This window comes from Anolis carolinensis, chromosome 2, assembly GCF_035594765.1.
Source record: "Anolis carolinensis isolate JA03-04 chromosome 2, rAnoCar3.1.pri, whole genome shotgun sequence".
NCBI classification, from domain to species: domain Eukaryota; kingdom Metazoa; phylum Chordata; class Lepidosauria; order Squamata; family Dactyloidae; genus Anolis; species Anolis carolinensis.
In genome coordinates this window covers 75662089-75713581 of record NC_085842.1, presented here as the reverse complement: position 1 = coordinate 75713581, position 51493 = coordinate 75662089, and the positions used below count along the sequence as shown (strand labels likewise).

Here is a 51493-nt window from a genome sequence, read left to right as displayed (position 1 = left end):
TAGCAACAGCAAGAGCAACAGGGAAGGTAAGCAATGATCCGATAGGGCTGACTCACTTTCAGTTTGGCTGGACCATGTAGACTCCATCTCACCACTACCACTGCTCAGGTACAAAATGCATATCTGCCTCCAGGGCAAGTGTGGAATATTACTGCTCTATACTGGCTGTCAGTTTGATAAGTAAGAATAATTAGCCAGAGTTAATCCTCCATGTATCTTCCATATTTTTTGCCAAAGAAGAGCATCGAAAGATTTTGTTTCTAAACCATTTCAATGAATGGGATAATTAAAACAATCCAAAATACCAAACACTTCTGTACCCAATAATTTAGAATAAGGGATATTCAGTCCATATTGTGAAGCAGAATTATTCATGGGTAAAATAACACTTTATGTTAGCCACAAATAACACTACAGAGGTTCATAGAAAGCAAGCTGAAATGTTGGTATATTATTGCTCAACTGTGACATTTGTTTTTAATTCAGACAAACACCCATGCTGAGCAAGATAGTTTTAGGCTATCAGAACAGCACAGGCATTTTTCCTGAAAGGAGCATAACATATTTCATTTTCCCTCAGAGGAACGCAGTAGGCCATTTTCACACTTGCAGATCTTTTTGACATATTTTGTTTGCAAAATTACCTGAAAAATCAGATATGCACAGAATGAAACCAAGATGCACTTTCAGTATGATGAAAACTGAAATGAAAGATGACTAAGGACAGTCTTGCATAGTTTTAAGATGAACAGTCAGATTAGTATTTTCTTAGTCCAAACTTCTTTTCTGTCTTTGTCCTTTCACAAGTTAATTTTGACCTTCTACAAGGATTGGGAGAAATATTGCTGGGCCCCGGCTGAGTTTCCTGCCACAGCTGGCTACCACTGGAGCCCTCCGGTATTATATCTACTCTCCTTGCCATCCTTGCCTTTTTTGACTAAGTTTTCCTTCTCTGGCCTAGAGCAGATTGCACATGAGTGACAGGAACAAGAAGAAGGAGCAGGAGTTTCTGCTTTCACTTGCCCATTAGTGCCTTGGGCAGCAACAGGACTTTGGCTTGAAGACAGAAATAATCTAAGTAGTTGATGGCAGGGAAGATGGAAATGAGAAGTTCTATCAAGGACATCTTTCCTGAGCCTAACAAAAAAAAAAAACCTATATAAATCCCGGAGGCAATACTGTCCCCTGTAGCACTGCTATTATATTCTTCTCAAGACTAATACTAAATTGAAAATGGTGCCACAAAGGAAAGGGGGAGTTTCATATTCTTAAATACTTGAAAGCACAATAGTCGAAACCAGTTGTATTCTTAACAGCTGTGGTGCCGAGCAATGTTTTCAAGGTAAAGAAGAAGTACAGATTTGCTGCTGCTGCTGTTGGAATTCAGCTGAGTCCCCTTCAGCCACACAAGCAATAGGCAAAATAACACATGCTGGGGGAGGTACCAACATAAGAGTCAGCACAAATCTATTTAAATAGACATTTAGGAGATATTTGAAGTGGATTTTAAATGCTTTTTTTGATGAGATCTATACTGTAATTCTCCAGAATGGAACTAGTTGCAGAATCTCAGGTCATGGTCTTTTGTATCGAGACAGGCTTTGTTCCCCTTTTCTCACTCACCAACCTGAATATGGTTGATTTAAAATATAGGCAATGCATTTTTTAAAAAGAAAAAGAAAACCCGTTTTCATGCCACACAACCATTCACATTCATAAACGTGGAAAAAGCCTATTTCAGCCTTCAATTAACATTTTAAAAATTGAGCCTGCATTTTGGTCTCTGCTGTAATTATAATCAGCACTTTCTTCTAAAGAGATAAAAAGGGAAATTGGAAGGCAGGAAAAGGGGAAATGTTAGAAGCCAATTCACTGGGCTTTTAGGCGTTTAGTCAATTTGCATTTTTAATCAGTGGAACATTTATGTAATACCACAGAAGGACTAAGAATCCTTTGGGACAAAGAGCATAAGAATTATCCTTAGAATATCTATAATCTGTAGGTTGCTTCAAAGTTTCCTTCTTCTCCCCATGCATGACTGGAACAGTTGTTCAAAGTGTTCATTATCCTACTACAAGTTGCTCAGGAAAGTCAATTTTAAATATAATAAATGAAGTACTGAATTCAATAAGGAAATATTTGCTTGTTGACAGAACCGGTAAAGAATAGCCCAAGGATAAAAACTAGAATGAGTACCTCAAGGGGCTGGCAGTCACTTTAATAATTGCATTGCATAAGGCTATCAATCCAAAGCCATCTACGAGTGCACCTATACTGTAAAATTAATGCAATTTGATGCAATTTTAATTTCCATAGCTCAATGCTATGGAACTGTAGGATTTGTAGTTTTGTGAGGCACCAGGACTCTTTGGTAGATGGCTAAAGACCTTATGAAACAACAACTCCCATGATTCCATAGCATTGAGCCATGGCAGTTAAACTGGGTCAAACTTCATTCATCATTGGCATTCACTTGTGTCCAAGTAGGATGGCCTTCCAAGTGTAGGGTCTTGGCAGTGGGTCCATAGGTGACTGTGAAGACCTATTCTTGACTCGCATGTTCTTCCACAGTGAGGATGTAGGTTTCCAGATGGAAGGTGGCTTATCGTGCCTTCCTCTTGGCACGTTTCTTCCTTAAGCCCTCTGCTCATGCCCCTTCAAATTCCACAGCACTGTTGGTAACAACAGACCTCCAGTTAGAGCATTCAAGGGCCAGGGCTTCCTAATTCTCACTGTCTATGCCACAGTTTTTGAGATTGGCTTTAAGCCCATCTTTAAATCTCTTTTCCTGTCCACCAAACTTCCATTTTCCGTTCTTCAGTTGGAAGTAGAGTAACTGCTTTGGGAGGTGGTGATCGGTTCCCAATCAGTGGCATGGTTAACACGATGATGATGGTTTCTCATCTGTTGCAGCCTTCTTCCACCATCACAATCATTGTAACATGTACCACGTTATCTTCCTCTTGCTCGGCCGTTGAGGTTTTTGGGTCTTCAGATTGTACTTGGCTTGAATCCTTCCCGGTGGCCCCTCCTGGGAATATATGACTCTGGTGGGTATGCCTGCAGGTTTTTTGGAACACACAAGCCCTCTCACATAGATACACCCATGATGTAGTGGTTTGAGTGCTAAACTAGGTCTCCAGTGTTGGATTCTTGCTCAATCATGGAAGCCTATCAAGTGACCCTGAGAAAGCCACACACTCTCTGTCTCAGAGGGAGATAATAGGAAAGCACTTCTGAATAAACCTTGTCAAGAAAATCTTAGGATAGGGTTACCATATGTCAGAAATTATATGAAGGCATGAAACAAACAAAGAGGTAGGGTCATCTAGAAGTTGTAACTGCTCCCTTTATAGGATAGAAGTGGCAAAGGAAGCTGCATAAATTGTACTCTCCTCCTGAGTATATATGCAAGGCACCCAAACATTCATTGGTGTAGAATATAGATACAAATTCCCGCACAATAAGGTTCAAGGGCTAGTAAAAGGAAGATTTGTATGCAGTGAGATTGTGGAACCACAGAACTAGAGGGAAGGCAGGCAGAGATAACTATTTTAACCAACATTTTTAAAGGAAAAGCTAGTAGCAGAGATTTATCATGCTCAAAGATTTGCTCAGCTACAGGGCACAGTTTATATCAAGTCCTCATTCATGATACTTAATTACACCCAAGTGTCTACGATGACAGTGGTTTTTTTTTTGCTGTTCCAAATGAAGTGGCAAATGTGGCAATCTTCAGATATTTATGTCTGCACTCCTCTGAAAATACATGAGGAAATGCATGCTTAAATTTGGTTGATATTCCCAATTAGAGTACAATCATTAAATCTAGAAGATTCATTTGATTGAGACTTCATCTATGTTGTAGAATTAATGCAGTTTGACACCATTTTAATTCCTATGTCTCAAAGCTATGAGATCAGGTGAGTTATAGTTTGGTGGGGTCCAGCACACTCCTTGGCAGAACAGGCTAAAAGACCGTGTGAAACTACTGTACTAATTCTACAGTGTAGATGCACCCAAAACCAATAGGGGTTGACATTTATGTGAACTTTTGATTAAAGTAGACTCTAATTGGCATCTAGGAAGAAAGGAAGGAGAGTAAGGAAGGGGGAGGGAGGGAGGGTGGGGAGGGAGAGGTAATGTAGTTCCTTGCACTGGCTAGTTGTGAGGATAAAACGCAAGACAGGAAACTATTATGCTCTTCCTCACTTAAGCAATTTTGAGGCCTCTCAGCTTGAGACCTGCTGAACCAACAAATAATGTATTATATTTGGTCATAGCATCAGAATTGCAATATCATAGCACTGAAGTAAATTCCATATATCCATGCAGTAGAGATGTGTGATCCATTTAAAAATGGTTCAAAAGACATTACAAAAATGGGGAGTGTTGGCATTTCATTTCTAAAGTGTTTCTAAAATATATTTAGTGAAAAAATTATTACTATAATGAGAGTAACAAAATTTTGTTACTACAGTAGAGTCACACTTATCTGACATAAACAGGCTAGCAGTATGTCGGATCAATGAAAATGTTGGATAATTCAGATTCTCCTACTGTTACCCATCTGACACTATAGTCATCAGCTACCTTCTGCATCGTCTCTCCTTTGTCCAGTCTCTTGATTGCCTCAAATTTCTATTCCATTGATACAATGACCTTCCGTCTTTCCATCATCATACTCACAACTGCACAACTACACATAGCAAACCATTCCATGTATATTGTGGAGCAAAAAATAAAAATCCAGCCCACATTCCTCCCAGTTCCCGGATGCAGAGAAAGAGCATGGAAATCACAGAGGGAAGGAGGGAGGATGCTTTATCACTGTTAGCCCACCAAATGTCAAAATGTTTAACTTATCCACTGATTTTTGGGAAATTTTCAAAGTTTTTATAAACAACATTTTTAAAACAACCTACAAGAGCTATCTACTTGAATTTTATATACAATGCACAAGATTACCAAGACTGTAATAGCAAACCAACTGAGTATACACTAAGCAGTTTGTTGTGGAATATCTATATAAAAGCAAAGCAGTAAAAGTAGTATAAAGTATAATCCAAAAGTTAGTCCATAAGAATCTCTTAAATGTTTCAGTGAAAATCTATCATCAAATCTATAGAAACTTCCATGGAACAAAGTAGGCAAAAACAAGAAACAAAGCAAAACAAATCCACAGGCATGACTTAGATAAAGTAATTCAAAAAGCACACATTAAATCCCATGGGACAACTGGAACCAGGAAATATCAATGAAAACACAGAGCACTGAAAAGCAGAAACCTTGGAGGTTAAGCGAAAATTGCCTTCACTGAAAACGAAAGCTAAAATCAGTCAATAAAAGGCTCTTAATCCCAAATCATGAGAAAATCATTCCTTTTGTCCCTGAAGGAAGCTAGCATGTTATAACGATCTCTTTTCTGTTGTAAACGAGTGGATCGCCTGAGTCTGTCACAGACTTCCCTATCTTTCTTGTAAAATTGCCTTCAATTCAAGGTTAAGTTTTCACTAACAGCTAAATCAACAGCATCTGAGTCGCTATCAAAATTTGGTGAAAGATCTACCTTCTCTGGCCTCTCATCTGAACATTGGCCATTTTCTAGCTGCTCAGGCCTCCTAACTGAAGACTCATTCCCTTCATGAACTTCAGGTTCTGGCAGTACAGTGGGAACAACAGGCTGGCATACAGCAGGCATCAATCCCCAGAAATTTCAGAAGATTTACACATCTACAGATTTTTGGGGATTTTCAAAACTTTAGAAAAAAATAATTTATCCCCCCCCCAAAAAAAGTGACACTAGCAATCCCCTTGAATGTCTATCTGTCTGTGTGACACCCAATCACATAATTTCAATTTAGCAGATTCAATAATTTTATTTATTATTATTAGACTGACTAATAATAATAATAATAGTGGAGTGCTGCAGGATTCTGTCCTGGGCCCAATTCTATTCAACATCTTTATTATCAACTTAGACAAAGGGTTTGAAGGCATGATCATCAAGTTTGCAGATGACACCAAACTGGGATGGATAGCAAACAGTCCAGAAGACAGGAGCAGAATTCAAAACGATCTTAACAGACTAGAGAGATGGGCCGAAACTAACAAAATGAAGTTCAACAGGGACAAATGCAAGATACTTCACTTCGGCAGAAAAAAATGGAATGCAAAGATACAGAATGGGGGACGCCTGGTTCGACAGCAGTATATGTGAAAAAGATCTTGGAGTCTTCGTGGACAACAAGTTAAACATGAGCCAACAATGTGATGCGGCTGCTAAAAAAGCCAATGGGATTCGGGCCTGCATCAATAGGGATATAGCATCTAGATCCAGGGAAGTCATGCTACCCCTCTATTCTGCCTTGGTCAGACCACACCTGGAATACTGCATCCAATTCTGGGCACCGCAATTGAAGGGAGATGTTGACATGCTGGAAAGCATCCAGAGGAGGGCAACTAAAATGGTCAAGGGTCTGGAGAACAAGCCCTATGAGGAGCGGCTTAAAGAACTGGGCATGTTTAGCCTGCAGAAGAGAAGGCTGAGAGGAGACATGATAGCCATGTACAAATATGTGAGGGGAAGTCATAGGGAGGAGGGAACAAGCTTGTTTTCTGCTGCCCTGGAGACTAGGACACAGAACAATGGCTTCAAACTTCAGGAAAGGAGATTCCATCTGAACATCAGGAAGAACTTCCTCACTGTGAGAGCTGTTCGGCAGTGGAAATCTCTCCCCCGGACTGTGGTGGAGGCTCCTTCTTTGGAAGCTTTTAAGCAGAGGCTGGATGGCCATCTGTCGGGGGTGCTTTGAATGTGATTTCCTGCTTCTTGGCAGGGGGTTGGACTGGATGGCCCCTGAGGTCTCTTCCAACTCTAATATTCTATGATTCTATGACTCTAAACGGCTGATGCCACTGGGGCTTTCAGATGCTGAGCACTGCTTTCTGGGAAATGTAGCTTAGGGCAGGGCCCTTTGCATTCTCTTCCATGGCGGGCTTTCGCCTTCCCAAACCAGATTTTTAATGCTGTGTTTTCAGTCTCCCACCCATTAATTTTGCCAGTCCAGCCCCCAGTGCCTCCCTTATGGCAATCGGGCCAAAGAAAGACAGGATTGTTTGTTTAAACACTTTATGTTCTCTTGGCTTAACCAAAGTTGCTTAATGCTTATACTGAAAATTAAACTGACCTTAGGAGGCATCCGAATGTTACAGAATCTTAACAAAAATGATTGGTGAGTGTTTCGATTCTTATATTCCCTCCCCACCTTTCCTGCATTGTTTCATATGCTCAAATTTAAATAATTTGATATGGAATATGAAGAGTAATGATAATTTTGCACACCCCTACCATGCAGGTATCCAAGATTTGCTTTCTCAATGATTTTGCAATGTGTGAAAACAGAACTGGCTTCATACTCCTGACAGAATTTGTTTGACTTTTACTGTGATTTCTTATCATTTCACATGTATGTGTGACCAAAAAACTTTTGGGGTTGTTTTTATTTTGGCTTGAGAAGCAGTCACTACCCTGTCTTTCTCTGTCTTGTCACTGCGCAGACATCTTAGAGCTAACGTAAAACGTTGCTTAGCAACAAAGCTAAGCCCGATGGGATAATCTCGCTGTTGATTTTCATGATTATATTTGGGATTCTTACAATGTTTCTTCCTCACCGTAAAGACTCCCATGCAAATCCCATCTTCTTAAATGCTTATCGTTTTCTTACACCTTAATTAATGCTTTCTAATCACAGGAAATATGCCTTCTTAAAATGTCTGTTTTACTCCTGTGAACAACCCTCAGGCATGGTGTGTTTAATGATGGGCCTGAAGGGAAAAAAGTCTTTAGCATCAGTTGACAGTCCATTGGGGTTTTATAGCTGCTCTTAATTCTAAATCTGAATAGGGCACCTTCAGCAATGGGGTTACTGAAGAGAATATTTGATAATTTTTTTACACACTAGCCAAGATCTTGCATTGTGTTTGCATAGTGTAATTCTGCGCGCACATAGGGTGCATCTACACTGTAGAATGAATGCAGCTGGACACCACTTTAACTGCTATGGCTTATAATTCACAATTGGGGGATCCAGTTTTTGATAACAAAACTACAACTCCCTTGATTGAATAGCCTTGGCCCATGTCTTTTTTCCGTGTCTCTCTGCTTGTAAGGAAACATATGTATGTGTAAAACTTCATCAGGGTACCAGGGATTCTCGGCGTCCTCCTCTTACAATCTACATTATCCAAATTGGAGCTTATACTTTATTATTTCTATTTTTGTTGTTATAGTGTGCCTTCAAGTTGTTTCCGTCTTATGAAAGGTGAACCTATCATGGGGATTTCTTGGCAAAATTTGCTCAGAGGAGGGTTGCAGCTGTGGACAAGTCTACATAGGGACCACCAAATGCAGCACCCAGGCATGAATCAAAGAACATGAAAGGAACTGCAAACTAATTCAGCCAGAGAAGGCAGCTATAGCAGACTTGATAAATCAACCTGGACACAGAATATTATTTGAGAACACAGAAATCCTGGACCATTCCGACAACTATCATGTCAGACTACACAGAGAAGCCACTGAAATCCACAAGCATTTGGACAATTTCGACAGAAAGGAGGAAACCATGAAAATGAACAAAATCTGTTTACCAGTATTAAAAAAAAACACCAGAATCAAGACAGTAAATCAGGAACACCACTCAAAAGCTGGGGAGCTCCAGACAGCAAACAATCAAATTGCCAGTGAACACCTCCCAAACAGAGGGTGCCTTCAGGCAACAACAGCCAGGCTTCCTCTATAAAGATACCCACACTGACTGACTTTGCAGCTTCATGGCTACTCCACACCATTCAAGCTTGCTAATTGCAAGGTTTACAATTGCTTTAGACAGGTTCTTTTCCCACCCTGGATATTCTACAGATATGTATGTATGTATGCGCACACATACTCCACTTGCCTAACCTCCAACAGACCTCTGAAGATGTCAGCCACAGATGCAGGTGAAACATCAGGAAAAAATGAACATGATCATATAGCCCAAAAAACTTACAGCAACCCAGTGATTCCAGCTATGAAAGCTGGAATCACTGGTTTTTTCTGAATAAAACATTTGTTGAAATATGTTGCTCTGCTCTTCTATCTTCTGGAGTAGGAATCTATCCCTAATCATTCCATTATTTCTGCCTCCATCAGCAATCCCTCCATTGAGAAGTAATGCTCAGGAACACATCTACTTTGTTAACTGAGGAATGGCTCTGTGTGAGTTTCTTTTTCTTTATCTGGTTGCTTCCTATGGAATTGGTTTGGTAGTAGAGAGGAGAAAAGATAGCAAAGTGATTGTCTTTCATTTCATCTTCAGAACGCAGCTCCCAATATCACCTAAAATATCTACCATGGACAGTTCAAAGACCTTGGTGTTGGAAAGTCTGGGGAAAAGGTGAAATTGCAGAATAATCCTGTCCCAACCCATTGCATTAGTGACTATTCTGGAGTAGACACTTTTTCACTCTAGGAAGAAAATGTATTCACTGATTTGCTGAAGAATCAGCCTATAACTAGTATATACTGATAAGCAGACACCCATGTTTTGTTATGGGCGATGAATAAAACATTCCCTACTTTTCCCAGTCATCCAACACTGTTAGCTTCAATTTTATGATGGACATGTTTGTTCTTCAATTAGTTTTAATTTTTGAAAATGCATTATTTGCTGTTGGGTTGGAGTCATACTTAGGGAAGAATGATTTCAGTATCAACTTTCAAGTATAACTAATTCCCAGATCAAACTAATTATAATTATTTTCTCTGTGGAACCTTTGGGTGTCAGTATAGTATTATGTTTAGAAATAAACACTTGTAATTTGATTTATTTCTATTGTGAGAAAAAATATATAAATAAATACATTTGTAGGTGGAATGGCTGGGGCTCAAGGTTATATTTATTTATTTTAAAACAGTTCCTATCTACCATGTATCAGCAAATCTGAAGGTAGAAAGCAACTAATAATGTCACACTTAAATCATTACAATATCACTCTTAAAACAGTTTAACAATTTAAGCAAAATAAAACCTCTCAAGGGAAAGCCAAGCTATACTTTCTTCAGGTGTCCGTATAGCTCTGTTATCCAGTTCTGAGACATAGGAACTACTGATTTATGCAGCATCCATTTCACTGGCATTCTGAATCAGTGTATTGGTCCTCATACTGTCCGGACTTTTGTTTGACCCTGATAAGACAGGGGTGCACCTACACTGTAGAATTAATGCAGTTTGATATCATTTTAACTGACTCAATTTTCTGTAATCTGGAATCAGTTTAACACATTTTTTCAGCTATCTCTGCCAAAGAGGGCTGATGCCCCAGCAAATTTCAAATTCCAGACTTAGAATGATAAATTCATAGAATCATAGAATCATAGAGTTGGAAGAGATGACATGGGTCATGTAGTCCAACTTCCTCCCACACAGGAAAAGCACAAAGTTCCCTGACAGATGGCCATCCAACCTCTAAAAGCTTCCAAGAAAGGAACTTCCACCACACTCTGAGGCAGAGAGTTCCATTGCTAAACAGCTCTTACAGTCAAGAAGTTCTTCCTAATGTTCCAAATCATTGAGCCATGGCAGTTGAAATGGTGTCAACCTGCATTAATTCTATGGTTTAGACCAGTGGTTCTCAACCTGTGGGTCCCCAGGTATTTTGGCCTACAACTCCCAGAAATCCCAGCCAGTTTACCACCTGTTAGGATTTCTGAGAGTTGAATGCCAAAACATCTGGGGACCTACAGGTTGAGAACCACTGGTTTAGATGAACCCAGAGCTGGGTGTCATCAATATAATGATGGCACCTACCTCCAAAGCCTAGTTTCAAAATCGCCAAGCACCTTACTGGTGGAACATTGTTGTTCAACCCTATAGGAGGCAGAAAAGAGACCTGTGGCACTCCACATATTAATGGCCAGAGGTGTCAGTTCTCCATAACCAGCCATTTTAGAATGTTTTCTATTTTATTTTTTAGTAGTTGATGCTCTGTAACCAGCTATGGTTCTGTGTCATTTGTTTTCCTCTGCTAAAAAAATGTGGGCACTAGTTCTATTCTTTAACAACAAGATATTAGTCAAATGTGTATACAGAATTATTAGAGAGCTTGTGTTGTTCTTTTTCTGACCTTCCTACCTTCTGTCACTGACTCCCACAGCACGATGTAACATTCTTCAGCAGCGCAGAGAGGCAGTGATATGCTTCTGGGCAATTGCTTTGCATGGCTACATTAGTGACATAGCAGTGACAGGACTGACAGTTTTGCCCTATAGGGCTTCCCTCCTCCCTTAACCTCCCCCCTCCACTCCCTGTAAACTCTATTTATACACCCAGGCTTTGAGCCCTGCACAGCATTTCCAAACTTGGATTCTTCTTGACTTCAGTCTACCCTCCAATAATAATCACCAGCACAGAGCTGAGCAAAATGATTTGAAGTCAAAGCTGCATTTGATGCCACAGTGTCAGAAGAGTAACTCAGAAAGGTAGCCTCATTTATTGGGAATTACATTTCAGACCAGTACGTTGCACCAAATCTCAAATCTGCAACACTGCATTATGTCATTAGCAATGAATTGTCCAGGCTCACAGGATGCTAAATGCCCCACAATATGACATGCTGTAAAATGACAAAACAAATGCTTACGACAGTCCAGCCATGCCTAGAGGTTCAAAGGAACATGTCCTTTTCAAAAGATGATATTCTCTCTATGCTCTTACACCATAATGTGAATCAAAGAGGGGCAGGATGAGAAATCATATAGATAAAAATATAAACATGCATTTTGATTACTGGACATGTGTATTTATAGAATTATAGAATCATAGATTAATAGAGTTGGAAGAGACCACATGGGCCATCTAATCCAACCCTCTGCCATGCAGGAAAAGCACAAAGTATTCCTGACAGATGGCCATCCGCTCTCTGTTTAAAAGTTTCCAAGGAAGGAACTTGGAAATACAAATAACGTAATATGTGGCCTTTGTTCTAATGTACATACCATTTTCTAAAGCTTTTGTTGAACTCACAGCCTGGCCTAGTGATGAGTCCAATGGTGCCGTATTTAAAATGGAGGAGTATAAGGAGAATAGTCAGCACTTACTTCAGTCAATGTGTAAAAAGATAAATCCAGATTAGAAATGGCTTGACAGTTTCATAAAATCTATCCTTTCCCTTACTATACTTTATCATTTCACAGTGTGTCATTCAAGCAGATGTGAGTCGCATGGATATCACAGGTATTTTTGCCAACTGAAACTGTAGCTACATTATATAAAACAGTCTTGAAGTCAACCTGAATTTGGACTATTTCCTTTTGTGATCACATAGATTCATGGGCTATGGATGAAAGAAACTAACATCTAGCTGGGTCTGCTTTAATTGGCACTATTATTTGAATATAAGCATTATGTATCACATTATGTTGTATTCCAGCCTGCATCTGAGCTGTCAGGTGAGCCTGGGGTTGGGCCTGTTCAGCCTGGATCTGACTTGTCAGATGAATCTGGATTGGGGCCTAGGATTCCCATGCAGCCAGAGGTAAATGATTCTGTATGGCCAGAGTTAGATGAGACTGCTGTTCCTGAAGATTCTGGGAGCAGGCATACATCAGACTTGAAATGCGCCAATTCTGTATTTATATGTATACTTTTATCAATGTTTAATGTATTTAATTTTAACTGATTGAATTGTCTGTACTATTTTTATATTGTGTTTTATTGTAAGCCGCCCTGGGTCCCCAATGGGTGAGAAGGGCGGGATATAAGTATTGTAATAAATAAATAAATAATATATGGTGAACCACATTCCTTAGGAGAGTCAAGGTCGAGTTATCCCTTGGCAAATGAGCATTCCAGTCTTGATAAGAGTAATGAGGTTAACAGAAAGAAAGCAATATGTTAACAGAGACAGGAAAGGGAGATTTTGAGAAGGAGCAAATGGTTACTAATGAGAAAGGGTTTTGAGCAAACTTCCCATGGAAAGAGGCCTTGATTTTAGCTTTAAGAGGAACCGCTTCTGAGAGTGAGCTCAGAGGTGGTAACTTTGCTCATTGAGAGGTTTGATCCTGCTTCATGGACTCTTGTTTCATGTTTCCTTTGGACTTTCATGCCAAGTTCCTGTAAGCCTGTATCTTGAGTTTTGTTCCAGTTCTTGTTCCTGTTCCTGGGTATTTTGGATTGCCAAGTCATGTTCCTGAAAGCTTTGCATTTTGAATCTCTTGTTTCAGTTCAAGATCCTGTTCTTAGTTTCAGTTCAGGATCCTGTTCTTTGCTCCAGTTCAGGATCCTGTTTTTTGCTCCAGTTCATCCTGTTCTTTGTTCCAGGTCATTATCTTGTTCTTTGCTCTAGTTCATGATCCTGTTCCTTGGACTAATTTTGATTACCTTGATTGAAGTTTATTCTTGTGTTTGGATTTCTATGGACCCTTGCTTCAAGATTCTCAAGTGCCTCTTACCTTGTGGACTAAAACCTTGTTTTATTGACTTTGAAATTTTGATTTGCTAATGCTTACAAATTATCTTCAACAAACAGCTTGCATTTCTTATAGCCTGGGGCTCTAGTGTGGTTTTAAGGTGTCTCTGCAGCCTAGGGGTGCAACACATTATATCTACTTGCTCAAGAGTAAACTCTATTGAATCAAAAGTAGATTAAATAGAGTTTATTCTTGAGCAAGTAGATATAATGCGTTGCACCCCTAGGCTGCAAAGACACCTTAAAACCACACTAGAGCCCCAGGCTATAAGAAATGCAAGCTGTTTGTTGAAGATAATTTGTAGTAGATATTGATGATCCATCATGGAATTGTGAGACCAGAATAGTCTTGAATAGTTTTCAAATATCAAATCAAATCAAATCAAATCACGTTTTATTGATTAGCCCATCGGCCGTATCAAAACATTTAACACATAGACATACATACAACATACAACATACAACCCGCGGTAAAAAAAGAAGTTAAAATAAACAAGCTGTTAACAAGACCCCGTTCAGGTCAAATATCTGCATCACCTGCACAGTTTACCCCAATTGATTCCAGATATGCAATTCTCAGTTGTGTGGCTTTGAATAGGAAAAGGGCTGTTTTGTGTGTTATTTTAGGATTCTGGCCGGCCAACAAAAATGAAATTTTAATATGTGGGTCCCAGTGTGTTTTGTGAATAATGTATGGCCCGAGGCATTGGTGTCTCTCTTTCTTATACAATTCACAGCTGAACAAAACATGTGCAATATCCTCCACCTCTGATGCTCCGCAAATACAAAATCGTTCGTTGTATGGAACATGATTAAACCTTCCGTGTTTGACCATCGTATCCAGCTGCTCAAAACGGGCTCTGGTAAATACCCTCCTGAGATGTTTAGGCATTTCTGTCTTTAGATACCTGGCTGTTTGGAAAGTATGTTTAAAACGGCTTAACCATTTCAATGAGCCAGCTTTACTCAGGGTAGCAATGTCTTTTTGGCCTTCTATATCCAGTACTCGTTGAGCCACTATTTTTGGGTCTAGTTCTTCTAAGAGATTTGGATACCGAATCGGAAGTCCACAACTACTAATGTATTTTGTCAGATGAACTAGCCAAGAGGACTGATGTTGATTTTCTATCTGCTCTAACAGGCACAGTTTTGGCAGTCTATCATTTGCCATGGCAATCAATTTTATCCAGTACTTGTAGGCCCTGATTTTAGATAAGCCATCAACTGTGTATACTCCCAGTTCCGCTCTTACTGCAGCAGCTGGAGTCGTCCTGTCTACTCCTAGAAAACTTCGCAGGTGCTGTGATTGTGATTGCTCTAATAATGGTACCTGGTTTAGACCCCAAACTTCAGCTCCATATAAAAGCATGGGGGTAACCTTCGCTTTATACACTTTAAGAAGTGGGTCTAAAGATCCTGGTTGGCTGTGAGTTGTTAATAGTTTTCAAATATCTATTTAAAATAAGCAAACAAATCAACATGAAATACAATCATTCAGAATACACATCCTCCAACAGCTCACAGATAAAACTTGGACACATGTGGCTGACCAACATTAGAATATGATCAAGAAACCCAAAGTCATGATGAGAAAGAATGCAATAACTGGAAGAGATTGGAGCAGTATGCTTATGCTTGTAAGCCACCCTGAGTCCTCTTCGGAGTGAGGAGGGTGGGATATAAATGTCGTAAATAATAAACTGTCCCCTGGGAAGGGCAAGAGTCAATCTTTCCTTCTCTTCTCCTTGCTGAGTTACTGCTTTTGCACTTTGAACCCAGTTTCTAGTGATCAAAATAAGCTAAGAAAAGGGGGGGGATGGGGAGGAGAAGATGAGGATATTTTTAACGCAGCTGAAAAAGTGGGACAACACAGTTTTCATCAGTGCTGTCCCTGCCAAGTCAGAACAGTTGGAGAACATAAGAAATATACACTGAAATAATGTGCTGACCACTCACATTCTACAAATAAAGATACATCCTACAACCACAGCACTTTGCCAATCCTCTCATCCCCCTCTCCCTTCCTCTCCTTCCCCATTCATGACAAGTGGCTACTGGATTAACTTTTTACCACTATGAACTTTGTTTGGGTGACCATTATTTATACAGACACACAGAACACTGCAGTCATTTAAATTCTTTAAATGGAGCAACTGTTTGTGGCGACATTGCTGCCATGAGCTTTGCTTTGGGTTATACTTAAAAGGAGGAAAACAGAATAAAGCCATATTCTTGAAATTAACCCTCACAGATACCAGTCTTGAGAATCCCTAAAGGCCAAAATGTCATCTTCCATTTTGTATGTGTGTGTTTCAAATGTTTAGTTTGACCCTGTTATAGCTCCTTAGGTTTTTTTCTCTTTAAACTGTATAGCTATTGGAATCTGTTATACTGAGTTCACCTCAAAGGATAATTTTATTCATGTTCATTGATGTTTATTTTGAGATGAACCCGTCCTCTCACTTCAGATGAGTTGAGTCTGATTGCTACATATACTAATCAGATTTTGTTTTGCCCTCTGGATCATTTTTTAAAAATTCTATTCATTCTGTTCCAAGTAATCTGACTCCAATTGTATGAGTTTGGCATAATATGCTCACATATCCAGCTGTTGCAATGGATACTTGCTATTTTTGCAACCTGTCCAAATATGAATAGTCTATTGAATTTCAGGAGCAGAGCTTGCTTATAATCTAGCAAAACATTTTAAAATGTATACATTGTAAAAACTGGAGCTATCATTTCAAAGATGTGAATTTCGTACTTTATCAAATTAACACTCACAATTATTCTGAGGTCCCTATGGATGCTCTTTAATGTCACATCTAGATATTTTCTGGCTACCTGAAAAAACACCTCCATCACATTTATTATTATTTATTAAAGCATATTCACATCAGGATGTGAAACAGTAGAAAAATCTTATGCAATCAAAGCTGGACGCACAGTGCACAAAGGCTCCTGAGAGAGGGGAGAGCTGAGCCAGGAGAAAATGGCAATCGCAGGATAGTAACTGCTCTGCCTGATAAGTCAGGCAGAAAATTTATAGTAAATAATTTTCCCAAGAATTAATATTTTTGCAAATGTTTGTTTCATAAAAAAAAATTAAAACGAACAAAGCAGGAGGCAGGAGTTCCTATATTCACCTGGGATCCCATTTGCACATTAGACTCTGAGGAGGGAGCTGTGAAAATTGGAGTAAGGAGCATCAACAATTTAAGATGGAGAAAACACCATACTGCTAACAGAAAATGGCAAAGATTTGGAATGGCTATGGCAAAATGGACATATATATTGAGTAGCTGTAAGCAAGCACAGTTCGTAAATTTGGACAACAATATTCCTGATGCAGAACATCAAGAAAATCAAAATAATGACCAGAGATTATCGATATGACTTTAAAGCAGGCAATGAAGACACTGATATAGTCAAATATTTCCTATATCTTTGTTCAGTCACTAAACAAAATGAGAACAGCATTGTGAAGAAGTCCAAAGACTGGAATTTGGAAGGGCATAAAGTCATAGAATCATAGAATCATAGAGTTGGAAAAGACCTCATGGACCATCCAGTCCAACCTCCTGCCAAGAAGCAGAAAAATCACATTCAAAGCACCTCCGACAGATGGCCATCTAGCCTCTGCTTAAAAGCCTCCAAAGAAGGAGCCTCCACCACAGTCCGGGGGAGAGAGTTCCACTGCCAAACACATCTCACAGTGAGGAAGTTCTTCCTAATGTTCAGGTGGAATCTCCTTTCCTGTAGTTTGAAGCCATTGTTCCACATCCTAGTCTCCAGGGCAGCACAGAACAAGTTTTCTCCCTCCTCCCTATGACTTCCCCTCACATATTTGTACATGGCTATCATGTCTCCTCTCAGCCTTCTCTTCTGTAGGCTAAACATGCTCAGCTCTTTAAGACGCTTCTCATAGGGCTTGTTCTTCAGACCCTTGATAATTTTAGTCGCCCTCCTCTGGACACATTCCAGCTTGTCAACATCTCCCTTCAACTGTGGTGCCCAGAATTGGACACAGTATTCCAGGTGTGGTCTGACCAAGGCAGGATAGAGGGGTAGCATGACTTCCCTGGATCTAGACGCTATACCCCTATTCATGCAGGCCAAAATCCCACTGGCTTTTTTTCGCTGCCACATCACATTGTAGGCTCATATTTAACTTGTTGCTCATGAGGACTCCAAGATCTTTTTCACATATACTGCTGTTGAGCCATGCATCCCCCATTCTGTATCTTTGCATTTTATTTTCATTGTTAATAAAAAAAAGAAGACACACATCCTTGTAGTGGAAAGCCTGATTGGTCCATAAGGAAATATGATGGTACACGTGGTTCCCCTTTCATACTACATGGATCAGAGGCCCATATCTATCTGGCAGTGAACATGTGAAGAGCACACACACTCAAGAGTAATTGTCCCAGATCAGGCAGCTGGGATGGAGAGGCTGCATATTGTCATAAAGCGACCCAGGAAATCCTTCTGGCTTCAAGCATGCAGATATGGCTGTAAATCAGTCTCGCAAGGGTTGCAGAGAGGCTGGGGAGAACAGGCAAGCATAATAAATTCCTGTGAATGATGATGTAAGGCAGCTTCAGAGGTAGTGTCAAGTAATCTGCAAACAATCAAATCCATGAAAGTGAAAGGCATGAATGTGGAGAGCCAACTGTAATAATATATAATCTGATGCATTTATTGGATTAATGTGAAATTGAATACAGACTGGCTCTGACTTTTGGCCCAATGCTACTGGCCCTGTTGTAATGGTCACACAGTGTTTTACTGTTTTAAATGGGGTATGATATTGGTTTTTAAGTGTGTTTTTACGATCGTTTGTTTTACTATATTTTGTATTATATGTGGCATTAATCTTGCCATTATGTAAGACCGCTCTGGGTCCCCCTGGGGGAGAAGAGCGGTATATAAATTAAATAAATAAATAAATAAATAATATTAGAAGTAATATTAGAAATATTTTTAGATCATACTGATTTCAGACCAGAGTTAAGGTTATCTCATGTTGTTTCATGCTTCACGGGGCCATAAGATTGGAAGCTAAGGAATGTTGATTTTCCAGTGTCACACATTGTGCCAATCAACCAGGAATGCTGTTGTCCAAGTTCACAAATTCTGCTGGCTTACAACTACCCTCCATGCCCTCCAGAAAATGGGCACTGAGAAATGTATACATAAACACATCTAGGGAACAGACTAAAATAAATGGGTACAAAAACAGAAATGTGGTTCTATGGTCAATAAGAAAGAGTGGGGAGAAAATAGGAAGGGTGATTAACTGGGAAAGTGAAAAAAGTATGTGCTATGAGAAGTATGGAGAAAAAAGGGATTTGACAGACAAGTGATGACAAACAACACTGTGTTCAAACTGTAATATAAGAAGGCCTTTAAAATACATAAAAATATCAAAGGAAACCTCAGAGAGATTTGTGTTCTGTCCCTGTTATGCAAAATGCAAATGAATCCAGAGCAAAGTGCACAGAGGAGCTTGCAAGTCTGTGTGCATGTGTGCAACTAGTGATCTGTGGCATGAGAACAAGTCCTTTCATGACCCTATACCCCCCACCAATGAATGTTAGGGATTTTACAGCAAGGTAAGACAGAGTTGGGCAAAGTGCGGGGTACCTGTCTTCTTCCTTTTGGATGAATGAGCCTCAGCTCATTAGTCCAAGAGCGGTGTTAGCACAAGAGTCAAAGTGAATCTTACTGAGCAGGAGCTAGAGCATATATGAACACGTACTCCACGGCAATATATGCAGAAAAGAAACCATTTTTTGCTACCAGCATTGCACCTACAAAGAACCACCAAGCAGATCTGTTTTGAGTGCTATTAAAACTGGTCATCAATGTGGTGACAAATTTGCGTTGCACCTTGCAAATAAAGTGGCTCAGATTTGCTCGGATGCTGTTGTTGATACAGTTCCACTGGATTTAACCTTGGCTCCTGCTTGCCCAGTGTTGATATTTTTCGATTTGTACAGCCTGATGATGTAAATATGATCCTGGGAGAGGTGAGGGCTATCACATATATTGTTGACCCCTGCCTTTTCTTTAAACAGACAAGAGGGTGACTGGCAGAGTGGGTGAAGGGTGTGATGGTCAATACCTCCTTAGAACAAGGCAGAATTCAAATTTGGCTAAAGGAGGCAGTTGCAAGTCCACTTTAAAAAGGTCATTCCTGAACCCCTCAATAATGGACAACCACTGACCAGTGTCCAACCTTTCATTTTTGACCAAGTTATCAGAGCATGTGGTAGCTTCCCAAGTCAAGGGGTTTCGAGATGAACTGGACTACTGCAACACTCTCTACGTGGGGTTGCCTCTGAAGATGGCCCAGAAGCTCCAACTAGTTCAATGGGTGGCAGCCAGATTAATAACTGGGGCGGCTTACAGGGAACGTACCATCCCCCTACTTAGCCAGCTCCACTGGCTGCCAATATGCTACCAAGCCCAATTCAAAGTGCTGGTTTTGACCTATAAAGCCCTAAATGGTTCTGGCCCAATCTACTTGTCCGAACGTATCTCCTCCTATAAGCCAGGAAGATCCCTAAGGTCATCTGGTGAGTCCCTGCTCTCGGTCCCGCCTGCCTCACAGGAGTGGCTGGTGGGAACGAGGGACAGGGCCTTCTCGGTGGTGGCTCCCCGGCTGTGGAACACCCTCCGCAAAGATATACGGCAAGCCCCAACCCTTTTGAGTTTTAGAAAAGCCTTAAAAACATGGCTATGTGCTCAGGCTTTTAACAAATAAACGAAAAAGACGACCCAGACTGATGTATGGATAAAGCACAAGGATACTGGATGAACGGATCTTAACCATATGTTGTCACGACCCGGCTGCAGGGCACCAATAACCATACACAGAGGCCAGAATCTATCTAATATCTTTATTGAAGGAGTATATAAAGTTAATAAAAACAAGTGTAGAAAATAGTCCAGAATTAGACCTTTCAGGAAAGGTCAAAATTAGTCCAAAGAAACAATGTCCAATATGAAATATTAAGGTCCAAAGTTGTAATCCAATAACCGAAACACTCACTTTGCCAGGCAAAGTGAGGGGAGATGACAAGGTCCTTTAGTCCAAGAACTTGAACGAGGCTAGGAAATAACTTGACTCTCGGAAAAACAAGGCTTGAATACAAGACAGCAAGGAACGAGGAACAAGAACAAGATCCGTGGTGTTTACTTGGCAAAATCCGGGAAACAAGGCAAGGCTGGGTCTTGGAAAGCAAGGCAAAATCCGTGGAAGAACAAGGCTGGAAAACGAAGGCTTGAATCAGGAACAAAGGCTTGGAAGCGGAGTAGCTGTCCACACACACTACTCCAGTTGCTGACGAAATTGACTCCGCAAGATCCCTCCGGGAGCAAGGAACCTAAATAGGCCTTGTTTTCCCCACCAGAGAACACTTCTCTGGGGAACCAGAAACGAAAGTCAATCTCTGTGTCCAGATGTATGACTCCCTAAAATTTCTCATGGGAACAGGCTTAATCATCTGAATGCTTTGCTGCTATTCTCAAACTCCTGCGATTAGCCTGTTGCACTCCTTTCTGCTGGAGAATGTAATTACGGCGCGAAAAAGGGGGAGAACTCGACTCCGGGCTTGTTTGGGAGATTTCTGGAAGACAAACCTCCTGCAGGTGCAAAGGCTCAATTTCTGGCTGAAATGGTTCCCTTTCTGGCTGAAATGGAGGAAAACCCAAGTTCTCCTCTTCGTCAGTCACAACAGCACTAGGAATGGGACTACAATGCCCATGAGTCATCACATATGTTTTATATTTTATACTGTATTGAACTGTTTGTAATAGATTTTATACGCTGTTTGTTTTTAATGATGTGTCGGAATTGAATTGTTGCCAATTGTACGCCGCCCTGAGTCCCTGCAGGTGAGAAGGTGGGATAGAATGTTGGAAATAAATAAATAAATAAAATTTTACCTTTATCTTTACAATTTACCTTGACCATATCACAACAGTGATGACCAGCAAGGCTTTGGTATTGTTCCAATTGTGAACAAACTATGAGAATCATGCCTCAGATGGTATAGTCATACTCTCCATGGTGAAGACGAGTCCATTCGTAAGATTGCTCTTGATTTAGGAGTGCCTGGCAAGAGTCCAAATGGACAACCAAATCAACGCTGGCTGGACACGTTGCACAATGATCTGAAAACTGCTGGCATACATCCTGGCCAGGTGCACAACCGGGTGAAATGGCACTAACAAACCATTAATGCAGACCTCGCCATCAAGCAGGACAAGCACTAAAGAAAAAGAAAGAAAAGAAGACACTGACCATACAATGCAGTGTAGATGAAACCTGAATCAGCTTTGTGACTGCTACACCATGCATGACACTGATTTGGGTTAACATGAGCCAAGGCTGCTTAACATGGCCTTGAACTGCATTAACCAAAATCATGGGTTGCTCCGAATTCTCCCACACTTTGGGCCAGGGAAAGCAATTGGGTTGCTATTTACATGGCAACCTAGGGATATGGTATGGCACTCACTGTCCCCCACCCATTCTCATTATTGCAGTAGCCAGCAGGCACAACACAGATGTTGTCCATTGCTCATTGCCTTGAGTGACATTGGCTAAAATGCAAAGATGATCAGAGAAGGAAAGGAGGAATTGACAATTTCTCCTCTCCCTCCTGGTCCTTTCCATATCACTTTGTGTCCACTCCAGCACCACTCCAGAAAACAAGTGATGGGCATGGGCCATGTTGTCCTGCTGACCGCCGCTACAGCAAGAACAAGAGGGGCATGGTAAGGATGGTTGTTCAGTGGTGCTAAACCAGGTTCTGTGACATTGGACCATCAGGACTTCTTCCCATCTCTACAGAGTCCATAGGGCTAGTAGTCAAAACCATCCCAGGGCTGGTCTGGTATTCGCCACTCTGGATCAACCCTGAGAAAGTGTGACTCACACAACATCACTCAGTGGGTTTCCATAGCTGAACAGGAATTCAGTTCCTGGTTTTTAGAATCATAGCTGAAACTACTACACTGAGGCGACTCTCAGATATGTTTGTAGAATCTCTCCATTAGTTCTTTACTAATCACTTCAGAAGAAAGTATGCCATATGAAAGATTGGCTCTTGTGTGACTGTTTTTTTTTTAATTAGAAAATCCAGTCATATGTTTGCTTTGAGGTGAACAAAATATTTAACAACAAAATCTGTTCTGTTCAGCAAAAGATATCAACATGACTCAGCACCAACAGATTGGTCTCCCATGTGCATTTTCACAGACTTCTCCAGTACATATTTACAGAGCTGATTTATAATTAGCTATCTAGTGGTGGACTTTTGAAAAAAAAACCCTCATTGATTAAAGGAAAGGGATGAACAAATCTTAGGAAAAGCAGAGATGGGTATCTCCAAGTTTACAAGAAGGGAGTGGAAATAACAACACAAACGATCTCATTGCATTTCAAACTGAAATTCAACTGCCTGGAGAATTCTAATCTTGATCTCTTCACACTTTTTCAAAATTATGTTTGCAAATTATTGCAAGGAGGGGTGGTGACTTATTTTGCTACTGTTTTGATTTGACATCCTTGACAGGCACTGGATTTCATGTGATAAAAACTGTTTCAGTATGACAGCTAATAGGTACTGAGTAGCAAGTGAAATAAAGTGTAGGCAAAATGATGCACATATAAGCCTATGAACAGCTAAAATGCATACTATTTTAAGAAAACATCCACCGAAAAAGTTCAGTCTTGACAAGAGTGTGTCATAGTGGAAAAAACCCTGCACATATGACAAAATGCATTTAAATATGCATAGATTTCTACGAGTGGACAAGGAAACATCAATGTCTTACAACCTGATATGCAACAAGAATAGGCAGAATACGAAGGAGGAAAAACAAAATAAAATTGAATCAGAGTGCATTTACACCAGGCATGGACAAACCTTTTTTGCCTTGGGGCTGCATTGTGGGCCCGGCTGGGAGGGTCAGGCTGGGAAAGAGAGTAGCCAGGCACACACTGGGTGGAATGGACCCAGGAGGGGGATGGCCTGGGAGAGGATGGGACCAGGAGGTGGTGGGTCATTCTCAGGCTGTCCTCCTGGCATAAGGACGGGGCTGCTATTGGGATGGAGGAGTATTGGGGAGGAGGATCAGGGCAGTTGCAAACATGTCTCATTTTCCTCCCGGCATAAGGATGGGGTGAGCAGCCTCATCCTTATCCCGGAAGAAAAACGAGACATGTTTGCACTGCCCCGATCCTTCTCCCCAATACTCCTCCCTCAACATTTGGGCTGTCCTCTTGGCATTATGCTGGGAGGGGAGTGAGGCAGACAATGTCCGGGAGAACCCCTGTGTGCTCTCAACAGCTGCATGCCTTCCTTAAGCCATCCTCCAAGCATAAGGACATGGCTGCTTACACCGTTCTTATGTCGGGAAGAGGGCAAGACATGTGGTAGCTGAGAGCACTCCAGAGAGTTCTCAGCTGCTGTGTGCTTTACTCCCCCATCCTTTCTGCATAAGGATGTGGTGGGCCATGGCAGCTTTATGCCAAGAGGACAGGGAAAATGAGGAGGACCTGAGGTAAGCACCCGGGCCTTAGTTTGCCCATGCCTGATCTATACTGTAGAATTAATGCAGTTTGACAATATTTTAACTGCTATGACTCAAAACTGTGGAATGCTGTGAGAAAATATTAAAGACCTTGTAAAACTACAATCTTATTTTTATTTTTATTAGTTTATTTCCTGCCTCTCCTTACAGCTTGAGGTAGGGCACAATATGGTTAAAACAGAGAGATGAAACACAACACTATTAACATAATATTACAAGATACCACAAGTCCAACATCAATAAAGTGGAAGTTAAAAATAACAAGTTAAAATTGACTGAGTAGACCTGCTGGAAGAGAAAGGTCTTTAAATGGTTCTTAACTTCTGACAGCTCATTTAGCTATTGGAGCTCTTATGGCAGGTTATTCCACATTCTTGGAGTGGCCAATGAAAAGGCCCTCTGGGCCAGTCGGGTTCTGGCAGAATGGAATAACTGCTTCCCAGAGGGTCTGTTTGGGGCAGATTGTATGGGAGAAGTCGATCCTGCAGGTAACCTGGGCCCAATCCATGTAGGGCTTTAAAGATCAAAATCAGCACCTTGTACTTTGCCCAGAAACGAATTGCCAGCCAGCGAATATTCTCACTCTTGGATGACCCTGTAACCAATCTGACTGTCCTAATTTGAACTTGCTGGACTTTTTGAACTTTGCACAAAGGTAGCCCAATGTAAAGTTCACTGAGGAAGTCCAACCTTGAGGCACTACCATCTTTAGTCCTCCAAACCTAGGAAGGAGCACAGCTGGCATATCAACCAAAGCTGGTAGTAAGTACTCCTGACCATCTCATCAACTTGGGCTGACATTTGGAGAGTTGAATCCAGGAGCACTCCCAAGCTGCAAACACAGTCTTTCAGAGCAAGTGTAACCCGATCCAGAACTGGTTGATGCACCAGCCCCAGATTAGGACCCTTCATGGCAAGCACCTCTGTTTTGTCTAGATTCAGTTTCAATTTGTCTTTCTTCATCCATACCCTTCAATTTTCATATCACACATATACCTATTCTGTTTAATCCTGATTTTATACTCCAAACTTTAGACTTGCTGATTCACACCCAGGTATTTTACCAGTAGGCTTACTTGATGAACCAGATGTGAAAAAGATGTGAAAAAGTGTCCCTCTCTCCTTCTTCCCTCTCCACATTCTCATCAGGCACATTCACCTTTGGTTGCAGTACATCCAAGTAATGGCCCCAAACCATCCACAGTTTCCAACCCTTTGAAAGGGGAGTAGGCTGAACACAATGAGACTAGACAGATCTCAAGGAATCAGTTTCTCAATCTATAGCTCCCTCTTTACCATAAAAGTAATTTGGGGTGAGGATCTGCTAAATAAACGTGTAAAAGAAGAGGCCATATCTTTGCACTAACTTCGGGGAATTCAGATATATAGCACATGCTTATTTATATACATACAGCGTTGCTTTAAAAAAGTTATCTTCATAAAATCTCTGTGCATAATATGTACAGTAGGCTCAAATAATAAATAAGCAATCAGTTCTAGGACTCTTCATGAAATACAATTTTTGTGTAATCTGAAACTTTATTTTTGTTACTTGGTCTTCCAGATGAAGCAAACCCTAGAGCAGGGGTCCCCAAACTTTTGAAGCAGAGGGCCGGTCCACAATCCTTCATACTGTTAAGAGACCGAATTATCATTTGAAAAAAAATACGAACAAATTCCTATGCACACTGCACATGTCTTATTTATAGTGCAATACAACAATAACAAAGAACAATACAATATTTAAAAATGAAAACAATTTTAACCAACATAAACCTATCAGAATTTCAATGGAAAGTGTGAGCCTGCTTCTGGCCAATGAGATAGTCAGGTTAATTTAGATTGTTGTTGTTGTTCTGTGCCTTCAAGTCATTTCAGACGAGCCTAAGCCTAAAATTAATTATTTATTTACTACCTTTATTTACTACATTTATATCCCACCCTTCTCACCCCGAAGGGGACTCAGAGAAGCTGTATGTACATACAATATATTATATTATTAACATAGCACAATATTAGCATTATATATTACTAGATTGAACTATACCACTATACTGTAATATTATATGTAATATATAACATATAATTAATATTATTATATGGTATTATTATTAGTATTATATTGTATAACATTATAATATTATTATCAAGATTATATGTATATACAATATATTATATTATTAAAACTGATATAAAAATATTATATTATAAAACTGAGGGCGGGGGCCAGGTAAATGACCTTGGAGGGCCGCATCCGGCCCCCGGGCCTTAGTTTGGGGACCCCTGCCCTAGAGGACCTAAAATACCTAGATAAGAGTTCTCTCTAGGTCTCCAGCACAATTCTAGGCCTCCAGCACAATTCTATGATCAATGTCCAGAAGAACCTTATCATAGACTAATCCCAGAGGTTTATAGAGAGCTTCTGTCTAGGAGTTTTCTAGAACCTTCAGCATGATTCTGTTATTCAGTTTGTTCGCATATAAATGAAATCGCGTTCAACAAGCTCATGTAATAAGCAGGTCTACTGTATTGTTAAGAATAATAATCTTTTGAAGAACTATTTGGTATTTGACTCAATAGTAATTTGATAAAATTAAAATAAATTCATTTTGAACAAAAATGTATTTGGAGATTTCTATTGGCTGAATTGTTGCTAGGAAACAAATTCTTAGCAGCTGAAATCTATTAGTATTGGTCTTTTTCTTCTTCTTCTCGGTCTCAGGTTAAATAGCAAATTTGTTGAAATGAAATGACCCTCTGAACACTTTACTCCTAATGGAACTATTTATCTACCCTCTACTAATTACTAGCTGACTATTGCTGCCGTATATTAAATAAACAGTGGTAAGGGAAGATATCTATTTCTCTCATGAAAAAATGGAACACCAGAAAAATGCCTACATTAAAATCTTTTCTAAAGTTGCAATCTGAAACACACTTTGTACAGAGTGATCTTCATGCAGCACAGCGGGACTAATAGCTAGGATGGATGGCCCAAGATTATGCTAAATTTTGGAATCTAAAAACATGAGATCAAAGTCAAGGAATGCCAAGGAATGGGAGGTATTGCTTTTCTCAGGATGAGGACAAGTCTTGCTTTGCAAGTGGAAACTGCTGTTATTGCTTGTAACAACAGCTAAAATAACCCTTTCTGCCATACCAGGGGCCAGGCTGTGGCGCAGGCTGTTGAGCAGCCTGCTGCAATAAATCACTCTGACCATGAGGTCATGAGTTTGAGGCCAGCCCATGGCGGGGTGAGCACCCGTCAATTAAAAATAAAAAATAGCCCCTGCTTGTTGCTGACCTAGCAACCCAAAAGATAGTTGTATCTATCAAGTAGGAAATAAGGTACCACTTATAAAAGTGGGGAGGCAAGTTTAACTAATTTACGACTTGGAATGAGGAAGTGCCGTCAGAGTGGATGATGAAGCAGCTGCTCCCCCCTGTGGCCAGAATCGAACATCCCCTCTGTTTGATGTGTTTGTGGGCATTGAATGTTTGCCCTATGTGTGTATAATGTGATCTGCCCTGAGTCCCCTTTGGGGTGAGAAGGGCAGAATATAAATACTGTAAATAAATAAATAAATAAATACCACTTTTACAAAGGGAGGGACAACCTCATCACACATCTGCTGCCATTACTGTTTCATTAACTTTCATCTGTGCCTGTGCTTTGAGACGTGAATTTTGGCTATGGTGCCACATACAATTGGCCCTCCATATTTGTAGGTTTCACTTCTGCAGATTTGATTATTTAGGGATTTGATTAATATGTTCTTCCTAAGACTCTATGCTATTGTCAGTTTCCATCATAGAGTTGTGCTGGAGGACACAGAGGTTCCCAGTGAGAACAGTTCTCCAGTAGGTTCTCCAACAAAATTCTATGACCAATTTCCAGCAGAGGTTAGCATAGAGCTGTACTAGAAGACCCAGAGATTCCTATAAAAATATTATCTTAGATAAAATATATTGGATTTTTTATTTGCGGTTTTCCCCCATCCAGCACAATCATGATTCTGTGATGTTTAAACTGCTCAATTCACCCTGTCTTGTCTGGATTAAGGGTCAGTTTGTTGACTTTTATCCAGTCTTTTATTGGTGAAAGGTGGCATTTTGGAACCAAAACAACTTCATTGAATTTTTTAAAAAGTCAGAGTTGTGTTTTATTAGCATTTTGATGGCACTAAAAGCCAATTCCTCCCAAACACCTCCAGTGTTTTCTGTTGGTCTTGGGGGTTCTGTGTGGGAAGTTTGGTCCAATTCTATCGTTGGTGGGGTTCAAAGAGTTCTTTGATTGTAGGTAAACTATAAATTCCAGCAACAAAATTTCCAAATGTCAAGGTCTGTTTTCCCCAAACTCCACCAGTGTTCACATTTGGGCATATTGAGTATTTGTAGCAAGTTTGGTCCAGACCCATCATTGTTTGAGTCCACAGTGCTCTCTCAATGTAGGTGAACTACAACTCCAAAACTCAAGCTCAGTGCCTACCAAACCCTTCCAGTATTTTCTGTTGGTCATGGGAGTTCTGTGTGCCAAGTTTGGTTCAATTCCATCATTGGTGGAATTCAGAATGCTCTTTGATTGTAGGTTAATTCTAAATCCCAACAACTACAATTCCCAAATGACAAAATCAAACCCCACCCTAACCCCACCTGTATTCAAATTTGCACATATTGGGTATTCATGCCAAATTTGGTCCAGTGAATGAAAATATATCCTGCATATCAGATATTACGATTCATAACAGTAGCAAAATTACAGTTACAAAGTAGCATCGAAAATAATTTTATGGTTGGGGATCACCACAACATGAGGAACTGTATTAAGGGCTCAATGCATTAGAAAGGTTGAGAACCACTGTGCTAGAGCTTTTGGAAAAAGAATACTCTTCATTGCTAAAAGTTCTAATTTAAACCATTAAGAGAAAACATTTTCATGCTGAAAAAAGATGTAATCCATATGTATTTTATTGCATTCACACCCACACAGGAGTATCCAACCGCAGCTATTCACTGTGCGTGTTGAATGTACACACAGAAAATACATTCTGATCATCTAGGAAGTAGGTTGTGACATACAACAAGGAAGCAATGGATTTGAACTAAGGGTGCCCCTTCCATAAACAGAATAGCTCCACATGAAAGGACCCTTTGTCCAATTGCGGAGGATTCTCCAGATCACAGCTTGTCTTATTTACCTTTTCCTTCTGTGAAGCATTTTCAGAGTTGTGCACCTGTGTGTTATCACAGTAAATAGTACTGGACATGGAGGTCTGCTTCCACCAACTTCATTATTTGCATCATCCCGACTGTGATACATTGTTATCATGTGCAAGGCAAGATGCATGATTTCAGCTTTCAATAAATGCCATTGGATTCAAACACAATCACAAGTATTTCAGGGTTTTCCTTGAATACATACACTGATAACATGCCAGGATTGGAGGCAGTTGTTCGGGGGGGGGGGGGGAGAATGCCTTATCACTGCAATTTCCCCAAGAGCAACTCCACTGATAATACATACAAAGAAGGCACTGCCTTTTTCAGTTGACTGACTGCTTGATGCTTTGCACCACGCAATGTTCCTTGTAATTCACGGTGCATCTGGGAGCCACACTCACACCCTATTGTAACATAACACTTCCCGTTGTGTGATAGGAATGTTTCTGCTTTTTCTCATTAACATCATCAGAGGACATTAAAAAACTCGTTAACATCATCACAAGAAAAAAAAATCACAAGACAGGACTGAAAGCTGTGTATTTTGGTCAGCTTCCAACCTACAGCAGCTGCAGTGGGTGATTACTTTCATGTGGTGTCAGTTGCATTTTTTTATCCATATAGTTTGTTTGGTGTGGATTGGTTTAGTTTGTTGCATACCGTTTGTTTTCCTTCTCAAGATATTTTCCCTTGTTGCTAAAACAGCTGCAGATGCAAACTGCTCAATTTTAAACAGTCCTAAGCATGATAACTTAATGGGTACCACTTTCTATACCTGTACCTGGGAATTGTTTCAACAACAACAGTATATGATCTGGCTAACCACTATACTATGGTTCCCTAATGAATACACTCATAGCATACATGAGAAGAAGTATGCTTTCCAATTAATGGTGTGGCATGAACTCCTCTTATTCAAGACACCCAATTCCTTCAGCATCTCTCACAATTTTTTCCTTCTCGCCATCTTCAACACATTTTGTACTCACTGACCATGCCTGGTTTTCATTAAGCTGTTTTGGAGGCTATTTTGTTCCTTCCTTTAGTCATTGTATATATGCTAATTCATTGAAATTGAAAATTATGTTTATGCCTACAAAATATCCATCTTTGGGAATGAAAGCAGCCACACTACAAGGCTAGCCTGGGTAACAGAATTGATGGAAATTATTATCATTACTACCTGAGCATGCAGGGGTAAAGCCAAGTTTAGAAGTATTCAAGATGGGCCAACATCTAGTACGTTTAGCACTTCCTGGCCCCAGATGAAAGAAGTGATTGGATTCCATTTACTTTGGAATTTATTTTGGTCATAGACTATATTAAAAGTCCACCTAGATTCTGATTAATTTAGTGCTCAGTCAATGTGCTCAGGAGGGGACATATGCACACTCTCATTTAGGATTCAAGAAATGGCAGCTTAGGGAGTGATTATTTTAGCTATGTGCAGTCATTGCTCTGATCTGTTTGACAGTTCCACTTCTCTAAGGACCTATTTGTGGTAAGAGATGGCAATAAACCACTTATTCCAGAACACTGCTATTCAGTCCCCAGGGTCTCCTGTAAGTTGAATGATACCTACAGCACACATATATAGGACACATTTGCCTGACACTTCAATTTAACCATTTACAAGAATGGATCTCTTTGCAAATTACATTGTCCCTACTTCCCTAGACATAATTCATACTGCTAGTGAAAACCCCGAATCCTCCACAACATCACTGTCCTATTACAATGATTTCACATGTCTCTGCAGGGTTCTGTTTACACAAAAATGATCTTAACTGTTAGTTTGCTGTACACTACATTATGTCAACCCACCTTCCTAACTACATCCACAATTCCCTATATCCACTGCCAGCACAGTTTTTTGTTTTTTTTTGGGCTGGGAAAGACCAATTACTAGTGCCACTTCTTTCCTAGGGCATGGGGAAAACTTTTGGTATGTGTGGCATTCGAAAAGTGAAAAGTGTTATTTTAATGGATAATTGACTCTATAATGCCTTTCCTTGAAAATTTCAATTTTTCTCTGTCCGTATGAATTTTCTTTTGCATGAATTCCTTGCTCTGGTTTTAAGCATTTTAAGTACACTCTAAATTTACCTCAAGCTGGCTTTGTTGTTGTTGTTAACTGGCGTCAAGTTGACTTCGACTTATGGTGACTCTATTAATGAAAGAACTTCAAACCAACCTATCAGTCACAGCCCTGCTTAGGTCTTGCAGACTCAGGGATTTCTTGATTGAGTCTATCAATCTGCAGTTTAGTGTTCCTCTTTTCTTACTGCTGTCTATGCTATCAATCATTATTGTATTTTCTACTGAGACACATTTTCTCATGATACATCTAAGGTACATTGTTGTTGTTGTTGTTGTTGTTGTTGTTGTTGTTAACTTTATTTTATACCCTGCCTTTCTCCCTGAAGAGACTCAAGACAGCTAACAACCAGACTTTCATCAATTTAAAACAAAGCAAATACATTTTAAAAAAAAAATTAAACAGTGTGTTCGGTTAAAATATGTTTAAAATGAAATACAAACAATTAAAATGCATGTAAAGCACACAGACAAGTTCCCCCCACCAAAAAAATCCCACCCACATGTCCATGATCTTTCTCCAAATGAAGTCGAACATGACCCCCTCCCCAATAAAAGATAGTAACTTATAGTTTTGCTAAGGACAAGGACATCAGGCTGGATAATAAGGGTTAAGTCTTGGTCAGTTTGCAAAGACAACAACAACAAGTAATGCTAGATAGTGTGTACATTTTAATTAAGGCTTTATGTCCTATATTTTATATATTTATAGCAGAAGGTAACTGAAATATTTTACTGGAGTTAACTGCAATTTACTAAAACCTTGGCACAAAGGGTGTTTGACCTCTTAGCCTGAGGCAAGAGCTAACTACTTTCCTAATCCTTTCCTACACCAGTCAATGACTCACAAACAAGAGGACTCCCTTTTGTTTAGAGTTGAGACATATCTAGGCTAAAGGTTATCAAAGGAAAAAAGCCAATTTTAAACAACATGCTTTACAATCTTGCCCTTATTTTCTCAAAATTTGAAGTGTATTCTTCTGCTTATCTTTCTGCCTCTCTGTATCACCTTTGACACACATTTTTCTGTTCCTTTAGACTAGACTCTACTGCCCATTTTTGCTCCCTTTCCCTTGCTATTCATTTCCCCTTTTATGAACTTTTATGAACTTTTAGGTGTCAGAGACCCCCTTCCCCCTCCTCCTTGCATGCTCCCCATTTCCCTTGCGTTGTTCCAAGTCTCAAGGTATCCCCAGTCAGCCCATTTGCCTGCCTGGGCTGGTGGGGAAAATTCTGGGATGCCTTCTTAAACCTTATGAATACACGGAGGGGGATAGAATCCCCTCCAAACGGTCATAAAGAAGATTCTGTTTGTCTACCTAAACCCATAAGGGATGCTGGACTCCGTATAAGTCTCCCCACGTATGGGCCCCTGCTGTATCTGCTATTATTTATTATTATCATTAGTTATTATTTTGTCATTATTTACCTTTATTCTCTGTATAATATCCTTCTCCTTATAAATGGAGCTTGGTAACCTTAACCTGAACTCTGGCCAGCACACCATCCTGCCCAGGCAACATCAGGATGACTTAGGGCTATGTATGACAAACATGGATTATTAGAAACCACCATCTGCAAAGAAACAATGGATTTTTCCCCCTTCCTGGACCTTGGATGCCAGACCATCTAGGAAGAAAGGAACCTTTTGGACATTTAAATCACTCATAAAAGACTCATCTTCCTGGAAAGGAGAGGCAAGGCTTGACAAAGCTACCTTTTCCTCGGACTTTGAGTCACACATAATCCCATCACCGATCCTATGGACAAACCAGCAGGGGCCAGACTCCCATTCATGAATCTGGACATATCAGTCAATGAAACCATAAGCCAGGTCCAGTTGGAATGCCACAGGCGGTCACTGGGCTGTTTGGACAAAAGATCATTGTTGAGTCACCTACAATCTTGTCATTTCCACATGTGTACTCTTTGTCTCTCCTGTTGCCACACCTCCATCTCCCCTATTGGCCAGCGAGGGAGTGAGGTCACAGATGAGGCTCATGCTCTCATTGGAGGAGGCTCCTAGTGGCTCCCCGTCCACTCTGACATCAGAGACAATCAGCGCAGAGCTGGCCGATGGGCAGGAGGCGGGAAATTCAAAACTAGAAATGTATAAAAAGTGCTGTTTTCACTGTAAATGTATGCCGGTTTATTTCTGCATCATATTGCGACCGTCATCCTGTGCCAGCTGGACAGAATAAAGGCCTTGGTGCTCTCTGCTTCACAGAACTTGGGTGAGATAATCTTTTTGCGCAGGGAAATTCTAATTTGCTTCTCAAAAGGCACACCAGGTGTTGCGCAACTCTCCTTGCAGGATTCGGTGCGGGTCTCTTTCGCGAGAAGAGACCCTAAATTTTGAATTCTAGTTCACAAATGCCTGCTGACAGTAATTCTGAGTTCAGCTATCATGACTTCTATGAAGAGTTTAATCTGATTTTTGTAGGACCCATTTATTGGTCTTCTTAGTAATTTATAGTACTACTCACATAACTTTTCTCTAAAACCACATTTCAAATAGGTTGATTTCCCCCCTATTTCCAACATAATAATAATAATTAAAAAACTATATCCTCAAAGGGAATCAGGGCAATGAAATCACACTTAAATTGAAATTGCAGTGACATACGCTCAATGTTAATTGTGTTGCAGGTTTTTCATGCAAATTTTCAATTTTATTTTATGCCACCCTTTTCTTATATTTTCTGGGAATGCAATTATGCTTGTTTAGTTCATTATCATCCTTTTTGAAATGAATTTAAAATTATTGCTTTCTTTTGAAACACATTTTGCAAATTTAGATTATTTGCATAACAGGAGATTCCCAATCCATATCCACATCTGCTTTTATATTCTTCCTATTCCTTGTATCTGTTTGCTAAATACATAACTGCATTCATCTGGGTTTTCTTGTATGATCCATGATTGGCAACATCCCTTTTTATATATCATTTGGTACTCCAAGTATAATTTAACAATGTGGCTTCTTGTAAAAAAAAATTGCATGTATGCAACCAGCCTATCCAATCAACAATCAATACTTGTCATAGATATTAGCTAGAACATTTCTGTCAGTTTCTAGTGTGTTTGCTTGTCTTCCAAATAATTGTAACTGGTTGATTGGTCAGTTAATGACTGTAGAGTAAGAATTTTAAATGGAATAGCAATGTACCTACAGCTGCAAATGCTACCTCAATTTTCTGTGTGGCTTGTTATTTTGGTGTGGATTTAATAGATTCTCCTTTGCTAATTTTTGAAGTTACCCTTATTAAATCTTCCCTTTATCCAAGCTGTACTTAATTTTTTGATCAATTTTTTGGTCAATTTTTCTGTCTATAATGAAATGGCTAATGCCATTTAAAGGCATGATGAACATTCCTCAATGCATTTGTTGAGTATCTCACCTCCACTCCCCAGTTCTTTCGTATAGCAGGGAATCAAAGTAGGATCTATAATACAGTTCCATTTCGGCATTTGGTCACTTGGACAGAGCTTTTTTACCATGACTGGACCTTCAGCTTTGGTCCATCCCACTCAGTAGTGACTGTACTGCAAGTGGTGATTCCAGGGTTCATGACAAGAATCTTTTAAAGCCCTAAATTGCAGTGCCAAGGATTGAACGAGAAAGTTATGCATGGTCTACCCAGTGGTTCTCTCCCCTAAATGTCTATATCTTAAAGAGACTTCAGGATGGATCAAACATTCTTTTGTCCAAGGCGGACAATAAGTGTTCCCTTCCTTTGCATAGCAAACAAGCCTTGCCACATTATCTTGGCATGGTGCAAAAATTAAACAAATTATGGATCTTATAACTACCTATTCAAGCAAAATTTGTGGGTATTGTATATTTTCAGGTTGTTTCTGACTTATGAAGATCCTAAGCCGTACCCATTATAATGTTCTTTGAGGCTTAGAGCATGTGACCTGCTCAAGGTTTCTCCATGGATTTTCAAGACTGAGGCCTCAATTACATTCCAAGTGGTTTTCTTTCAAGTGGGAATACAAATTTTATATAGATTGGTTGTATCAACATGCCATAGTTATGATTACTGCATTCCATTAACATAAGGAATTCTAATTCTTTAAGGAAACTTTTATGTTGAAATCATCTGTACTGTTGCAGTCAAGTGTATTGTAATCATGCTGAAATTTTCCCAAAGAATCAGTGAATGCAATATTGAGCTTAACTAAGTTTATTTCAATTGCACCAATTTTTCTACTAAGTGAAAAATCTCTGACATCTGATATATATTATACAAGACCCAACATGGCACAGTGGTTTGAGTCTTGGACTATGATTCTGGAAACCAGGGTTTGATTCTCTGCTCAGTCATGGAAATCCACCAGGTCAAACACTCTCAGACCCAGAAAACCCCATGATAGGCTTAACTTAGGTTGGGAACAACTTGAATGCACACCACAACAATATTATGATAGAGATTCTATAGGATAGCTTCACCCCCAAATGGAAAATGTCATTAGAATTGTTACTGAATATATTAGGGAGGGGAAAAACTTTGTATCTACAGTAAGTGCCTTTCTTTGGGATGAAAGAAAATCTAAAAAAAAATTAAACTAAATAATTCTAAGATTCTTTCTTGATACCTTGAACCCCATATTTTATGCAGGTTGCAAAATGACATCTGATTAGCTATGTGATATATAGAAATCAAAAGAAGCCAATCATATTTCATGAATGGAAGAGCAGAAGAGGTTGATCTTGAACAAGGACTAGAAAAGGAAATGCCATCAAACTGTATTCAGAAGCAATATGCTAAGTCAACATTACAGCTATTGAATAGTGCTGAGAATAGATGCTAAATGCAATCATTCCCTCCTTGAAAACAACAGGGAATGTGAATCTCTGTTGTGCAGAGAATATTATCAGCATTTGCAACATCATAACCTCTTCTCCTTTGGGAGGTGACACATTTTATAATTCCTAACACACACACACACACACACACACACACACAGCAAATCATAATTGCAAATGTTGATCCAGAGATTAACAGTTCATTTCCAGCACTGTTTACAAATATTTAGTGCTCATTTAGATGAAAGGCTATGTATCCCCCCGCTCTCTCCAAAGCATAATATTGAATTCAGAAATGAAAACTAATATTTTACATCTGTCTTTGTTTAAATTTGTTTTTACCAAGTTCAATGTAAATTTTAATCGTTCTTTTAGCTCAACGTTTTAGAAATATATGAGAAGGAGATGTTTAACAATGCTGAACCATACGGATAACTGAAGTCACTAATTTCCATCTCTTCATTGCAGAATAATCTTTAAATTGCTATTACATAGAGGTGATCAGTGAATTAGTTTTCCATGTGTTTCTGAGTTGTAGTGGCTTATGGGCCAAGTGTGGGATAAGCTCCACTTGCTTGCATAAGGGCCAGTGATGTGTAGTAATTTTTAACCTGCATTGGGTAAGGACTAGCTATAATTCAGTGGCTGCATTCAGTGGGTGCCTGTAATTAACACAGAGTTTGTAAAGTTGTTGTTTTTTTGTGTCCTGTCAATAAGCTGCTGCCCATAATACATTATCATGGCCAGTACCCTGTTGACAAACTGTATTAAATTATTATTATGGCCAGCAGCCTCTTGGCAGGACACAAAAACACATCTTCTGACTTTTGAACGAGTTACAAGTAAAGTCAGATGACCAAGATAATTTTTCTGCATCTATTTCTTTGAATATTTCATAACAGTACCTGTACACACTGCCATAAAAAATCAACATCTTTCCATTTAAACTCTAATTAGGAACAAAGATTTCCCCAGCTTTTATCTTCCATACCCATGGATCTAATATCCAGTTTCAGGGACAGAGTGGAAACTGAGATTTAGAAAAAAAAAAGTGTGCAAAAATACTTGATTTCCTCTGCAGCATCACTTTTTCTGTTTATGTGTATATCACATCTGTGATGGCTTAGAGTTCTAAATAAACCATGTGTGTCCTATTTGCTGATCTTCTGTATCATTTGTTTTATGCCTTCATGTTGTTTCAAATATATTCCTTTCGCTCAGCATTTTAGAAATATACAAGGAGGAGATGTTTAACAACCTCTAAGGCTATTAAACCTCTAAGGTTGATATATATTTGGTTAAGGTGTTGTTTGGCTAATGGTCACTTGAAGGCAAATAGAACTTTCCATATAACCAGGTTTCAGAAGTACAAGCTGCTTCAAGCAGATGCTGCAAAGCAAAGGAAACAACAGGTTTTCGGCTAGAAAGTCAAACAAGAAGAGTTGAGTCAGGAGTTGCAAAATGTTGTGAGATAGGTTATGAGTGGGGAAGCCTATTACTTTGTGTTCTCCAGTTGTTGATGTACTCAAGATAGCAGCATGCCTTATTACTGAATTTGCTAAAGCACTTTGTAACCTTTCAGGATGAAAGGTGTAATTTAACTGAAAGCAAAATCTTTTTATTGCTGCTTTATTATCGTAATCATGAATGTAATGATATGTGCTTTGTGCTTAAAGAGGCACTCTGCTAGAAAAATAGCGGTTTTTAGAAAAGAGCAGTTGTGATATATATTTGGTGCACTCCAAAGAATGATTTTATTGTTCAACAATGGCTATATTTAAAAATCACCAATTTCTTTCTCCCACCAAAGAATAATGACTAAGGAGTTGGAAAGGTCATCCACATTGTGGCTAAGGCTCCATTTACACTGCCATATAATGAAGTGTAAACTCACATAATGAAGTTCTATGCAATTAAACTGCATTATGAAACTGCAGTATATGGTCAGTGTAGATGGGCTTAAGAGTGATACAACCAAAACCATTTGAGGGGTCCATATGCAAGTGATTCTCAATTTACAGTAGACTGTGTTCCTTAACTTGTGATGTAAATCTAGATTGATGAAATTAGGAAACTTTCAAAACTAAGGACAATACATTTAACAGATGTAGGGAGACCACAAGAATACATTCCAATGAAGCTGACATCGCTACAAAGCTATTGACTTTAAAGGGGCTCAAAGCAGAAAAAAATCAGAGCTAGAGAAATACGATGATGTTCCTCAAAGAAGAGACAGCAATAATAATAATAATAATAATAATAATAATAATAATAATAATAATAATAATAATTCCCCCCTCCCCGTAGGTGCCACATTGTCGTGGTGGGGGGGCTTAACTGTTCCAAAGATGCTGAGAGCTGTGCTGGCGGTAGTGTAACTACCGGCAGCTCCAACCCAGCCAGAGAGGTCTCAGCTGAGGAGTGGAACTAAGAGCACCTAACTCATTAGCATTATGGAAAATCAAACCAAAATGAAGTCTATACTGGCTCGGTCATCGCCCAGGATAAAAAGGACCGTGATGGATGCTGCTGATTCTGGACATCCATCGACAAGTGGGCTACGGAATCAAAATACAAATGAAGAGTCACAGAAGCGGCAGAAATACTGCTGGCATTATAAATTGGACACAGGTGGAACTGGACAATTTGGACAGAGAAACAAGAAAACTCATGACCATTCATCATTCACTGCACCCTCGCAGTGATGTTGACCAGCTATATCTGCCTAGAAGATCAGGTGGCAGAGGACTCTTACAAGTAAAACGAGCAGTCAAAGAAAAAGAACATGCCCTGGCAGAATATGTAAAGCAAAGTGAAGAACCTGCTTTGATTGAAGTCAAAAATCAGAAACTCCTCAAATCACAGCAGACAAAAAAAAACAGTACAGAAAACCGCACTACAAACTAGAGCTGACAGCTGGCACAACAAATCATTGCATGGAATGTTCCTTGACAAAATTGAAGGAAAAACTGACAGGGAGGAGACCTGGCTATGGCTCACGAATGGGACCCTGAAGAAGGAGACAGAAGGCCTGATCCTTGCAGCCCAGGAGCAAGCCATCAGAAAAATGCAATTAAGGCCAAGATCGAAAAATCAGCTGAAGACCCAAAATGCAGACTGTGCAAGGAACCATTGATCATATCCTCAGCGGTTGTAAGAAAATCGCACAGACTTACTACAAACAGAGGCACAACTATGTGGCCTAAATGATTCATTTGAGAAAAAGAACTTGGTAGCACAAACTTTCATAGATTCAAGTCTACTCCATCAGATGTCTGGAATAATCTGTGGGTAGAGGGTTTCCCCTTGCTCTCTTCATATATGCCTTTCCTGAGGTAAAGTGACACTGGCTCAGAATGTTGGTAAAGATTGGCACACTCTCATGAAAAGTTGTTGTAGATGACATTTCATGGCCCTATTGCATTCCTTCCTTTGAAGTCAAATGTCATTCTCTATAATTTTTTTAGTTAAAACAAAGCAAAGCGCATAGTAGCGGAAAACCTTCACCTTATTTATACACCTGAAGGGCTGAAATCCAAGAGCAAAACAGAGAGTTATGACAAGGGCCCATCATGCCTGGATCCAACTCCTCCCAGTAATAACTGCTATCACTGATTCCCCCAAAAGGAAGAGAAGCAGACACCTTCTAATGTGCTTAAACTTCAGCTCTAAGCATCTCTAAACATGCTACATTCAGGAATTTGCAACCAAAATCCAAGTACCATGTGATTGTCTTTACACCTGGCTGCTCTAAATGATTTCAAGTCCCCAGGGCCAGACCAACTACATGCAAGAGTACTGAAGGAACTGGTGGAAATTATGTCAGAACCACTGGCAATCATCTTTGAGAGTTCTTGGAGAATAGGAGAAGTCCCAGCAGATTGGAGGAGGGCAAATGTGGTCCCTATCTTCAAGAAGGGAAAAAAGGACGACCCAAACAATTACCGTCCGGTCAGCCTCATGTCGATACCAGGCAAAATTCTGGAAAAGATCATTAAGGAAGTGGTCTGCAAACACTTAGAAACAAATGTGGTCATTGCTAATAGTCAACAGAGATTTATCAAAAACAAGTCATGCCAGACTAATCTGATCTCTTTTTTTTATAGAGTTACAAGCTGGGTCAATACAGGGAATGCCATGGATGTAGTGTACCTGGATTTTAGTAAGGCCTTTGACAAGGTCCCCCATGACCTTCTGGCAAACAAGCTAGTCAAATATGGGCTAGGCAAAACTACGGTTAGGTGGATCTGTAATTGGCTAAGTGAACAAACCCAAAGGGTGCTCACCAATGCGTCTTTTTCATGCTGGAAAGAAGTGAAAAGTAGAGTGCCGCAGGGTTCTATCCTGGGCACGGTTGTGTTCAACATCGGGCTGAAACTAACAAAATGAAGATCAACAGGGACAAATGCAAGATACTCCACTTAGGCAGAAAAAATGCAATGCAAAGATACAGAATGGGGGATGCCTGGCTCAACAGCAGTATGTGTGAAAAAGACCTTGGAGTCCTCGTGGATAACAAGTTAAACATGAGCCAATAACGTGATGCGGCAGCTAAAAAAGCCAATGGGATTTTGGCCTGCATCAATAGGAGTATAGTGTCTAGATCCAGGGAAGTCATGCTGCCCCTCTATTCTGCCTTGGTCAGACCACACCTGGAATACTGTATCCAGTTCTGGACACTGCAATTGAAGGAAGATGTTGACAAGCTGGAATGTGTCCAGAGTAGGGCGACTAAAATGATAAAGGGTCTGGAGAACAAGCCCTATGAGGAGCGGCTTAAAGAGCTGGGCATGTTTAGCCTGCAGAAGAGAAGGCTGAGAGGAGACATGATGGCCTTGTATAAATATGTGAGGGGAGGTCACAGGGAGGAGGGAGCGAGCTTGTTTTCTGCTGCCCTGGAGATTAGGACACGGAACCATGGCTTTAAACTACAGGAAAGGAGATTTCACCTGAACATCAGGAAGAACTTCCTCACTGTGAGAGCTGTTCGACAGTGGAACTCTCTCCCCCGGACTGTGGTGGAGGCTCCTTCTTTGGAAGCTTTTAAGCAGAGGCTGGGTGACACAATGGAAATAAGCATATGCTGCTTAGAAGTCTGATCCAAATAGGAAAAGTAATGCAGCCTTAAGTCAATTTTCAAATCATGAAATTTGTCCATATTCCCCATAGGACTTTGCTCAGCGGGAATACGATGGAACTTAAGCTACTTGTTTTATATCATAGCACACATTCATGTCACCGGGCAGGCTTATAGTGCTCTGATATATGCTCCAAATTGAGGACAATTCTTTAATAAGATTATAAATCTTAACTCACCAGCCCCAGCCCATCATGCCTGCCCCAAACACACACAACCGTCCTAAGAATCAATATAAATGTAAAGAGTTCTTGTGGATTTGTTGTCATGGAAACCACATCTCTACTCTGCTTCTCCCCCCCCCCCCCCCACACACACACCCAGTGTGGTTTTCAGCTCTTTTCTTTTCCTAAATTACCATTCTGTCCTACATTCTACATTTTAATTTTGAGGGGAGAACCTGATTCCTTTTTGAACAAAATGTGCTTGAACAAGATTTTTGGAAAAAAACAAACATGCCAAGGAGTTTATGAAATTACATAGTTCTCACATTCCTTCCTGTACATAAGTACAGAAACAGTCATATCAACTATAGCAGTGACTTAATAAAATATAATGTGCATGTCATGAGACCAAAAATATCATTTATATTTTTACAATAAAGTTCTTAGGATATGCAGCACTGCCTCATGTGCCCTAAGGCCTCCCAACAAGCACATCTTTCTGAAAGGAGATTTTCCCACTATCTTCCAAGTCCACTTAAGCATTTCAAAGAAGTAGAAAGGTGCAGTGCAGCCTTAAATGTGGGAAGAGTTGGCTTTGGGTTCAGATGCATTCACAATACAATTTTTGTAACGTTTATTTATTTATTTATGTATTTATTTATTTATTTCCCATACTTATATCCCGCCCTTCTCACCCCAAAGGGGACTCAGGGCAGCCTCACAGTCGGCAGCAATTTGTTGCCCGACATACAGATTCCAAAAATACAATTACAATTAAAATCAAACATTAAAACATAAATTATTAAAACAACAATTAAAATCACGCAAGTTCAAAATCGTAGTCCAGAATCAATCCATTAGAACTTTTAAAAGTTCTCAATTATTGCACTGCTATAATTATTGCTCAAATGTTTGGTCCCATAATCATGTCTTAAGTTTTTTTCCTAAAAGACAGAATGGAGGAGGCTGTTCTGCTTTCAGTAGGGAGGGAGTTCCAGAACCACGGGGCCACCACTGAGAAGGCCTTGTCTCTCGTCTCCACCAGTTGCGCTTGCAAGGGCAGTGGGTCCAAGAGCAGGGCCTCCCCTGATGATCTTAATCTCTGAGGTGGGTCATAGAAGGAGATATGTTTGGACAGGTAAGCTGGACTGGAACCATTTTGGGCTTTATAGGCTAAAACCAGCAGTTTGAATTGTGCCCAGTAGCAGACTAGCAGCCATTGGAGCTGACGTAGCAAGAGGGTTATATGCTCCCTGTATGCCACTGCAGTGAGCAATCTGGCTGTTGCCTGTTGGACTATTTGGAGCTTCCAAACAGTCTTCAAAGGCAAGCCCATGTAGAGCACATTGCAGTAATTTATTCGGGATGTAACAAGAACATGGATCACCGTGGCCAAGTCAGACTTCCCAAGGTGTGGGTGCAACTGGCGCACAAGTCTTAATTGTGCAAAAGCTTCCCTGGTGAAGTGGTGAAGATTTTCATGAGTTGATTGTGTTGGTGACAGACCTTCTCAGCTGAGATCAAAACACACAACTTCTTTTCTCAAACAAAAGTATTGCAGGAATCAATGGAGGAATTGCCAGCTGTCAGATTGTGGATTGAAACTTCTTTCAGACCTATTCACTAACAATGATGAGGAATGATGGGAGTTTCTCCCCAGCAACATCTGGTGGACTGAAAGATGCTTACTCTGTATTCATATAGTCATCTAGCCAAACGAAAGGGACATGATAGCTGTGTTTAAATATTTGAAACAATATCACATTGAAGAGGGGCAAGTTTGTTTTCTGCAGCTCAGCAGACTATTCATTCATTCATTCATTCATTCATTCATTTCATTTCATTTCTATCCCACCTTTCTCTACCCAAGGGGACTCAAGGCAGCTTACAAATCTGGCAAAAATTCAATGCTGTACGGGTAAATAATAAAAAACATCTCATCAAAATATAAACAATCTAAACATATAAGCAATTAAAACACATATCAATCAATTAAACAGATTAAAACCAAATAAAATGACTAAGACATAGAGCAATGAAATAGCAGGAAAATAAATTCCATTGAAACATTAGAAAGAACTTCCTGATCTGTTAAACAGTGGAGTATGCTTCCTGGGACCATGGCGGAGTCTCCTTCTCTGGAGGTTTTCAAGCAGAGGCTGGATGGCTATTTATCAGGGTGCTTTGATTGTGTTTTCCTGAATGGCAGAATGGGGTTGGGCTGGATGGCCCTTATGGTCTCTTCCAACTCTATGATTCTCCTTTGGGTGCATTGAATTGTAAACACTGATAGTTTTCTTCTCTCAGGAATGCATTGACAAAAATGGATGTCCCTCAATGTGAACTAAAGAGAGATAGGAAGCTATATGTAGATGATCCATGATCCTGTCTCACTGATTTCTTTTCTCCCCTTCTATTCCAAGATGTTTTAAAAGAAATTGTTGCTTACTAGGTGCACATTTTCTCATTCAAATCTTAATTACTGGAATTGTTTCTGTTATAAATAATCCAAACATGAAACCAGAAGTTTGCAAGTTCATTTACACCTATCATTTCTAATTGTGGGTTGTCGAACCTTTGAGACGAAGGGCATTTCTAGCAAAAGCTTTTGTGAAAACAGTTGATTTCAGCAGATCCTAGAAGTAGTCAGTGTAACTTCCATACTTAGATTAAACTATATGTACCTTTTTGTGTTGCTGAGTGCCTATCCGGAAACACAACTGATATTTTAAATATGCCTTGTTTGGCTCTGTTTCTGTCATTAGCCATACACAACCTTAACAAGAAATACACCCCATCATTCAGGCTTGGAAAATAGCCATTCAGATCAGAAACAGAAAAAAAAACTGATTAACTCCTTTGCCCATTCTGCACACATATACAAAATGAGTCACAGCTTTAGGAATGACTCTCAGCTTCTCTGCCGTGGTGGTTTTGAAAGGTATTAATATGTAGCTTTCTGTGGCAATCATAGCTAAATCCAAAAGCAATGAGCACCCTGCGTGGATACGTAATTGCTACCTTATGTGGTCCCTGAAGAAATCTGATTTCAGCAGAGCAGTCATGTGCATGGCAGTCCATTTGTAATCCCCTTGAAACGGCATTACAGACTCATGAATTTGCCACATGTTGTGTAACTTCACACTGTAGCCCCAGAAGACCAGTTGAGTGTAAAGGGATTCCAGATGGGAATTTCAACGCTAAATTTCATGTCATATTATTTAACAGGTTAGCTTTCATCCCTCATTTACTTGCCATCTGTCATTCTTTCTGCTTTGCAGCAAGATCACCAGGGTCATATATGTACTTCTGTAAGCAGGCTGAAGTGAAAAACGAATACCAACAGTATTCCTAAAATGCTGTAATTAAAAATAAAAATCTGAAATTATATCCCTCCTGAATCTTTTTAGCTACTGGGCATTGTGATCAAAAGCACTTTAGAAGGAGGAACCAACAAATGCAATAATACTGGGAACATTTAAATTATAGTTAATGAATATCTATATATATAAAAGAGTGATGGCATCACGGCGATTCACAAAACAACAAAAGTACAGGCCCCCCAACCTCAAAATTTGACAACACAACCCATCATCTACGTCTCAAGGTTGATACAACAAAAAGAAAAGAAAAATAAAGTCCTAATTAGAGGGAGAGCAAAAAAATTTTTTATCCAATTGCTGCCAGTTTAGAGGGCTAATCTCTGCCCACTTGGTTGCCTAGCAACCAAGGGACAGCCAGGTTTCAGTTAGGGGACAGGCAAATTTAGGCCTCACTTAGACTTCTTCCAGAGATTATCTAATTTGCACTGGATTATATGGCAGTGTAGACTCAAGGCCCTTCAACACAGCTATATAACCCATTTATAATCTTATATTATCTGCTTTGCACTGGATTATCTTGACTCCACACTGCCATATAATCCACTTCAGTGTGTATTTTATACACCTGTGAAGAAGGAGCCTCATATAATCCAGTTCTGAGCAGATAATATAAGATTAGAAATATACAGTAGAGTCTCACTTATCCAACGTAAACAGGCCGGCAGGATAAGTGAATATGTTGGATAATAAGAAAGGATTCAGGAAAAGTCAATTAAACATCAAATTAGGTAATCGTTATACAAATTAAGCACCAAAACATCATATTATACAACAAATTTGACAGAAAAAGTAGTTCCATGCGCAGTAATGCTATGTAGTATTTACAGTAGAGTCTCATTTATCCAACACTCGCTTATCCAACGTTCTGGATTATCCAACGCATTTTTGTAGTCAATGCTTTCAATATATCGTGATATTTTGGTGCTAAATTCATAAATACAGTAATTACTATATAGCATTACTGTGTACTGGACTACTTTTTCTGACAAATTTGTTGTCTAACATGATGTTTTGGTGCTTAATTTGTAAAATCATAACTTAATTTGATGTTTAATAGGGTTATCCTTAATTCCTCATTATCCAACATATTCGCTTATCCAACGTTCTGCCGGCCCGTTTATGTTGGATAAGTGAGACTCTACTGTACTGTATTTACAAATTTACCACTAAAATATCACAATGAATTTAAAACACTGACTACAAAAACATTGATTATGAAAAGGCAGACTGAGTTGGATAATCCAGAACATTATATAAGGGAATGTTGGATAAGTGAGATTCTTCTTTAATATGAAATAATTACTGGGATAGAATAATGCAGAACAATATAATCTCTAAAACCAGGACAGTAAATAAACAGGGGAATTCCACACAGGAAACAATCAGGGCCAGCTAACACCTTCCAACAAAGTATTCCCATCATCAAAGTCTGGCAAATCCTGTTTTCTCAGGGCCACAGACAGTAGAAGCACATAAAATATCGCAAACAATACCACTCTGAAAACAAGGGAATTCCAGACAGGAAACAATCAGGGCCAGCTAACACCTCCCAACAAAGTATTCCCATCATCAAAGTCTGGAAAATCCTCTGTTTTCTCAGGGCCACAGACAGTAGAAGCACATAAAATATCGCAAACAACACCACTCTGAAAACAAGGGAATTCCAGACAGGAAACAATCAGGGCCAGCTAACACCTCCCAACAAAAAATTCACTCAGGGAGGAAACAGCCAGGCTTTAAAGCTGCAAGGCCATTACATTCTAATCATTTTTCCTAATTGCAGCATTCATACTTGCCTCCAACAAACAAAAAAAACCAATCAGAAATATTGTATATTCACTACCTTTAGGAAATAATATCCCCTGATGGCGCAGCGTGTTAAAGCGCTGAGCTGCTGAACTTCTGGACCGAAAGGCCACAGGTTTGAATTGGGGGAGCGGAGAGAGCCCCCACTGTTAGCCCCAGCTTCTGCCAACCCAGAAGTTCGAAAACATGCAAATATGAGTGCATCAATAGGTACTGCTCCGGCGGGAAGGTAACGCCGCTCCATTTAGTCATCCCACATGACCTTGGAGGAGTCTACGGACAACGCCGGCTCTTCGGCTCAGAAATGGAGATGAGCACCAACCTCCAGAGTCAGACACGACTGGACTTAATGTCTGGGGAAAACCTTTACCCTTGACCTTAACTACCACCAATTCCTCAATACTTTATTTCCCATACCACCATACTTCGCCACAGCAACGCGTGGCCGGGCACAGCTAGTATATATCTGATTGGGTTTTTTTGTTTGTTGGAGGCAAGTATGAATGCTGCAATTAGGAAAAATGATTAGGATGTAATGGCCTTGCAGCTTTAAAGCCTGGCTGTTTCCTCCCTGAGTGATTTTTTTGTTGGGAGGTGTTAGCTGGCCCTGATTGTTTCCTGTCTGGAATTCCCTTGTTTTCAGAGTGGTGTTGTTTGCGATATTTTATGTGCTTCTACTGTCTGTGGCCCTGAGAAAACAGAGGATTTTCCAGACTTTGATGATGGGAATACTTTGTTGGGAGGTGTTAGCTGGCCCTGATTGTTTCCTGTTTGGAATTCCCTTGTTTTCAGAATGGTGTTGTTTGCGATATTTTATGTGCTTCTACTGTCTGTGGCCCTGAGAAAACAGGATTTGCCAGACTTTGATGATGGGAATACTTTGTTGGGAGGTGTTAGCTGGCCCTGATTATTTCCTGTGTGGAATTCCCCTGTTTATTTACTGTCCTGGTTTTAGAGATTATATTGTTCTGCATTATTCTATCCCAGTAATTATTTCATATTAAAGAAGAATCTCACTTATCCAACATTCGCTTATACAATGTTCTGGATTATCCAACGCAGTCTGCCTTTTCATAATCAATGTTTTTGTAGTCAGTGTTTTAAATTCATTGTGATATTTTAGTGGTAAATTTGTAAATACAGTACAGTAGAGTCTCACTTATCCAACATAAACGGGCCAGCAGAACGTTGGATAAGCGAATATGTTGGATAATGAGGAATTAAGGATAACCCTATTAAACATCAAATTAAGTTATGATTTTACAAATTAAGCACCAAAACATCATGTTAGACAACAAATTTGTCAGAAAAGGTAGTTCAGTACACAGTAATGCTATATAGTAATTACTGTATTTATGAATTTAGCACCAAAATATCACGATATATTGAAAGCATTGACTACAAAAATGTGTTGGATAATCCAGAACGTTGGATAAGCGAGTGTTGGATAAGTGAGACTCTACTGTAAATACTACATAGCATTACTGCGCATGGAACTACTTTTTCTGTCAAATTTGTTGTATAATATGATGTTTTGGTGCTTAATTTGTATAACGATTACCTAATTTGATGTTTAATTGGCTTTTCCTGAATCCCTTCTTATTATCCAACACATTCACTTATCCTGCCAGCCTGTTTACGTTGGATAAGTGAGACTCTACTGTATATTTCTAATCTTATATTATCTGCTCAGAACTGGATTATATGAGGCTCCTTCTTCACAGCTGTATAAAATGCACACTGAAGTGGATTATATGGTAGTGTGGAGTCAAGATAATCCAGTGCAAAGCAGATAATATAAAATTATAAATGGGTTATATAGCTGTGTGGAAGGGCCTTGAGTCTACACTGCCATATAATCCAGTGCAAATTAGATAATCTGTGGAAGAAGTCTAAGTGAGGCCTAAATCGGCCTGTCCCCTAACTGAAACCTGGCTGTCCCTTGGTTGCTAGGCAACCAAGTGGACAGAGATTAGCCCTCTAAACTGGCAACAATTGGATAAAAAAATTATTGCTCTCCCTCTAATTAGGACTTTATTTTTCTTTTCTTTTTGTTGTATCAACCTTGAGACGTGGATGATGGGTTGTGTTGTCAAATTTTGAGGTTGGGGGGCCTGTACTTTTGTTGTTTTGTGAATTGCCGTGATGCCATCACTCTTTATATATATATATATATATATATATATATATATATATATATATATATATATATATCTTACATTAAATTCCAAATATCAGTTTATCAAACAGCCTATCAAGTGAATAAAGGGTGCTAGCTAAAAAAAATTTAAACATTTTACATCAGATTATTGCTTCAAGATAAAGGAAATTCTATTTTACTATGTGTGCTCAAAGGCATTCTGTCACACATAAAATACATTTCCCATGGGAAGAAAATGAACATATTGGGAGTTCAATGCATGTCACTGTGTGACAGGAATATTTGCTTTTGGGACCACAACTCTACTTTTATGCTAATCCATTTGTTTGCATGTTGTCATGCTAGGGTCAAGGGTTTTCAATAGGACTGGATGTGTTTTTCAGTTTGTTTCTCTTATGGATTTGCAGTGTTTTATGAATCTAAGGAGACCAAACATGGTAAAATCTCCAACTGACGCTCAGGTGCCAGAGCTAAGAGGGAGCCATGAGGACAGTTCCATCTTGTCTTTTTACATCAGCTGAGGCCCCTCCCACCATCTCCAACTGACGCTCAGGTGCCAGAGCTAAGAGGGAGCCATGAAGACAGTTCCATCTTGTCTTTTTACATCAGCTAGAGGCCCCTATCTGCAATAACATGCTATGCTAGTTTTATATCTGGAGCAGAATGAAGAAGGCGGGGCCGGGAAGACATCTTTCCACCATGTCTCCTGTATCAATTTAATGATATAATGATATATAATAATATTATACTATACTAATATTATAATACATTGTATATACATTTAATATTAATAATAATATGATGATGTAATACAATGTAATAATAATTATAATTCTCTATTATAATTGTATATTTATATTGCATGCAATATTACTAATAATATTGTGATATAGTTGTATAATATAATATATTGTATGTATATATACTTGTAAACCGCCCTGAGTCCCCTTCGGGGTGAGAAGGGCGGTATATAAATGTCGCAAATAAATAAATAAATAAATAAAATGGTTTGAGCATTGGAGTATGACTCTGGAGACAAAGGTTTGCAACTTAATTCAGCCAAGGAAACCCATTGGGTGACCTTGGACAAGTTAAGCTCTCTCAGAGGAAGGCAACACCTTCTGAAAAAAATCTTGTCAAGAAAAACTCCATGATAGAATTATCTTAGAGTAGCCTTATGTCAGAAATCATTTGAAAACACACAACAACAACAACAACAACAACAACAACAACAACAACAACAACCACCACCAACAACAACAATTATTATTATCCTGCAGACAGGGGCAGTCCTACCATCAAGCAAAATGAGACAAATGCCTCTGACACTTATTTTGGATATCATGATCTACAATCCCAACTGCTTCAACTCTTGTTACTATAGGATAAATGATATTTTTCCACAATATTCTTTCCATATTTAAATAAATAAATAAAGTGCAGAGAAATGATTTTGCACAGGAAAACATGTAGAACCCCTCCTCCAACACACACACACACACACACAGAGTTGAATATTTCTGCATGACAGAGAGGTTGGACTAGATTGCCCCTGAGGTCCCTTCACTGTTTTGTCTCAGGCAGAAAAATGTATTGGATGGATCAGTATACTAAATATTAGCGTTCTAATAGGCAAAGATTATGCTGCTCTCATGAAGCAGTGTGCTGTGTTAGCAAAATGCATTTTTACCACACATTTTAGTTGGATTTAATGTAGAAACAAGTACTGGAAGTTTCCCAAGAACATCAGCATTCATACTTGGCTTTGGTTATTTATTCCAAAGTCCCCATTAAAACAACCAAAATGTCAACCTTTCTGCATATGCAAGGTTTAAGTCTCCAGAAATCTTCAGTGTGCAAACCTTTTATTTCTCTAGAATATATCATCAGATGGTAAAGCAAACTGATTCTTAGCCATGGAATCTGTATTCTATTAATCTTGAAATGTTGAAATTAGGAGGTTGTTAACATTCATATTAGTTAAACAGTGATTTCCTACATGTATCTATGCCTTCAAGGGGGCTTTATTTTGTGTCAAAAGCATAGCATAGATATGTTTGAAACTGATAAAATAAAGGGATCACAAGCTCCTAAATAGTTTTAGACCAAAAACGGGCAACAGTGACTGGAGTGTCTGTAGCTTTAAACAGATCTTTCTCTGTACATGAGGCAGGGCATTGTAGGCAAGCATACAGATGCAGAGTTGTTTGTTCTGTTCCACAGCTGCACAAGGTGGAGGATTCTTCTAGGTATTTTGCCACGCTGTCTTTTAATCCGTCAACTCCTCTTGGGGGACACTGAAAGAGCCTCCTCGAAGACTGAGTAAATACAGTTGGGCACCCCCTGGGCAACGTTTCTTGTAAACAGCTGATCTTTCCAACCCAAAAACATTGTTTTACAACATTTTTTCCCAAGGGGGCTTATGGTGACCTCATGATTGTATAGGCTCGTCTTAAGCAAGGAATAGTCGAGCATGTTTTGCCATTGCCTTCCTTTGAAATACACCCTGCAACACCTGGAATGCCTTGCCAATACCTTCCAAGTAGCAAACAGCTTTGACCCTATTTAGGATAGAATCTGGTGTTTTCA

General features: G+C 39.6%; 1 long non-coding RNA gene across 1 annotated transcript; it reads right to left on the bottom strand.

Moving 5' to 3' along the window:
- Positions 1-21509: 21509 nt before the first annotated feature.
- Positions 21510-33571, bottom strand: LOC134297186 (uncharacterized). The gene is made up of 2 exons (XR_010003945.1): positions 33158-33571; positions 21510-21794 (listed from the first exon to the last, which is right to left on the bottom strand). It is a non-coding gene; the product is annotated as an uncharacterized LOC134297186 (long non-coding RNA).
- Between the last annotated feature and the right edge of the window lie 17922 nt (positions 33572-51493).